A 72089-nucleotide genomic window follows, 5' to 3' on the forward strand; every position below is an offset into this window, starting at 1 on the left:
AACTATACGGTCCAAACCGATTAAAGACTGAACAGAAGCCAACGCCTATATATATATATATATATTTAAATAAAGGTAAAACAATGATAACTAATCCGTGGTGGCTGCGAATTGACAATGTATAATCATATGTATAAAGAAAATGGTAATATCATTTTTCATTTCTACTATTAACGATATGATTGATAATAAAGAACAAAATTATTTTCCATTTGTACTACTAACAATCTATATAATAAGGAAGAGTGGTTTTTGAATTTTGATGGGATTGTTGTCCTTGTGTCAAAATGTGAACCGTTAGATTGAATCAATCCAACGGCTGAGAAATGTCTAAGAGGATATTATATTTCAATGGTGGATTTATAATGGTGATTCAATCCTACGGTGTTCAAGAGAAGAGTTTCTTTGTTTTGAGATCTCATTCAAGAGCAGATCTCTTCTTCCCTTCCATCTCTCTCTCTCTCTCTCTCTCTCTCTCTCTCTCTCTCTCTCTCTCACTCTCATTCAAGAGTAGATCGGCGACTTCGGTAGCCTTGCTAGATCGGTAGGTCCAAATCGGCATCATCGCGGCAACAAATCGGTGAGGTTCACTATATTCAAAAAGGTCAGTTGAATGGCATCATCAAACGAGAGACGAGGCGGAAGAGAGACCACAGAGCAGCGACGATTTGGCTTGTCTTTCATCAAGGGTGAGATTTTTTTTTCTCTTTCTCTCATAGTTTGTGTTTTTTTGGTTAATTAATTAGTGTGTTTGGTTGAAATCTGTTTGGTAGGAATGAAATCTGCAGGAAATGAATTGGTTCCCACTATTGGTTCCTCGGTGGAGCTAGGAATTGCATCTCAGGTATTACGAATTGCTTTTACACTTGGACATTATTGTATTAAAAGTAGTTATGCTCTCCTTTTCATTTATCAAATCCTTTTTATAGAGTAGATTATTCCATGTGTATGTGTTCATTCATTGCTTCCATCAAAGGTAGTTAAGTACTTCACAGATCCAAATGCCATTGAACCACCAGATACGCAGATTTTATTCCCATTTGTGGAGTCTGCTCTGCCCCTGGTATGATTTCCCCCCATTTTTATCATTTCTGATAAACAAAAGACAAAAAACGAAATTGGGTTGAGCTCCTCATTTTACCATCCAGATTGAATGATACAAATATTTTATTCTGTAAAATCTACTGAAAAGAGTATCCAATGAAATAGTTTATTAAGTTTATTGAACAATGAAATTCATATAATTGGATTACATTTATCTTATAAAATAAATAAATAAATTACCTATATTAAAAATTATATTATCCGTTCAATTTTCTTTGATCAAATTAATCAAATGAATGGTAGTTTCAAGCACTAGGTGAGCCTCATAGTGGGCATGTTAATTAAGTAAACCAACCTCCTGCCCATGTTTGGAAAAATTGTGATTTTTAATTTTTTTTTTTTAAAGGTATTGTTTGAATAGTATAAAATGTGATTGTTGTAATAGGGACCAAATTATCTTCAATTATTGTGATTGTTATAAAATGTGATTGTTATAATAGGGACCAAATTATCGTGCAAACATTAGAGACTATTTATATAATTTATCTTCAATTATTTTTTATTTTTTATTTGGACTGGAAACTGATAGTTTTTTATTTTTTTATTTTTTATAAATAGCTGTTGGAGTCAATTTATATGGTGAAGTTAACTACTAGGCAAAGAGTAAGATGAATAAATCTGTTTAATAATTCTTTGGCTATTTAATTCTGTAATTTTGAGTTTTCTTTATGTACATCAAATCTATTTCGATGTTACTATTAATTTTTCATTATGAGTATTCTAAAGTCTCTTAGGTTTCTACTTTTCTATGTTGTGTCCTTCTGTATATACTTACTACTTACTAAATAATAATAGAGTTTGTCCTGTTTGGTATGTTTCTATTTGGTATTTTTTTCACTTACTTTTTATTTTATTTTTGTTTCTCCTATTCAATTTTTTGGTTTGGCACAGGTGTGGAGATCTGTCACAATCCAAGAGGATATGTTAATTAAGTAAACCAACTTCCCTACCCATGTTGTTGTTTTTTTTTTTTTTAAGGTATTATTTGAGTAGTGAAAATTGCAATTGTTAATTGACATATGGTGGGTAGGCTTACCAACCATAAAACCCATAATTCAGTTTTAAAAAACTTTTGGGCTTTTTGGGGCTTTTCCCCATAATTCAGGGTCATGAAGATATGTATTTTTTATTTTTTGTAATACTGTTAATTATACTTTGGGTAATACTAAATATTCTGACTAAATCAAACATTATTTTGCATTGTATTTTTTGGTGTAATAATGTAAATTTTTGTGCACGTTGCTTTATGACTTTGTGTTGTTCAAAATAAACTTCTCGGGTGATTCTTTGTCTACACTTATCTACTTTAACTGTAAGTATTCTAGACTTATTGATGGATTATTGTAGAGTTTTTTTTTTTTTCCCCCAATTTAGAGTTGAGTATGCTTTATTTGAGATAATGCAGAAATATATGAGAATCTATATAATATGGAAGAAAAGTTTTTGAAAATGTCCCAAATGTATCAGAGATACATTTGGTTTTAACGGCCAAGATGAATCCTAAGTTCATATACATTTAGATCGATGGTCTATATACATTTAGTTCCCACCCGTTTCCCCAGCTCCCTCTCTCTCACGTTCTCTGTCACATTGTCTCTCATCACCACAGCCATTGAAGACCCTTCGAACCCTTCGATACCCACCCTCCCTCTTCGCTACGCTACTCCTCCTTCCCTTACAACCCTTCGAACTCGGCTCCCTTCGCTGTCCACGCTACCGACGCTGCTCTTGCAAGGTAAGATTGAGCCTTTTCACTCGATTTCTGCCTCTCCCCTTCTCTCTCTATTTTTCCCTTACTGTCATTTGGCTTGCTGCAATTCCAACCCCACTCTATGTTCTTTGGGTTTGATTGGTGTGATTTATTTTTTACCCTTCTCTCTCTGTTCTTTTCCTTCTTTTCCTTCATTTGATTGGTGTGATTTAAAGTTTTGTTTATTAATTACATGTTTTGTATTGAATTTTACAGATTGATTTACGGTTTCCTGGTTATGTTTTGCCAAAATTGCTTTTTGTGTTTGTTTTTAAGTACCATGTTTTCATGAATTAGTCAATACATGGATTTCAGATTTGGGGTTATTTATAGATGTTATAAATATGGTTGGTTGGTGAGAATTTCTGTTTTGTTTAATTTCATATTTTCAGATTGGCTCTGTTTTGTTTAATTTCTGTTTGGTTGGCGAGAATTTCTGTTTAATTTCTGTTTGGTTGGCAAAGAAAGGCTTTGTATTCACATTTTTCTTAACCTAAGGATGGTTTGAATCAGTAAAAATTGTGGATGTTGAATAAAAGTTGCATTCATCTTTGTTGGAATTCGGTTTTTAAATTCTAAAAAATCTAATATGCGTTTTCAAGACACACTTTTGAGCTGTCATTTGTCATATTTATTAGGGCATTCATGGTTCTTTATTTTTGCCATAGGAAGTTACTGTGAAATGGGAGTTTGGGTAATGTGGTGATGTAATGATGGTAATCTTGCTTGCATTTTAAGGTGTATTATTATTGGAAATGAATTATGTGTGTCATGGGGTTTGGGATGCTTATCGATGTACACATAAAGATTGTTGGAAATGAATTCTTGAATTTCTATGCTCTGAAACACTTTTATCGATGTACACATAAAGATTACCTTCCTTTTTGGGAGGCTTAGTGTGTTATGATCATCACATGTATTTCTTTCCCCTGATGATTCATATTTCTCTGATAAATCAGCCAATGTAGATTGTTTCATCAAGAAGGACTCTCAGGTGCCCTTTTCTTCTCACATTGGCTAATCTGGTTTTGCAAGTATATCTTCACCTACACATCTACCTTTACAACTATGCATTTTTATTTTTCTATTCAAATAATAACAACAAAAAATAAACAAATAGAAAACTTAATGCATTATGTTTTTCAACATCAGGTTTCACTAGAGCATCAAACCACAGCAACCCATAAAACCCCAAGTCTAAGATATACTGTCCTTAACCAAATATGGTATATCACTAATTTAGTGAAGAGATACCTAGAAAGCAAAGGCAATAATCTGAAAACATTTGATAGAAAAAAATGGGGGTAAATTACACTAACCTCCCTTGAGATTTGGAAAAAAATACAACAAATTTCACAATTTTAACATAATTACGAAGACATTCCTTCTTCTAGAATCTGAAACCAATGAAGTACTTGGGTTTTTTAACTACTTGGGTTTTTTTACAATGGAGTACTTGGGTTTCAGATTCACAATGGAGTACTTGGGTTTTTTAACTACTTTCATGTTGTTGCTCTGTAAAATATTCTCACTCATTATGAAAGACGTGAATATCACAAAGAGCTTAACATTCTGTTTGGCTCTGTTTTTTTAATTTCTGTTTGGTTGGCGAAGAAAGGCTTTGTATTCACACTTTTCTTAACCTAAGGATGGTTTGAATCAATAAGAATTGCGAAGTAAATTTTAAATTTTCTACTTTTTTCCACGGTATGTACTATGAAAATATGTCATATTCCTAAGTACTCTCCTATTTAGACTTTATGTTCCTAAATAATTTTTTGAAATATGTCATGTTCCTAAGTACTTTTGCTTTTTTGATCTTCTTCCTTATTCATGCTAAATACTCTACCACTATTGGTTGGATATGAATCTATAGGAATTGGATGAGATGAAGAAGCTTTTGAAAGAGTAAGGGGTTGTTCATTGATAGAAGGAAACAAACCAATGGCACCCTTGAACTCTCCAATTAAGGTAATCTCTTCAAACTTCTATGTTGTATGATTTATTTTTTATTTTTTATTTTTTATAGAGAAAAGATTCAACCATTTAAGTTGTTTATATGGGAGTGCCTTTAGGCACGAGTGATATGCTAGCAATTCATATTAGACATTTTTTTTTCTCTGAATAACATTCCTTTAATCCGTTTGATTTGATTTAATTTTTTCTTTATTTATTTCATATATAGTTACTAAAATGACTATTGGACCATTTTAAAGTCCTTTTATTATAGTTATTTTTAATGCAACAATTTCAATTTTAAAATTGTCGTTGTTGATGTAATTAATGACTTCCAAATTAATCATCTGTGTAATTACTCTTATTTAAAGTACTTTTTCATTTACATGATTAGTTTAGTCACATTAGGACATTATATGAATGCAATGATTTTGTAAATTCAACCAATGGACTCTTAACAGAATTATAGAATTAATGAGTTAATTTGTTTTAAAGCTATAAAGCTGAGTTCGAGTTTTTATTTACTAAGATTCAAATTCATGGTCAAATGCATGGCTTCTTTGTGTTAATGATTAGGATTTGAATTTTTCAATTAAATTGATTTTGAAATTAATATCTTAATTGGTTTGAATTTGTAATGTCACACTTTTCAAACTTTCATTAGCAAAAGTCTTCTCATTTTTTTAGAATATCTTATTGGATGTTGAGAATTTCATCATGCTATTTGAGTCATTTAGAATGTTTCAAATTTTAAGCAATTTGTTAAGTTTTATATATTCCAAACCTTCTATCTTTAAAGCTTCGTCTTAAGTATTTCGATTTTCGTCTAGACACTTCTTATAAATGATTTGGTAATTGATTTGGTATAGATTTTATTTGGATATAGATTGTATAGATTTTTTATTTATATATAGATTTTTTACAAAGAATCTGGATATAGATTTTTTATAAATTTTTTCCAAACATTACAAACAATTGTATAGATTTTTTATGTTATCTTTGTGAAGAAGAAAGGGAGGCCACGAAAGTATGAATCAGATGGTAACTTGAGACTACCATTTATATCATCACCACCACCAGGTTTTTCTTTCTCACCTCATTTTCCTTCTTCTTCTTCTTCTAAGTCCTCTTCTTCCAAAAGGGGTCGTGGCAGACCACTTGATTCTGGTAATTGCCAGCTGCTTACTTCTTTAGGTGAGTTCAGATCGAGCCTTTAAATCAACCTTTTCCCTTGAGATTGATAATTTAGTTGTGTACAATCTTTTCCTTTGCTGCAATTCAAGACTTCCTCCATCAAACACATTGAAAACAGTAGGTATGGTTTAACTTGATTTTTTTTTTTTTTTTTGAAGTACATTAGTTAGTGTGATTTGTAGGTTGTGGGTGAAGTCTTAACAAGGTGGAAAGAGACTGAATGGTGAGCTTTTTGATAAGTGTATAGGTAGTGTTATTGCACATGGTTAAATTTGAATGCAAGTGTTTATTCATTCTCTTCATGGGTTTTAGGTTCATTGAAGGAGACTTTGATGTGTATGTGGAAAGAATTCGAAAACCTTATGTATGGGGTGGAGAGCTTGAGTTGCTGATGGCATCCCATCTTCTCAAGTGAATTCTATTCACTGTTTCAGTGAAGCATTTATGTTGTCCGTATGAAGCAATTTATGGGCAAAAAACAATATCATAGTGTCCATCAAAGTGTTTTTGCATATTGGCTCATATACAATGGTATTTGTCTATTTATTAGTTTGACAGAAGGGTTTGTTTGCCTCATCAAAGTGTTTTTATACTAAATTTATAATCTATATAATAAGATTGAAAGGTTGAGATTACAATTATATTCTAATTCCAATATTATTTATAACGTGCCTTCAGGCACGGGTATACGCTAGTATGATTGATAATAAGGAACGAAATGTCATAAGAATTTTTAATTTCCATTTGTACTACTAACAATATGTTTGATAATAGAGAACGAAATGGTATAAGAATTTAAATTTTATAAAAGCACAATGTATTTGTGATTGTGAGATTCAGGGGTTGTTTGGAGTATCCTAAATAAGTGTACTTTTTGACTTTTTGGACTAAAAAGTAAAGGAAAAAAAAATGATTGTTTGGGATAACTTTTTGTCATTTACAAAAAAATGTATATTAAAATATTGTATAAAATAACAAAATTACATTTTTACCCGTACGTTCTAGACTCATCAATGATAGTACTGTAGAAGGACCGTATAGAATGGTTAAAATGGTGAGAAGAATCTAAACCATATGCATATATAGCATGAGGCTTCACGGGTAGTGTTGAGCCCATGGAGGGCTCACCACAGGTCCCATTTCGATAATCCAAACCGTTCAATGTGTAGAACTCGTTGAGTACTATATGCCAGTAAAAAATCACTTTGGTCGAATATCGATAGCTATGTGATCAAATAGTTTTGTATGAGAAAAATGAACAATAAAAATAAACAGCTGGAAAAAAAATCTGATTTGATCACATAGCTATCCATATCCGATCAGTGTGATTTTTTTCAGGCATATAATATTCGACAAGTTCTACACTTTGAAATGGATCGGATTATCAAAACGGGATTCGTGGTGGGCCTCCACAGGTCTAACAGTACCCTCCAACTTAATGAATGTATATATATATTTTTTCTTTGTACCATCACTGCGTAAATTTCTCATCACTTCAGTACCATCACTATGTAGTTTTTTAGATTGTACTAATATTGTGGAAATTATTTTTTTATATTTTTAATTTGTGAATAGTAATATTTTTTTTGCTTTTTGAATAACTTTTTACTTTTTGACTTTTTCTCAACATGTCAAATCAGCCCTTATTGTGTTTTTAAAAAAAATTATTGAAAACGAGTTGAGTAAGAACTTTAGTTTAATAATTTAATAAGTTAATTTCAAATGAGTCTTTAACTAGTCAAACATGAGTCGAGTTTAAGTAGTTTGATTTTTTATAATGTATATAAACTTATTAAGTTTAGTAGTAAATTGTTGAAGTTTGATTTTAAAATTTAACAAGTTTAAAATTGTATTCAAACTTAACTTATTTAGATAATGAGTCAATCATAAATAAGTTTTTAATGAGACAAACATAAATCAATTTCGAATAGGTTGATTCACCCGAAAGGTGATGTAATTTATCAAACGTAAACCTAAAAGAAAATAATTTATTTTTTGGAAAATTCTGTGAATTATATCCATATGTGCCCTTGGTTAAGACTTTTGTACTTTTAATTATGATTTAGTGTATTATTAGTTATGAGACATGGTGGATATGTCATTATTTTAATTATCATCCATTGTTTGGTTTGGGTTAGGTTGTGTTGGGATTAAATTAGTCATTAAAAGACAAAATAAGCTAAAAAGTTAATAAGACAAAATATCATATTTAAATTATAATCATTTAATTTTTTTTCTCACAAAAATCTAAAAAACCAATCAAACAAACTTTTTCGTCTCAAACTACAAAAGTCTCAATTTCAAAAAGTCAACAAATTTTTTTCGCTAAACGGCAACTTAATATGATAGGTGGTTATAACTCAATTTTTTGTTAGTTATAACTCTTATAATAATGTCATTCATAATAATCAAACTCACACATGAAATAACTTGCCCATTAATTTATTTTTGAAAATTTTTAATATACACACATTTGAAAGGGGTATACCATATGCAATTTTAGTTATACTATATTTTTCTTTAATTATAACCAATTTTCTTATATAATTATAATATTATTTTAATTATAACTCTTGAAATCTTTAATTATAATTCTTGTATTTAATTATAATTTTTTTTATTTATAATTATGATTCAAAACATATAAAATTATGTCATTTTTATTTTTAATTATGATGGCACATAGTGGGTTTTTTTTGGGTAAATTATATATAAGTTCTATTTGGAAGACTTATACAAAATATGATCCTATAAAAAAACTTATAACCCAATAGGTCCTGTGGTTTTCTTATGGACACATCTACCCCGAATCTTAATTAATTAATAACTTGATTAATGATAATACCATATATGTGAAATTCAATGTTGCCATATATTGTGATTATATCTACATGGTTAAAAATTTGAAATTCAAAATATTACCATAAATTGTGATCATATCTATATAGTTGAATATATGATAAATCCAATGTTACCATAGATTGTAATCAAGTCTATATGGTTAGAAATTTGAAATTCAAAATAAACTAATTAATGGCAATACTATATATGGACTAATTAATGGCAATACTATATATGGAAAATCTAATGTTATCATATATTGTGATCATATCTATATGGTTGAAAATTTGAAATTCAAAACGTCAATGTAACATGTAACGTCCCAAATCCAACGTAACATTCCCAAATCCAATGTAGCATTCCCATATGCTTCTGAAATTCAAAATAACTTAATTAATGAAAATATCATATATGAAAAATCCAATGTTACCATAGATTGTGATCATATAATAATGTCATTTATAATAATCAAACTTACACATGAAATAACTTGCCCATTAATATATTTTTGAAAAAATTTAATATACACACCTTTGAAAGGGGTATACCATATGCAATTTTAGTTATACTATATATTTTTTTTAATTATAACCAATTTTCTTATATAATTATAATATTATTTTAATTATAACTCTTGAAATCTTTAATTATGATTCTTGTGTTTAATTAATTTTTTTAAATTTATAATTATGATTCAAAACATATAAAATTATGTCGTTTTTATTTTTAATTATGATGGCACATAGTGATTTTTTTTTTGGGTAAATTATTTATAAGTCCTATTTAAAAGACTTATACAAAATATGATCCTATGAAAAAACTTATAACCCAATAGGTCCTGTGGTTTTATTATAGACACATTGTTAGACTTATTTATTTTAATGATTTATTTAATTATTTTTTAATTTATTTGGAAGAGAAAAATAAAATCAAAATTTATTTTCATAATTTATTTGAAAGAGAAAAATAGAATCAACATTTGTTTTGATGATTTTATATTTTAATTTATTTGAAAGAAAAAAATAGAATCAAAATTTGTTTTGTCCCATTATTTCTGACATAAAACTTTTATCCTAAATATTGTTAGAATGTATTTAATATTTGATTAAATCAGAGGTTCAAACAGCCCAGCACAGCAGCAGGCCAAAAGGTTCAAGTGGAAGATATTCAAATTAATAATGGTGGAGTGAAAGATATTCAAATTAGTAATGATGGAGTGGAAGATATTTAAATGAATACAACGGCTATAAACGACTATAAATTCAAATGAATACAACGGCTATAAACGGTTATAAATTCAAATAAATATAACGGCTATAAACGGCTATAAGTTTCATTATATATACCAAAATCTCTAATGTAAACAAGTTACAAAAAAATCAAAAAATATTCTTTGATCTATAATCACTCACATCTATTTTCTGAAAAATTCTCTGAGAAGTGTTCTTTAATTTTTTACATCCTCTTTTAGAAATTATACACTAAGACGTATAGCTTTAAGCCCATTTTTCCTGTATGAGGTTTACAGAAAAACCAGAGTTTCATTTTAATATCTATCTTTAAGAGACAATTCTTGTAGCTTTCTGTGAAAGCAAAAACACATTCTTTTCAACCTTGAAAGAGTGTAGTAAACTCAGTGTTCTTGACTTAGAAAGTTTGCGTAAAATCTGTGGAGTATTGCTCCATCTGTGAAAAGGTTGCTAGAACCCTGTGAAACTATAATATAGTGGAAAATCTCAAGTGAAACTTGAGAAGTGGATGTAGGCTGAGTTGAAACCGAACCATTATAAATTTGTTTGCCTCTCTCTCCCTTATCTCTTTATTTTATTTAAATTGCCATAACTATATTTCACATTTTCACTATACTAAAATCATTAACTGACATAGTTGTTAGAACAATTGTTTTAATTATTTTTATTTAATTAACTATATTTATCTATTGTGCTAGTCATAATTTTTATTAGAATATTATTATTTTTATTTGTAAAAACTTAATTCACCCCCCTCTTATGTTGTCTTTTGAGTAACACCCCCAATCTTAATTAATTGATAACTTGATTAATAATAATACCATATTTGAAAATTTCAATGTTACCATATATTGTGATCATATCTACATGGTTAAAAATTTGAAATTCAAAACAACCTAATTAATAGCAGTGTCATAAATGAGAAATTCAATGTTATCATAAATTGTAATAATATCTATATGGTTAGAAATTTGAAATTCAAAATAACCTAATTAATGACAATAGGAAATGCAATATTACTATAAATTGTGATCATATCTATATAGTGTAATATATGAGAAATCCAATGTTACCATAGATTGTAATCAAATCTATATGGTTAGAAATTTGAAATTCAAAATAACCTAATTAATGGCAATACTATATATAGACTAATTAATGGCAATACTATATATGGGGAATCCAATATTAACATGTAACATCTCAAATCCAATGTAACATTCCCAAATCCAACGTAATATTCCCATATGCTTTTGAAATTCAAAATAACTTATTAATTAATGGAAATATCATATATGAAAAATTCAACGTTACCATAAATTGTGATCATATCTATATGGTTGGAAATTTGAAATTCAAAATGTAAATGTAACATGTAACATTCCAAACTCAATGTGACATTCCCAAATCCAACGTGACATTAGAAACAAATTAAGGGTATAATAGTACACTAATATCATTCATTTTCAACTTATAGAACCTTATGGAATACATTCCTATTTAAATAAGACTCCAAACTCTAAAAGGAGATTCATAGAATTTCATATTAAATAAGTCTTTCAAACAGAATATATAAATAACTTTCTTGTGTTTTTTTTTGTTGACAAATTACCAACATCCCCTCAAGGTTTGACTAAAATACTGATTCCCTTTTAGGTTTGAAAAATTACATCCCATCCCCTAAAGTTTATATTTGTATAACAAATTACCTTTTGAGATTTACATTTGTATAACAAATTATCCCTAATTTATTATACAAATACAAACTTTAAGAGATAATTTATAATTTTCCAAACTTAAAAACAATTTATATTTTAGCCAAATCTCAAGACAATCTATATTTTAGCCAAATCTCGAGGGTACTGATAATGAGTCCAGATCCTCGGCCGCCATTCTCTGCAACCCTTCCCTGCAACGCCCCAAAACGACATCGTTTTGGGGCAAATTTTTTTTTTTTTTTAAAAAACCAAAACAGAACCCAGAAAAGGGTGAAAAAAAGAGAAAGCAGCGGTGAGGGGAGGTGTTTTTGATCTCGCCACCAATGACAAGCCACCATCTCGATCTGAAGAAGAAGAAGAAAAAGATGAAGGAGGTGAGGTGGGTTGCGGCGGAAGATCGACCGTCAAGCATAAGATCAACCATAAAGAAGACAAACTATATATATATACATCAGACATCAAAGTCACCATAAAAAATAATAATTTCACTCAAATTGCTCTATTTATATATTTTTATGATTGTTATCCATATATATATATATATATATATTATCAGCAAAAAAATTTTTTAATAGTACTAGAGAGAGAGAAAGAAAGAGGGGGGTTGATCGAAGAAGGTGAGGTGAAGCGATGGAGGTGAGGTGAGGTGATCTTGTGGTTGATCGAAGAAGAAAATGAAGGAGGTGACGGTCGATCTTCTTTATGGTGGGAAGTTGGGTTGCGGCGGCGATGGCGGAGAGGTGGTGGTGCTGCGGTTGTGTGTGGGTTACCCATCGTTGCTATCTTTCTTCTTTCCCTTTGTTGGGTTCGGTTCTGTTCTGTTCTGGTTTTGTGTATTTTTATTTTTATTTTTTTTTGAAAATTTGCCCCAAAACGACGTTGTTTTGGGGCGCTGTAAGGAAGAGTTGCAGCTAATGGCGGTCGAGGATGCGGACTCACTGATAATTCGCCCCCCGAGTCCAGATCCTCTGCAAGTTTTTCCTGCAATCCCTTCCTGCAGTGTCCAAAACAACGTTGTTTTGAGACAAAACTTAAAAAAAAAAACAACATCAGGAGATAAAACACATCCAAAACCAAAGCCCCATTGTTGGCCACCTCCCCCACCAGCTCCGGCGACCCCCAATCCCTTCAACGACCCTCCCTCAATCGTTCTCCTCTTCCGGCAATCCTTCACAGCCACACCTCCCCTCCTTCCTTTTCCTCTTCCTTTCTTTCTTTCTTTTCCTTCTAGATCTAGACAAATATAGATAATATATATATATATATATATATATCAAAACAAACAAATATACAAAGATTTGACCCAAAAAAAATTGAAATCACAGAAGTGGGTTTAGTTGAGTGTAGAAAATAGATGAGTTTGCTTTATATGGTGGCTACAATTAAAAAGTAATTTAATGTAAGTTTGCTTTGTGGGTTTAGAAGTTAGAGAGAGAAGTGGTATTGCTTTGTAGTTTTTAGGGAAGGATGGTGATTTGCATCATCATCAACTACAAAAATTATATCTAAAGATGTATGTGTGAAAATTATACACCATAGTCAGTCCAGATCCTCTGCAAAAATATATAATAATTAATTATACAAGTTATATTTTGTATAATTATACACCATAGTGAGTCCAGATCTGGAAATCAAGTTATTATATATTGTAGTGAAAATTATACACCATAGTGAGTCTAGATCTTTTGCAAAAACTTGTATAGTAATTTTATATATAATTATCGTAGTGAGTCTAGATCTTCTGCAAAAACTTGTATAGTAATTTTATATATAATTATCGTAGTGAGTCCAGATCCTCTGCAAATTAATAAGATGTATGAGTGGCATTGAAAGAACTGAGAGAAATCAGGAAGGAAGAAGACGAAAATCTGTGTGCAAACCAGCAGAGAGAAGACAATGGAGGGTTTATCTGCTGCTGCTGGTTATATATATGTTTTGTAAGTTGTGCCACAAAATGACGTCGTTTTGGACACTACAGGAAAAAATTGCAGAGGATCTGGACTCCCCTTCTTTTTTTTTTTTTTTTTTTTCCCCTTGGGCATCGAGTATAAAAAACTAGAAGAAAAATGCTTGGGAGCACTAATTAATGCTCCCACTAATTAGGTGGCAGTGGGTCCCGTCATTAATGATGTGATGTTTTGGTCTTAGAGTTATTTTTTTTTTATTTTTTTAATGCATTAGTGCTATTAGTGGTGATGTTTTTAGTGGAATGAAACATTGTTGAAAACTAGAAATAGCACACTAACAAAGAAGCAACCCATCACATTTCTCATCAGTCTCGCACAATACTACTCCAGAGAGAGAGAGAGAGTCAATGGCGATCCCAATACCTACTCGCCAGCTCTTCATCGACGGTGAATGGAGAGAGCCTGTGAAGAAGAAACGTATCCCCGTAATCAATCCCTCCACTGAGGAGATCATAGGTATATATTTCATCTGCTCATATATACATGTATGTATGTATATGTATATCGCGTATGTCTTTTGATTTGTGTCTCTTTTGTCCGATTTAGTCGAGGATCGGAGCATCCCTCTTAGACCATCTTTAACTGATTAAAAAAGTTACTTTTTACTCCTCCAACACCTCCAAACAGTTTATCAAATCCATCATCATCAGGATTTTAATTTTTTTCATCAGAGGACCAATGGACCAATATGCCTTTTATCAAATTTGTTTATTACTGTTGGATTTTCACCACCAGATGTCTTGTTCATTGCCGTTAATTTTCACCATCGGATATCCTGATGTTCCCCAGATGACCACCGCAGGACAAAAATTTATAAAAAATTACACTGGCCGGTTGACTGGCCAGTCGTCTGCCCTGTCCGCCGGTAATTTGATGAAGTCATTAAATCACTTGATGAAGTTTTACTCAAATTTTTACTCAAATTTGTCAAAAAAAATTTGATGCACAGTTGAAGATTCCCTCACTTCAGTTCAATTTTACTGATCTAATTTGCAATTTGTCTACACTTCTGTTTGGTTGGTGTTTGATGGGTTGTTTAATACACCAAAAATAAACTCTAAACTATACCAAATTTCTTAGAATAATTGTGAAATTAAACTAGTTTAAATGTTAAATTCTTAAATTAATTTTGATGGAAAAAGATGGTTGTTCATAACCTAATAATAATTAAATTAAACAAAGCGATTAAACTAGCGATTAAAGTTGAAATTGGAATTATTGATTGTGGAAAAACTTAGAGTACTGAATTCACCACTAGTTACATAAATAAGGTTTCAATTTGAGACTCAATTATGTTATGGTTCGAATAGAATAATACTTCGCAACTACAAGCTCGAAGCATTTATCAAGAAAATCATTACGTTCAATGTACGGACACAAATCATACTAAAATCGAATGAAATAAGAGAAATTCTCGAATAATTTGTTACTCAATAACAGATGAGAAGCAAATCACTGCAACAAAGTAAAATTGCTTGTTTTAGGGATAATTAGGTGGAGCTTTTTTCAATTCACCAATTCATTGTTTGTACTTTTCGGCATGTGTTGGCTATCAGATGGATCAATCACTTGAGTTTGATATGTGACATGTTATTGAATTGAAATGTGTTTCAGGGGATATTCCAGCTGCTACTGCGGAAGATGTGGATATTGCAGTGGATGCTGCTCGAAAAGCCCTTGCCCGGAATAGAGGGAGAGATTGGGCCTCGGCATCTGGGGCACATAGGGCCAAATATTTGCGTTCTATTGCTGGACAGGTACATAGTTCACTTCATTTGATTTTTCACACATTCATGTGTCAGTAACATAAGGGGTCTCGTTATTATTTTATAAAGCTTAGTGACGTTCAATCGTTAGAAACTTCAGGGGTGTACTTGTGATTTTCTAAAAAAGGCAAGCATCCTGTGATTTTGAAAAAATACAATGGGAAATTCTATAATACATTGTAGGTGTTTGGGAAGTGGGTTTTTTTGTAAGTTTTTTTAGTTGTAGGATATTATTGGAGAAATTTTTTTTTTTTGTTTGCAAAGATTGTTGGGTTTTTTTGTGGTTGAATGTGAGTTTTGTGAGAGAAAAAGTGAAATGATTATGAGGTTTGATGTGATATTTTGTTTGGATTTGTTTTTTTTGGTTTTGTAACTAATTTGTCTTTTAGTGAAAAAAAACAAAAAAAATCCTTCCCAAACACCGCCATTATAATACTTTTTAGGAGTGTGTATCATACGTCCCGTAAATGACAATTTGTGATTATGACTTATTGTGAGGTTGGTTATGATTGAAAATGTTTTTGGTTATTTCTTGTGTAGTGTTTGGTTATTGCTCATTATTATTATTTTTTAGTTATGACTGAAAAAAAAAATTAGTTATAACATTTGTGTTGCATATCGTACACATCCCACAAAGGGGTATGTTACACAGACTCTTCAAAATATATTAAATACCCATGTACTTAGACAAGGACAAAGGTATGAGATATGTGTCCAATACTTTTCAACGGATACTTGTTATATAATTGTATATAACACTATTATTATATGTAATCATAATTGTATAAATATAATTGTTATAAATATCTTTTTGACACTGTAAATTATATATAGCACTATTTTATCTCACATACTTGATTAAAAATATAAAAATATGATATTTTTTTACCAAGTCCATGTAGCCTTAAATTTATGGTTTCATGAGTCCGACCTTTAGATACATACTCGCATCCGACACCCATATCCGAGTCCATGTAACTTATGTGTATAGTAGCATGACCCAAATATAATAGGCCTAACGAGTTTGACATAATTACGCCAACTTTTATTTTAGCAAGGCTAAAATGACTTGAACTAATGTGGGTGTGTAGATATATGGATAAACACGTATAACAACGAAATTATTCAGTGTGTTCGGTTTCAATTTTCTGGATTCAATTTTTTTAAAATTTAGTTTTTTGTTTTTCGTGTTTTTTTTTTAGTGAATATTTTTAAAATTTTAAACAATTTTTTTTTTTTTTAACTTTTTTAGATGCACCTTATTTAGATATATTTAAAAAGTAATATATTCGGGAAAAAATATTTTAAAAAATCAATAAACACAGAAAAGTACAAAAAACGTACTAAATTCTCTTCTTTTTTTTTTATTTTATTTTTGGTATTTAGTGAATTTTCTAAATTTTTTTTAATAAATATTATACTTTTTTAAGTGTATTAATGTTAGGTCTATCTAAAAATTTAAAAAATTGCTTAAAATATTAAAAAAATTCTATTAAAACAAAAAAACATGGAAAACAAAAAATTTTAATTTTTTGAAAAGTGAGTTATGAAAATCCAAACCAAACTTAATTACTCTTAGAAAAGCGCAGGTGTCTATTTGGTATTTCTAAATTAACCTATGATTTTCCGTGTAACCTATGATTTTACGTGTCTTACTTTGATAATTCTTTGGATAGGCTGTCTGGGTCCTTTTGAGTCATATTTTTTTTTTTTTAAACTATAAAGATGGTAGTTAGAATTTTTGCTCTAGTATATGTATAGTTTTGGGGGTATGATCTGTGGTTCACCGATAAAGTGGAATTATATGCAATATGTGGTGCTATGGATTAGCAATATGAGAGTTCTTGATTATTTAATGCAGAAAGGAAGTTCATAATTCCATTTTCTTACCTTAGTTCGTGATTTTTTAGTGGAGAAAGGGAAGTTCTCTATGCCATTGCCTTACCCTAATTAGTTTAGATTTAAAGCAATGCATGTTGGTTCATTAGAGCCCCTTTGGCAATATCACAGTTTTTATATATTTTTTTATTTTTAATATCAAAGGGCTTTGGAGGTTATTGGATTCATGTTGCATGTCCCGAGTGCTTACTTTTTCTGTTTGCATGCAGATAACACTCAGAAAAGCTGAACTTGCAAAGCTAGAAGCAATTGATTGCGGAAAACCCCTAGACGAGGCTGCATGGGATATAGTATGCCCATAACACCTACAAATATTTTCTTACTCTACTATGATGTGTAAGTGACTTATATGCTTGTTCGTGCCATCCAGGATGATGTTGCTGCATGTTTTGAGTACTATGCAGACCTTGCTGAAGGCTTAGATGCAAAGCAAAAGGCTCCTGTTTCTCTTCCAATGGAGACATTCAAGTGTCATGTTTTAAAGGAACCAATTGGGGTCGTTGGGCTGATCACTCCATGGTATTTCTTGCTTCTTTTTGTTGATTATATGGGGTTTTTCTTTGTTGGGTTTGTTTACTTGGTGATTGCATAAATTCATTTGTAAACTGAGATTGTTTATAAGCATTGTTCTTTTTTAATTCTGTGATATTGCCATCTGTATTTGCTTAATAGATTGGTTACCCTGTAATCTTTTCATTTCTTATGAATGGTTTCCAACATTGTCTGTTTTGATGCTTAAGACCATGTAATGGCATGCTTCCTGCAGCTTATTGTGATTCTTATGAATGGTTTCCAACATTGTCTGTTTTGATGCTTAAGACTGCATGTAATGACATGCTTCCTGCAGCTTATTGTGATTCTTATATTAGTTGAAATAATGTATTAGTTTACATCCTTCTGTGGCTTGCTTTGGTTGGGCATTGACATAGCACCTTACTGATCTTGTTCTATATGATGGCCACATTAGGTTGTCTTTTTTGACATCCTTGAAGTTATAAATTGATACGGTGTTTGTTATTCCTGCATCTATGTGATTAATATTCATTAAACATGTAGAAAGCGAGTCAATGTCACATATGTTGGTTGTGTAATAACCTAATGCATCCAATCGAATTGACATGTGATGCTGTTGGTCCTTTATATAGTTGATTGCATAGGATTGTCCTGTCATTTCTAATGGATGCATACCTGAGTTGAGATCAATGGAGCACAGGCACTTTTTAAGAGAGGTTGTGTTCCTGTCAGAGACAACCCTCCTCTATGCATGGTGGACATGTCGTAGACATGTCGTAAACATGTTCAACATTATTCGTAAAAAAAAGTGAGATTTGTATCTTACCAGGTTGAGTCTGTAGTTGTATTGTATTAGTAGAGAGAATATAAATTATTTGCTATATTTATTGGGTTTCCTCTTTGTTAGTATATATTAGTATATATATTAGCTGTCAAACCTTTAATAATATACCTTTAATGATGTTGTTTGGTTTGTGTTTCTATTTTCGGTTTGTAATTGTTCTCCCTCTCCTCTATAAAGGAGAGAGCTCAACACAATCAATAATACATCAATAGATACATTATTCTCTCTGTATTTCTCTCTTTTACATTGAATTTAACATGGTATCAGAGCTAGGTTAAGAAGCTAGTAATTCTGCTTCACTGGCGGGCGGCAGCCTCGCCTTGGCCGCCCGCCGGACCTCTACACATACCTTCACTCCGCTGCCACAAATTATTCTTCTTGATCTTGATCTTCTTGTTGTTGCTGCTAGTTCAAGCTCTCAGCCTTGAACCTCAAACACATGTATCCCAATATCTGCTCCTTCAGATGGTGTCTTTCCTGGGCTTGCATCTGCATCACAGCAGAATTTTAACCAGTCCTTGGCACAAGTCCCGTCAATTGGGCAGCAGCAAATATCACCGCTACAGAAACCACTTCAATCGCCACAAGACTTGCCATCTTCCCTGCAGCTACACTCTCAGACTCCATCGTCTTACTTGCAGACGCAGCCTTCACAGGCATCACTCCAACAACTTGGTCAGCTGCAAATGCCTCAGTCTGGTGGTCAAGACCCCCATTGTATTTGATATACTCATAGTCTTGGGATGGCAACCCACCATTGCAGCCAAAGTTATTAAAAGCTCCTGCACAATCCACAAGCTGCTGTTCTGAGAGAGAGATCGCCCTTCCAAATGCCTGGTTGTAAGCTGCCTCCAGAGCCCCTGTGGTGCTGAAAGTCCAGCATGATCCGCAATGGCCTTGATCTTTGACTGGGCTGACTATTCCTGTCACTCTCCAGTCTTTCGAATTGGGAAGAACTTCATCAGTGAGCTTGTGATTTCCCCTTGTGGTGGCAGAACAGTTTTGAGCAGCTCCCAACCTATGTTTGCGGAACTCTTCCCAGGTCCAATCGGAAAAGTGATTGACACCAAGAGTGTAGGAAAGTTTCTTTTGTTGTGCGATTTGAAGTCTCGTAGCTCATCAAAATCGAGAACCGTAGCTTCATCTGGGATGTCCATGGTCTCCGACGACAAAATCGTCTTCATCTTGAGAGAGAGAGTGCGAAGATCGCCCTCTCCATGATGATCCTCTTCTCCGCCGGCGCTCAGGCCGCCTGCGGAGCCACCTTCGGCATCATCCCCTTCATTTCTCGCCGATCTCTCGGAGTCATTTCTGGCATGGTCGGAGCCGGTAGGACTTTTGGGTCTGGTTTGACACAGTTGATCTTTTTTTTTCACAAGCTCCAAGTACTCCAGTCACATGGGTTTATCTTAGCTTGCTTAGATGCTATCTCACTGGAAAGTTTTCACTTTTTTAACTAAAGCCACCGCCTTACACACAACCAATTTTTTTTTCATTTTATCATCATCATCATGTACCCCACTCTCTCTCTCTCATTTTTTCCACTCACATGGGTTTATCTTAGCTTGCTCAGATGCTATCTCACTGGAAAGTTTTCACTTTTTTGACTAAAGCCACCGCCTTACACACAACCAATTTTTTTTTTCATTTTATCATCATCATCATGTACCCCACTCTCTCTCTCTCATTTTTTTTTTTCACTTTCCAACCCACCAGTGCACATGCTTTCCTCCTTAATATATTATTATTATTAACACACAAAAAAAAAATATATATATATATATACCGAACCCCATTACCGATTTTCACAAAACAGTGGGACAAGAAACCACGTGAACCACTTTCCTTATTTCCCCCATCTTTCATTTTGATTTCAAATTTATTCTTATTATTTCTTTCTTTATTTTTCTTTCACATTATTTTTTAATCTTTTCCAAATTCTATTCATACCATATAGCTTTGCACACCAAACCATCTTTTATTCATCTCAGGGATCAACCCCGATCACAATTTTACACACACAAAAAAAAAAAAAAAAAAACAACCAACCAAAATCTAACACCCATACACAAAAGATTTGTTTTGTTTTCTGCAGACGGCCACCCACCGACCTCACTTCTTCGCCTCTTCCGCCGGTCTTTTCTTCTTGCCTCCGTCTTGGGCGGCCCTTGACGGTGCTGCCTCTGTGTTTTCCACGCCGCCGAGCACGTTCACTCCACCATACTCCTCCACTGCAGCATATGGCGGACCTCCAAATCGGAACATCACGGTGGCCTTCCGCTTCAGCTCCTTGTTTTCCGCCTTTAGCACACTTATCTCTGCTCGCGCATCCTTATACATGCGCTGGAGCAGAGCCAGTTGGGCGTTTAACTGCTGCACCTCATTTGTCCTACTCTGCAGCCGGTGCGACAAGTTTGTGACCGCAGTCATGGTTTCCACACATGACTTCAAAGTATACTGATTGGCCTCAATATCCGTTTGCACTGCCATTTTTTGCTCCACCGACCGCATCGGAAAGTTCAACGGAGCAAAACCAGAGGTGTTTGGTTGAGGTTCACGGGCCACCGCACCAGTTATCTCTCTTGTTGACTCGTTGAGGTCGGGAAAGAGAGTGAGCAGACTACGGGAAGAAGATGCCATTTTCTGGGCAACAGAGTGTTACAGAGTATCTCTCTCAGAAAACGAATATCTCTCTCAGAACACGAAGAGTTTTTCAGAGGTTTTTAGCAGTTTTTTTTGCCTTAGCCTCAGCCTCAGCCTCAGCCTCCGTCTTGGTTAAATAGCCAAGGCAGACACGCGTATCGTGCGCCGCTCGGCGCTAGCCGACAACATGGGCGCGCAAGCCAAGGTAGTCACGCGCATCGCCATAATGTCTGGCACACCTTTTTATGGATTGGGCACGCCTTTTGATGACACGCCTTTTGAAAGATTGGGCACACCTTTTGAGGGTGCGACTTTTTAGGGGTCCGACAAGACTCTGTAAACTGTCCCGACATTGATTCCGGTTAGTTTCTACAAGGGTCCAGCAAGACTCCGTAAACTGTCACAACAACTGTCACAACATTGTCTGCTACACTGGTCCGACATGACCCCATAAACTGTCTTCTACATCGGTCTGCCATAACCATACAGTCTTCTACAACGGTCTGACACGACCATATAGTGTCTCCTATCCATTTTTTATTTTATTTGTCAGATTATTTTCCTGTTTTGTTACTCTCTCCAAACTCAAGTTGGTTAGTGCCTATCCTCCTTGAGTTTGAGGGGGGCTGTTAGTATATATTAGTATATATATTAGCTGTCAAACCTTTAATAATATACCTTTAATGATGTTGTTTGGTTTGTGTTTCTACTTTCGGTTTGTAATTGTTCTCCCTCTCCTCTATAAAGGAGAGAGCTCAACACAATCAATAATACATCAATAGATACATTATTCTCTCTGTATTTCTCTCTTTTACATTGAATTTAACACTCTTCTAAGCTATATGCCACTGTTAGTATTATTAAAACGTTAGATAAGTAATCGAACAATATCTGAAAACTAGTATATGAGCGTGTTGTGTTCTACTTTGTTTTAGGATTTTCCATGCTGACATATATCTTCATGTCCTGTTTTACTTTTACAATTAATGAGATATTTGGGTCACAAACTATTAATTTGACTATTCATATCATGTGTTTGCATCCCATTGTGGGCACCAACAACCAGGAGTATGCATGTTTGTGGGGCTTTTGTTGAGCACTTCAGTGATTGCTTAGGGGTCAGTAATTTTTTTTACTAACTGCTTTGAAATATTTTCCCACATTTTTTATAATTGCCTAGGTTGGAAAGCATATGTATGATGTTTCTCAAATATAGTATTCCCGGTGATAGGTGACACTTGTTGTATGGAATGTCTTTGTGTATTCTTGTGATGATTGCTAAATGATGATTTTTCTATTGGTGGCTTCTATGTTTACTATGAACAAAGGTACCAATGTCTAGTTAGTTAATTAACTGCTTGCCACATGTATTGAAGGAATTATCCTCTATTGATGGCTACATGGAAAGTTGCTCCTGCCCTGGCTGCTGGGTGTGCTGCAATCCTCAAGCCATCTGAGTTGGCATCGGTGTATGTTCTTATTAGTTAATATTTATTTGTTTATATTTTTTTTATTATTCTTTGGCATATGCTTATTACTATACATTCCATTCAGTACCTGTTTGGAGTTGGCTGAAGTGTGTAGGGAGGTGGGTCTTCCTCCAGGTGTCCTGAACATTCTAACTGGATTGGGCCCAGAAGCTGGTGCTCCTTTGTCATCTCATCCTCATGTTGATAAGGTTCAGTTTTTACTTTTGGGATTGGAATTCGTATGCAGCTAAATATATATATTCCCTCTGCTCACAAAGATTGTCTTCCTAGAATAAAAATTTCTGAAGTATACATTTATCAAAAAAAAAATAAAATCTGAAGTATACACTTTTAACGTGTTAAACACTAACATTTTTAACCTTCTCTTCCAAGATTACCCTCTAGCTAATGCTTGAAAACTATCCCTTCTATACATTTAATTCATGTTGTACTAGCATTTAAGGTGTGAAATTGTAAGTGTCCAATGCTTTTGACTTTTCAAAGTGGACACATGCTGGAACAGTACGAAAAGATATGAACATGCTCTTTGTGAGACAGATGGGGTATATTACTATATTTATGCTGCATATTTTTGGACATATTGTGGTATCTGTGTTAGGTGTTATGTAAGCTGGATGCTTATCATGTTCTAACAGCGAAATTTTTGATTCCTAATAGATTGCATTTACTGGAAGTACTGCCACTGGGAGCAGGATCATGACTGCTGCAGCTCAAATTGTCAAGGTATGGTACAATAATGTCATCCCGTTAACATGTTCATCATCAACTTATGTTCTTGCTTTTCTCACTCCATTCTATTACCTTGTTTACTTGGCAGCCAGTCACACTTGAGCTTGGTGGAAAGAGTCCCATTCTTGTGTTTGAGGATGTTGACCTTGATAAGGGTTAGTGCTTCCCAAGTTTGAGCACTCATTTTAATTCTTGTGCACTATACACTTTTAACTTCATGATTGTACTTCTTTGAGGTTACGAAGCAAATTGTGTTTAAAAAAAAAAAAAAAAAAAACAGCCTTGTGGGAAAACAATCAGAAGTCATTCTAGGCATATATATCACTATTTACTCTTGTGCTCTTGTCTGTCATCCAAACAGCTGCTGAATGGGCTATGTTTGGTTGCTTTTGGACAAATGGTCAGATCTGCAGTGCAACCTCTCGACTTCTAGTGCATGTAAGTACAAGTTGTAGATACAAAATATGTCTTGCATTTATGTTCATTACAAATACCGCCCCTCTTTCCCACAACGCCCTTGGGCTTACATCAACTTTTGCTCCACAGGTCTCTCATTTCATTGTGGATGAATGACACATACTTGTAATTTTGTGGCAATTTTGCATGTGTGTAGTTTGTATTCTTCTATTATCCTAGCGTTAGCAAGTCTTCTACCCCTAGTAAGGTCCAGCATCTCTCTTATCACATGCTAATAAAAAAATCTATACTATCTATACTATTATATAGAGCAAGGGCTGGAGTTGGTGTCATGAAACCTTTGCTTTTTTGTATGCCAAGGGGAATTTTGCATTCCTAAGATACCCTTCACCATTTCTTAAAAATCCATCCATAATCCCATAACCAATGTGGAAGTTAATCCACAAAATAATAATTGTTAATAATTGCTGTTTGGATTTTTAAATTTTTATTTATTGACAGATTATAAAAATAAAATTCTATTTTATTTATCTATATAATACACAAATATTTATACAGCCCAAGCATTTGCATGGGTAGAAAACGCTAGTAAAAAAAAAAAACTCGTCTTTATCACATATGAAAGTCTCCAAACACATGAACCTCATTAGGAATGCAAATAGTGACACTGGAAGAGTTGGTTCTAAAATCAAAGGAACCGAGCCTCCATTAGTAGATTTTTTTCCTCCTTCCCAATTGAACAATAGAAGCTTTCCTAGGCATGAAGCCTTTGTTTCAGCCTGTTCGGAAAACTTATTTTGAGCGCCCATTCTAATCTCAGCAGAAACTTTCAAGTCTGATCATTCTGCAGGAAAAACCACCATCAGATGCCCTCATTAAAAGACTAAAGAAAAAAAAAATGAAAATATTGGATAATGGCGCCATTTTCACCCATCTCATTATCACTCTTTTTGAATGCATATGTACGTGTGTTCTTCCAATCACGGAATTTCTAGGTAATAATACTCATTGATTTGTCGGTAAGTTGTCAGAGTTATTTTAAGTTCTGAAGAGTATACAACATATGTTTCATGTCCCACTAGATTGTGTTTGGTATTTAATCTTTCCAATGTTAGTTCGGTTAAATAATTTTTGATTTAAGTATGAACACGTTTACATCTCTTAAAACTATTTCAGGAAAGCATTGCGATAGAATTTTTGGACAAGCTAGTGAAGTGGACCAAAAGCATTAAAATTGCAGACCCCATGGAAGAAGGTTGCAGGCTTGGCCCAGTTGTTAGTGCAGGACAGGCAAGAAACTGATTTAAATTCTGTTAACTTTTTTCTTCAAAAATTTAAAACAGCAGAAACTGTTCGGCAGTTGTGAATTGTGATGTAGTTCAACAAACTAGAATTCAGGAGTGTTCTTTGCCTTGCTTGGAATGTTTTATGATTATGAGAATGAGTGATAACTTGAACAAGTAAAAACTCACTCGGTTCATTTGGGCCTGTCAGTGGATAGGATATTTATCAAATCACAACAAAATTTTAATTCTTTGTTTCTCTAACAAGCATAAATTGCTTGCTAATAAAAAAAATTAGCATAAATTGCTCAATCTGAGAAATTTCTATTAGTATTAAATCTAGTTTAGAAACAACCCCTTTTCATGTAGTTGGAAATCCAGCACCCTTTTAATATTTTTTATAAAGCAGTCACAAGCTATGATTTGTGCTTCTTTCTCTATCCTATTGTCATTTCCAATTAGATAAATTAGCTCACAAATGTGTATGTCCTTTAATGAATCTCTACTTTATGCTTATTCATGATAATTAATTAATGTTATACTCTTTTTCTAATCATAATTTGGAGAAAGAACAAAGGTATCAGACATGTTATGAACTTCACTGGGAGCACCCTTGGTAGAATTTTTTTAGTGTGTAAATACCAAGAAATGAAGAAGAGTATCTTAATGTTCATTTAGCTTTAGGGCTTAGGCTTTGAGTGCTTGATAAAGGAAGCTGTTTTCTTGCCTAGGGGCATGATAGAAGGGTTTAGAGAGAAGGTAATACTTTCTATCCTACTTGTTAACCTAGGGACTGCTGTAGATATTTGTGCATATATTTTTTGTGGAACTTGGCATTCATGATGTTACAAAAGAATGTTGCACTGCTGGTTATACATTCAATAGAGTACCTATGTTAACAGCATCTTGAATGTATAGTTTCATTTTTGCATTTAGATGAATAACTATCCAACATTTATGCTATGTGCTTTATAGTATGAGAAGGTAATGAAGTTCGTATCGACAGCTAGGAGTGAAGGTGCAACCATCTTGTGTGGTGGGGCTCGTCCTCAGGTAAAATCATATTTGTCCTAGGTCAGCACTGCTTTGTTTTAAGATAGGATAATCAACTTACCTCATGAACACATGGCAGCATTTGAAAAAGGGATACTTTGTTGAGCCAACCATTATAAGTGATGTAACAACCTCCATGCAAATTTGGAGGGAGGAAGTATTTGGACCTGTTCTCTGTGTTAAAACATTTAGCACTGAAGATGAAGCCATTGAACTGGCAAACGACAGCCAGTGAGTGGACTCTACTGAGAATTTTCCTTGCCTGATATGATTCCAGTGAGTTGGCTCTGTTTCTGACATTTGCTATTGATGTTTCACAGTTATGGGCTAGGTGCTGCGGTGATATCAAAAGATTTGGGAAGGTGTGAGCGGGTGACGAAGGTGAGACTCGTTTTGTACTTGGGTAGAAAACAATAACTCAATCTTGAATAGGCTTGAAAATGGCAAACAGGATGAGATCGACTACTTTTTGTTATTGTTAAATTGTGTTTCATTTGTTTTGATAATTCACAGGCTCTTGAGGCTGGCATTGTCTGGGTCAACTGCTCACAGCCATGCTTTTGTCAAGCTCCATGGGGAGGCAACAAACGCAGTGGTTTTGGGCGTGAATTGGGCGAATGGTAATGTGAAGTGTCCTCTTTTTAATTTTGTTTCAAACACACTATTAAAGTGTCAAAATTTAAATATAATATTGGGTGTGAACAAGGGGGCACCATAAGGTCCCAAGTTCTTTGAAGAAGGTGTCTCCTCCAGTGTACAATGTATAATCTTTTTCATGTGTAGAAAGTGTCAATTTTTTGTTAAAAAACAGGCATATTTTTCGAACAAAGTAAAGGAAAATGTTTGTAGAATAAAAAACATGAAGAGGGGTAAAATCTAATCCTAAGAAGCATGGACATGGACACGAATACGGGACATAGCAGAAAAAGATATTTTATGTATATTTTTATTTATTATGTAAATATAAATATAAATTTAGGATACAAGGCATTGAGGTATATATCGGTGTTTTTTTTTAATTATTTACTTTTTCCCTCTTTATTCGTCATATATTTTACTTTTAAATTCAACTTAGTTTTCTTAAATTATTATTATTATTTTTAAAAAAACTACGAAGATATCCTGATGCATGTCCAAACATAGGACACGTGTGTCCATCAAGTGTCCTCAAAATGTCCAACAAAAAATTAAAAATTAAAAATTTGACACGTGGACACATGTGTCCCCACTATGTCGGTATTCCCTCTATGTCTGACATGGCACCCATCTTGGAGTTTTGGTTCTGCTTAGATCCCATCATTATGTTCTTTGTAATGTCTGTTGAACTGGTGCATCGGGATGGATATGCCAGATTAGCAAGTATCTAGGGTCAAATAGACATATTAACATTTCATGCTATCGCTTTGCAGGGGACTCGATAACTACTTGAGTGTGAAGCAGGTCACGCAGTACATCTCTGATGAACCGTGGGGGTGGTACCCATCTCCTTCAAAGCCAAAGCTTTAAACGCTTCCTTCAGAAGCAGAAAGTGTTGGAAGTTCGCCATTGTACCACATTACTGGAAGAAAACAGGTCCAGAACCTCTGTAAGCTGTCGAGAACTCAATCTAGAAGAAACTTTGAGATTTTTACAAATCGGCAATGCTAGTTTGATTCTTATACAGTTTGTTAATCCCAGGGTAATGGATCTACCAAGTATAGGTGGACAGTAGAAAGTTTGATCTTCCGCCATGACACAATATGTTATATTTTTCTTTTGAGAGTTGAACTTTGTTTGAGTACTAAAAATGGAAGAATGTTATGTGGCTCTTGAACCGGTTGAACTTGTTTCATGGTGACTTAGGCTTAATGGGATCAAAAAACAGAAATAATCTCCCTATATGTAGGAGGATAAAGATCCATACATCTTACCCATTTCAGACCCTGCAGTGTACAATTTCTCTGTATGTAGTAGCAGGAGTCTCTTGCATGGATTTGAGCTTTTTGTATTTCCTCCCTTTGTGTGTGTGTGTGTGTGTGTGTCTCGGTGACCTTCAACTTGCTTGAATTAGTGGATTTGGGTTTTGGCTTCTAAACCTGAATAACTTTAGATAGATAACCTATGTTAATTATGTTTGCGAGTTTTCTGTTCTTACCCTACGAAACTTAGTTTCTTGTAAATTTGGAAATGTATCAATGTGATCTTAGTGACGTGTTTGGCTGACAAGTTCCATTCCAACAATTTTGAAAGCTTTGTCTACAAGAACTAAGTGGAGGTGCCGTGGAGTGACAATTTGGAGGTGCCTTGGAGCAATTTTCATATAACAGAAAGGATATAAATGGCAAGTTAACTTATAGAGAATGATCATATTTTCTTAGTTAATGATTAAAACTTAGGTTGGGAAAAGATGGGTGGCAGTTACAAATACATCTTTTGAAGGTTTGACAGAAGCAGAGGGTGGTGTGCCAACTCTTTTTAAATAATTAGGTTTGTGTCTTTGTCCCAACCCCTTCTAATGATTTCCTAGTCAAGTTAATTACACTTATTATTGATAGAATGAAGTAAACTTGGTCCACCTGGTTGTATAATTGAGTTTTAATCAGAACGACATATATACTGGTATGATATTATGCATGATGACCAAGTATTTGAACCCATTTGCTAGCATAGAAAGATTCAGCTACATGATTTCGATCCAACACTCAAAGTGACCAATCAAGTACTTTAAATGCCAACAATGAGGTCTGAAAGTGTATCCATAAAAGCTTCCTCAAGAGTTTTAAAATGGTATAAATTTGGTTTTTAATTTTTTAAAAATAGTTTGAGTTCTTAAATTTTTTATTTTTCATATTTGGTTATCTTTATATTTTTTTAATATTTTAATCAATTTTGTTAGATGTACTTAATTTAAAATACTTAAAAAGTGAAAAAATTTAAAAAGAATCCAACAAATATAATTAAAAAAAAAATACAAAAAATGTTTTTTTTTTTTTCATTTTTACCCAATTGTCACTAGACCAGTGTCAGAAAAGTTGCCTGAGGTGGCCAACATCAACAATTGGTGGTAGTGGAGATAATGGACAGATAGGCAAATTAAGTCGACAGATAGGTGACGCATGAACAGATAATGAATGACATGTTGACAGACAAGTGGATGGTGGATAAATAGACAAATAACTAAGGATAATATAATCTTTCAAATTATTTTATTTTTTTACCCTAAAATAATAATAGTAGTGCTACATCCACACAATCTCTTTCTCTCCCATAATCTCCCTAACGATGTGGCAAGATAAAATGTATGTAAGGAGAGTTTTGAGGGAATATTTGAATTTGGATAAACTTTTCAATTTTGCTTGTCATGTCATTTGGGGGGAGTTAGAGGGAAAGAAATTGTGTAGGTGAATCATTTTTCAAATAATAAAACTTATTACTCGAAAAATTTTAAAGGCAAATACTAACAATTTTTCCTTATGCATTGTTTAATATTAGGAAGTGTGTAATCAACATGTCATTCCCTCTCCAACCACCAATCCTCCTTAACTCTTCCCTTCATCGCACACTGTTTCCAACACCTTTCCGCTACCACTCTGCGCCATCTCTATTCCGCTGCTAGTCTATAACTGTCCTTCGCAGCCCATCATTCTATCACTGTTGTCATCGATCTCTCCAGTCTCGTTGCCCTTTTCCAATCCTTTCCCAACCTGGCTCTCCACCACCATTCCCTTTTCAATCATTATTATAGTCAGTCATAACTACTCCACCACCGTAACGTGACACCTTCGTAATCCTCTCGCCCCTACAACTTCACCACACATACACACACACACACACACACACACACACACACACACACACACACACACACACAGTGTGTGATTTGAAAAAGAAGAAAAGTTGATTGGTGGTCGCGGCTGTTGTCGCCATCGTAAATCTAGATATGATATCCCAACTTGAACCCTAGATCAACGGAACAAAAAAAAAAATAAAATAAAATAAAATAATAATAATAATAATAATAAGAGGAGAAGGAATAAATAGAAGAATAATAAATGGATGCTGGAAAAGGGGTAGCGACAACGCGATGGCTGTGGTCGATGGTGACGGTGATGGTTGCGGATGTGCCAGTGGTGGTGGCTGGTGTGGTGTGTGAATTGAGAGATTGAGTTTTTGGATAATGTCTAAAAGAGTAATTTAGTTGAGGGATACAATAGAAATTAAAAAAAAAAATTATCAAATAGTGTGCATTGAAAGAAACAATGTGTGTAAATAGAATTATCCGTGCAGTTTACTCTCTTAATGTTTGGAAATGATTATAGAATCCCACGTGGTTTGTGGATTGAAATGCACTATTAGACATTCCGTCCAACTTAATAGTAAATGTAAAACACGTGATACACATAAGGGGATTATATACTCATTTTCAAATTTCAATAGAGTAGTTTTGCATGACAAACCAATCTGAAACTCTTGAGACCCATGAGCCCGTTGGTCTAGCTGCTGGATCTGCGATCCTACTCTTCGAAGCAGTCCTTGGGGGCCAATCATCAATCCTAGTCCCATGTCTTGCACTGAATCCATGCTTCCTTTCAGACTGGTTGTCTACCCTATAATAATTGGGTGGCCTAGTTTTATACAGAGGTCTCTTACCCTTTAATTGTATCCTGGTGTCTGGTGGACTAGCCAAAGATGAATATTGTCTAGGACCAGTTGGATATGACCTCCTGTTGTAGGTGCTAGCTAGTTTTCGATCCTTTTGTACATCTTTATAATATTGTTTTCTATCAACTGGAAGTCCTTTCAGTCATTTGTAACTCATCCTGCATTTGGGACACATCCTCTGCACTACAGCTGCCTCATGAGAGTCATTATCCAGTATCTCTTCACTAGAGCCATTCCTTTGGCCTGCAGAGTTTTGTCCACTTGCTAGTGAACTTTTGGTGTCCTTCTTAAAGGCAGCCTGGCTAGCCATATGCATTTGCACAGTGACTTCCTTCAATTCCTTCAAGGATAGGTTTTGGAAATCTGGCATGCCAACATTGGTCGCAACTTCCCCAACCTCTGGAAACGGGTTGGTGTCAATTTCCATAACTTTCTCAGTCTTGGCTAGAAACTTTAGCCTCCCTTTCTGAATCTGTTCTTGGATCCTATCTCGAAAAACAATACAGCTTTTAGTTGAATGAGATCAAGAATTGTGTCATTTACAATACAGTTTTCCTTTAAGTTCTTCAGGGGTAGGGATTTTAACTCCCTTTGGTAACTTCAGGAAATTTACTGCAAGCAAATGATCAAAAATGTCATCTGCTTTTGTTAAATCAAAGAATACTTCCTATGAAGGTCTTTCTTTTTAAACTGTTGGTCTATTGTTCTGTCTTTCTGTATTAATGCTTCACATGTCATAGGTTATTTTTCTATGATCTCTGTTGTATCAATTTCATAGCTAGGGTCTCTATAGTAGGTCTTATATGATGCATTACTTCGACCTTGTCGCTCCTCAAGTAAAGTTTCATATCTAGACATTTTATAGGTTAATTCTACTAAGTCTCGAAATTCAGTTGAATCAGACTTCTTTCGAAGCTTAAACTCCAACCCATTTTGAGTCAATCTCATCAATTCAGGCTTGAGTAACATGACCGTACATTTGTTTCGTGCCCTTTTAAATCTGGCAATAAACTGAGTAGCCTTCTCATCAAGTCGTTGGCTCAATCTTGCCAAGTCTGCCATGGAAACCTCAAGTTCTTTTTGGAAAAATTGAGCATGAAAAACCTTTTCCATTTGTTGCTAAGTTTGGATAGAACCAGGTGTAAGGTTTATATACCATATGAAGGCTGCTCCAGTTAAAGAGTTTGGAAAAAGTCTCAGTTTCATGTAGTCATTATTGGCAAACTCACTACACTGGTTTGTAAACCTAGCAATGTGTTCCACCGTTGACTGGTTTTCATTCCCATAAAATAGGGCAAAATCTGGTATTCTAAATCCCCTTGGATACTTATGTACCCTATCCACCCACTCTGGGTAAGGTTTTCTGTACACTGGTGTTTGGACCCCCCAACCATAGGTCCACAGATTTCTCTAACTATATCAGCAATTTGGTCCCTTGAAACCATATTTTGTGCTAGTTGAACCACTACTGGAGGAACAAACGCAGAGTTTGGAGGAACTCTATGTGCTTGAAGGCCTCTTGGTCTATATATAGGTGCATTCAAGACTGGCTGTCCTTGTTGTACTGGTAGCTGTTGGAGGTATGGCTAACCTCTTGGAATCTGTCTTGGGAAAGGCCCTACGAAAGGTACTACAGGAGGAGGAATAGGTGTTGTTTCTTTTCCAACAGTAGGAAATCCTTCTAACACCTCAGGTGCATATTCAAACACAGGAGTAGTGAAACCCCGTGTGCCAGGTATAGCTTTGAACATAGGATTTGGAAACATCCTCATACCATTCCCTCGTGTTGGCCTAGATCCACCAAATTTGTATGATTTTGCTGGTGGGCAATGGTACATTTTGGTTTGCTAGTGGTCTCAAAGGAGCTTCATACCATGACTGAGGCATAGGTGACATTCTCTCATGGTTTTGATTACTAGTCTGATCATTAGTTTGTCCGTTATTTTGCACAGGCTATTTGTCTCGAGCCAATCTATGCTGAAGGGAATTCTCATTCTCTTCAGCTTGTCTTACAACAGTTGGTTTATAAGAGTTCATTCGATCCAAAAAGGATGTTGCCCATCTTTCCATTGTATACATTAATTGTTGTCCTATAGCATCTATTAAACCTCCCAATGGATTTATTGGTTTGGTAGAAGGGATAGTTGAAGGTCCAGTTTCATGACCCTGTCTAGTATGTTGGACATGCGTTGTATATTCCAAAATGCTGGTCTGTTCGACCATTTGCGGAGGATTTGGTGGGATAGGTGCATCCATTACATTATCCTCTGAGTTAGGTATTTCTACTTCTCCTTCCACACCCTCTTCCAAACGTTCATTTTCTCCTTTTGCTCTACGTCTAGCCATTTTTAAAGTCCCACTGGGCATGCCAAAAATATATGTTGGTTTTTTTGGCTTTTAAGGGTTAATAGTGTAATTTAAGCGTGCCAGCAAGAATCAATTAGTCTTTACAGAATTTTAATTGCTAACCAATTATCAGACGATTGTGTTGAAATTTTTTCAACCTCAATGAAAAGGACTTTTACTGGTGGTTTGTTTTAGGAGAAATTTATAAGAAACAATTTAGAAACTAAATTTCATTAAGTAAATAAGAACTTACAATGAAATGACCTAGTCTTGAAAAGGTTTACAACAACGACCACTTGAAACTACTCCTAGGAAATGAAGTGCAGTGTAGGAATTGAAGTGTTGGAAATGTAAAGAACTGGAAATGTAAAACGGGATAGAAATATGAAGTAAAGAAACTGATTTTTGGATCTGAGTCTGGGTCTTTGTATTCTGGGGCCTTCTCCTCTATTTATACTTCCCAAAGGTAACCACCGGAATGAACTTCTAACCGTCGAAGTGCACTTCCATGATCTCTAGTCATGGCTTTGCATAATCAACTTCCACTACGCCGTTTCTTCAGTTAGGCTCCCCTCCTGAATTTGAATTTGTGAGTAACCGTTAGGCCACATCACCTTGCACCTTTTATCTATTTCAGTTTTGTGCAGAACCATTATTACCAATATGAACTGCCACGTGTCTGTCTTTGACTGGAGACTTGTATTGACTCCCGAAATTGCCTTTCACATGCCATGGGTCAAGCTACAATTAGCAAGTACAAAATACATAGCCAACAGTTAATTTTTCCAATTTTTTAATTTTTATTATATATATATATATATTTTAAGATACTTAGGCCTCGTTTGGGAATAGGCTAATTTAGTAACTTTTTGGCTATTTGGCTAAAATATTAACTAAAAAAAATTAATGTGTTTGGGATGACTTTTTAGTTTTTTACGAAAAGATGTGCAAAAAGTAGAGATAAAAGAGAATCTTTGACTTTTTGATATGGATTGTTGATTTTTTGACTAATTTTAGTAATTTTTTGACTTTTTAACTAAAAAGAAGGATTCCTAAACGAGGCCTTAGTCGTTTTTCTTTGAAAAAGTGGATTTGGATAGGTTTACTCTCTATATTGGCATTTGCCATCCAATATTTGTGCATCGTCTAAGTTTTTTTCTTTGGATTTGAAAATATGTTTAATTTAGAGTAAATTACAAATACATTTTTTGAGATTCGCTTAAAATATGAATTGTCTCATGTGGTTTAGAAAATTACAAATACCTCCCTATTAGAATTTTTTACTTAATAGAATTAATTGAAAAAGTAAAATTTCTAATTGTTCACCTATACAATAATAAAATTACCTGAATTATTAATTGAAATAAAATTTTAACATTATGAAAAGTTGTTAATTAACTTGATAATTTATTAATAAAATGATTTATTTGTTATGAAATTAGAAACTCTAAAGAGTATAATGTAATTTCTAAAATCACAAAAAATAATTTATAATTTAAATAAATATCAAAAATGTGTTTGTAATTTATCTTTTTATTTATTTATCTTTACACTTTCGAAGGGAGTTTTTTTCTTTGGGTTTGAAAATATGTTTTATTTATTTATCTTTACACAGTTTTGCTGTAGGTGCTCAAAATGTTGTTTTTTTAGGTTGCTTACGTATTTTCAGTCTGAATTCAATACATGACAACCACTAAAAAGATAAAAAGTAAAATATTTATATAAAAGTTAATCATTTAAAAGCCTTATTTATAAATATTAGGCTAATTCCGATTCTATTTAAAAAATTTTGAACTAAAAAATTTTATTTAATAAAATTAAGAATATTATCAAATTTTTTTAATTTTTAAAATTAAGAATATTATTAATTTTTATAGTAATGTTTTACATAATTGTTTCACTAACTGATGAAGAAAACAGAGTATGAGATTAAATGTTTTTACTTTTTTACTTATTGATTTAATTCAACTATCCAATAAAACCGAAAATATTATCAATTTTTTACAGTTTTAAAACCAAGAATATTATCAATTTTTTCATTTTTTATAAAAATTTTACACATCAATATTCTATTATCATGCGCCTTCATGGGCACAAAACTTTCAGTTTTGCACAAAAAAATAATTCAGTTTTTTAATTTTTTTTTAAAAAGACATTTAGTTTGTTTGGTTTAATTTTCTGAATTCAATTTTCTGAAATTTGAGTTTTTTTTCTTATTATTTTTTTATTTTTAGTGAATATTTTTTAAACTTTAAGCAATTTTTTTTTTTACTTTTTTAGATTCACCTTACTTAGATGTATCTAAATAGTAAAATATTTGTGAAAAATATTTTAAAAAATTAATAAATACACAAAAATACTAAAAATGTATTAAAATTTTATATATTTTTTGGTATTTAGTGTATTTTTTAAAGATTTTTTTTATACAAATATTATACTTTTGAGTGTATTTATGTTAGGTAAGTCTAAAAATTAAAAAAAAAATTACTAAAATATTAAAAAAAATTCATTGAAAACATTAAAATACGGAAAATAAAAAAGTATAATTTTCTTAAAACTGTTTTCTAAAACCAGAACCAAACAAAATGATTAGTTTTTTTTTTTTACTTTGCACATAATTTTTATTTTATTTTTTTCAATTTGAAAGTTGATATTTTAAAATTTTAGAAATTAAAATAAATGTCAAATCATCATATTTCTTTATATATAATCACAAATGATAAACAATTATTGTTTGAAGGGCAATTCGAACTATTAAAAATTTAAGAAGACTTTAAGGTCCAAAAAATCTTAATTAGAACTTAATGAAGTATAAGTTCATAAATTAGGACTGGTGTATAAATGGCCCTTTATATAATAATAATGTTGATGATAATAGATAATTTTTGTGGGGTAGATTGAAATTATGGAGTGAATAAGAAGAAGAGAAAATAATTAAAACTTGTGAAAGAAAATATAAAGATTTAAATAGAAAGAATACGTATAATTAATTAAGATATATTACGAGAAAACAAATTATATTAAGGTTTAATATGTTATTCTTATTAGTAAATTCATATTACGATTAGGGACGGCCACGAGGGGATTTTGGGCGGGTTTGCCATTTTCCGCCTCGTCCCCGCGGACAAACTTCACCCCTACCCTCACTACGAGTAGAATTTTTCAACCTCATCCCCACCCCGCAGATGTCAGATACTTGCGAATACCTGACCACATTACGAATAGCAAAAAAAATTGAGAATCATTTAAATCTTTAGCACACTAACACTATGTTTGGATCGAGTGACATCCTTGCCCCGCAGATGTCAGATACTTGCGAATACTCGACTACATTGCGAATAACAAAAAAAAATTGAGAATCATTTAAATCTTTAGCACACTAACACTATGTTTAGATGGAGTGATTTGGAAAGAAAAGATAGGAAATAGACAGATATGTATTTTTCTTACTTGTTTGGATAACTTTTTTGGGTGGATATTGTTTGGATAACTTAAGTAGAGAAAAATGAGAAAAAATAGAGAGAAATAGAGAGAAACCTATTTCTCTTATAACACTCATTTTGAATCTTTCCAAAAGTGGAGAGATTGGGAGAGAAAAAAAAAATTTCTTATATTTTATAATACCAATGTTGTCCCTATAAAAATAAAAGCAATAAAATGATTGACACTCAAAAAGGTTATTTTAGTAATATAACACAAAACAGTTTCTTTTCTTTTCTTTTATAAAATCTAACCAAACAAGAAGAAGAAAAATTGCAATCATTTTTTTTCTTTTGTTACTTATCCAAACAAGAAGGAGAGAAATTATAATCATAATCATAATCATATCTTTTCTTTTCTTTTCTCTTATAACTTAAGTAATTATTTATTTTCTTTTATCTTCTAGGTTCCCAACCATAGTGTAAATAATTTTTTGTCACGACCCAAACCCGGCCCTATGGGTTTAGCACCGTAACCGGCCAGTAATCCAAGATTACCGAAGGCCTACTTAACAGTAATACAGTAAAACAGAGTACAGGGCCTGGCGGAAGCCAATACAGTAATTAAACAATGTCCAATGAGCTGTGACAGTCTGTATGCCAAAAAGATTTTTCATGCATTCACATATAAACAGTACAGAACAGTATGTACAATATTCACATCCACTCAAACTAGGGACTCAACCCTACATAACAGTACAGAAAACAGTCAGTCTATACAGAACAGTTAGACAGTACAGAAGGGGGGGGGAAAAACAAACAAAACACCCCCAAGCCATAGCATGGCAACTCGGAACCTCGCAGTGAGGCACAAAGGCTGGCTTGACAAAACTGGAGTAACCCTGACGCCTCTAGCTGCGGTCTGGTGCCTGAACACCTACACATATATATAGGAGCAGTGAGCTAAAGCCCAGTGAATAACATAAAGCGTAAAGAGGTTTAGAATGAATGTCCTTACAGTAATGAAAACAGTTCAATTCAATCAGTATTTCAGTTGTTCAGTACAGTAAACAGTCATATGTGGGACATCCATTAGCATAACAGTAACAGTAGGTCTTGAAAGACCGAACAGTAATGATGGCCATCAGTCAGTAAACAGTAGTGGTTCCACGAGGGAACCGACAGAGATCTCTGTAACAGTAACAGTAACAGTAAACAGTAGGTGCTAAGGATGCCACAGTACAGTTCAGAAATAAAGGACATACATTCATTCAGTTAACAGTAATCAGTTCAGAAAACAGTACAGTTCAGTTGTTCAGGAAATAATCATTTGTGAACATATCTTTACACAATCGTTACTCACAGAGTTCTGGGCTACAGTATGCTAGAGCGTGTCCCCCAGTCGCCAACCCTACACAGTTAACAGATTGAACACACACTAAGCTACACAGTTGGGGAATATCATAACTTAATCCCTAATTTGCCTTGGTGTGTTCTACAACGATATCCTCATCTAAATGTCTTAAACTAGGCCTAAGAATGCCTAGGATGGGATGAGGATGCAAAAATACACTTAGAAAACATTTCGCAAAGTTTGCTGAAAATAGGAGCCTCGCTCGAGCGAGACTTTCTACGCTCGAGCGTAAGTTCAAAATCAAAGGCTCCGCTCGAGCGAGGAATCCTTCGCTCGAGCGGTCTGCAAAACAGTAAAAGTACTGGATGCTGAAATTTTACGCGCGATCGTCGCTCGATGGTCGCTCGAGCGGAGCCCTGGACAAAGGTGCTCGCTCGAGCGGGGAATCCTTCGCTCGAGCGAGGAAGCCAAATCTGGAATTTCCAGATCTGCCTCCCAAGCTCAAACCAAGCATTCAACCACTCCAAACTCGACCTCTTGGGCCCAAATTCTGGAAAACATCACTAAATTCAATGTATAACAAGTTTCAAAGCTCAATTGATGAATTCAAGCCCCAAAGGTGAGTCAATTAAAACCATATTCAAACCCATTTTCAAAAACAACACTCAAACATGCATGAATGAGCTTTAAACCAAATTGAAGCTCCAAAGCTTGCTCAAATGAGCTCATTTCTTTCCAAAACCAGATGAAAACATGGTCTATAACAACAATATGAGCATGCATGTACTAATGTCCATGTAATTAACCTCAAAATGCAATAATACTAACATGCATGCAAGAGATGAGCTTCAATCCACCATTAATGAACCAAATCATGGCTTAGCTCTACAAATGAGGCATGAATTGTGCAAGAATGAACTCAAGAACAACAACAAGAAGATGAATGTCCTACCTTAGTCTTGTATTCAAGGTCTAGGAGCTCAAAGTAGCAATCACACCTCAATTCCCAAACAATTCCAAGCAATTTTCAAGGTAGAACTCAATTTCTCTCCCTCTCCCTCTCTTGGTCGGTTAAGCACAAGAAAATGGCTGAGCAAAATGTTCTTCAAGTGTGTACATAAGGCTCAAGTGTGTGTATTGAGTGGGCCACTAAGGGTGGCAAAATGGTAATTAAGCTTAACTCTTTAATTAGCTCATTTAATCTAATTTAATCATACCTAATCAATTTTCAGATAATTATACCATAAAATCATATTAAATATGACGATCATAATACACTAACCCATTTCCGGTTCGGCCGCCGATAAGGCCTTCAATTAATAGTTTAAAGATAAAACACGAACAGATCAAACAAACAGTCAACAGATAAAATGCAATTCAAACAGATGTATTCACTCAATTCAGTTTCAATTTCGGTCAGTCAGTTCAGTACTTTAATCAGTTCAATTCTCAGTCAGTTATCAGTCATTATCAGTTCCGTTTAACAGTAATCGGTGATTATCGGTAATCAATCAGTCCCTAATCAGTAAACAGTATGAGGGTTGTTACATTTTTCTTATTTTCATATACATTAACAATGAGATTTTTAGAATTATTATTTATTTATATTTAAGGAGAACTACAAGCTTTTAGTATTTTTTTCTTATATGTAATTATATTATATATATACACACATATATATTATTTATTTATATATTATTAATTATATCGGGTTGGATTTGAATCGAGAATGGTAATATCCGCCCCTCTGTCTCACCACCATTGCAGGTGATTAAAACATAATCCACTCCCACTCTATAAGTGTTGAAATTGATAAAATTCATCCCATTCAGATGGATATGAACAACCCAACATATTAAATTAAAATAATTATTTCTATCTATGATGTAATAAAAATTAAAATTTTAAAAATTTACATTAAGCGTATTGAAATATTTTTAAATTCAAATAGAATCACCCTTTAACATACCTTGATTCAAGTGGGACATAAATTTCAGGTCCCACCACTAGGTCCACCGGAAAGTCCCAAATCCAAATCCAAATCTAAATCCAAGTTTTTAGAGAGAGAAATTTTAGAGAGAGAGAGACGAAACAGACGACACCACCACTCGCTTTGCGATAAGTGCGAAAGAGGCCAAAGGTTGCGAAGTTTCCACCTCTTCTCTCACATGCTCTCTCTCTCTCTCTCTCTCTGTCTCTCTCTAACCACCGACACTCTCTGTTTCTGTGCTCAATCCAATCCAATCTTCTCTCTCTACATCTATCTCTATCTGTATTTCCTATATTTGCATAATCTCTCTCTCTCTCTCTCTCTACTATGGACTCCACCACTTGCCACTGCTCTGTTCTGTCCTACAATCTCTTCTCTCCGTCGTAGCTGTCAACTCCTTTTTTTAATCCTCCGTATTTCGAATAATTCAACGTTCCTATTGAGAAATGGACGAAAAACAATCACATGAATTATCAATTTTTGTTTTTGTTAGTATAATATAAGGCGAGTTGGCTTCTCTTTGTATGCTCTGTAATTGCGAGTTTCCTTGTGATTTTGATAAGGATTGAGCAACTTGGTTGTAGAGATCTAGGGTTTTTGTTGCTGAATAATGGGGAGCTCAGAGGAGAGAGTGGTCGCCGTGATAATGGTGGGTGGGCCGACCAAAGGTATGGAATCGAATTTCACTTCTTTTAGGAATTTTTATTTGTTTGGATTGAACTCTAGGTTGGTTTTGAATTTCTGTTGATAATTTGAAGTAATGGAGATCATTTTCTCATTTCTTTTGAATTTTCGTTTTTAATTTTGGGGTAGTGAATAATGAGAGCCTTTCAATAATGGTGTTTGTTTCGAAATTCTTGAATATTGGTTTGAATTTTTGCTAGAACATTGTGATCTTGGATTGGATTGTCTCAAATAATGAGCCTCTGTTGTTGGTGTAACCCAAAATTTATTGATTTGTGTGTGTTTTGTAGGTACTCGGTTCAGGCCATTGTCTTTAAACATTCCAAAGCCACTTTTTCCATTGGCTGGCCAGCCAATGGTTCATCATCCAATATCTGCTTGTAAAAGGGTAAGTAGGTTTTTAAATTCATAGAAAGAATGTCAAAATTGATTTGTTTCTACTTTTTACTTTTTGGCTCAATGGGTGTGATTGAGATTGCTATTTGTATTACAAAGTCATATCATGTCATGCTGTATAAAAGGTATATATATTTGAATTCTTAGATGGACGATAAAAAGATGTAATTTTGGGTATTGTTTAACTTACAGTGTATTGAATTGCAGAGTAATTTTTGTATCTGTTTCTGTTATAGATCCCAAATCTAGCACAGATCTATCTCATTGGTTTCTATGAGGAGCGTGAATTCACGTTATATGTTTCATCTATATCTAATGAGCTCAGAGTTCCTGTTAGGTAACTTCTTACTCTGTTTTTGTTTAAATTATTAACTTTAATTTGGTTTGTGAATCTGGGATCTCATAATTCCTACTTATTGATAATGACATTATTAGATACTTGAGAGAGGACAAGCCACACGGCTCAGCTGGTGGACTCTATAACTTCAGAGATCTGATCCTGGAAGACAACCCGGTTTTCATCTCTACCTATTTTACTTGCACAAAAGTTTCACCTTCGATGTTTATGACTTTTGAGCCTCTCTGCTTTTATGTTGAACATTGATAACATGTTAACTCAGATATATAAAAGACCGTTGTTTCAAATAATTTCCTATCATGTTTTATTCGTTCTTGATGGTTTATATATTTGCATTGGCAGTCACATATATTCTTGCTAAATTGCGATGTTTGCTGCAATTTTCCACTGCCTGAGATGCTTGGTAATTTCTCTCTTGCCCACAAATATATGTGTTTGAATTTTTTGCTTTTAAAATCTTGTGTGTTGTTATTTGTCGCGGTATCTTCTGTTTTCAGAAAATTTAATAGCTGCCTGTTTCCTTCCACATTTGCAGAGGCTCATAGAAGATATGGTGGGATAGGAACAATCCTAGTAATCAAGGTTTCTGCAGAGTCAGCCAACCAGTTTGGGGAACTGGTGGCTGATCCTGTTACCAATGAACTGTTGCATTACACCGAGAAACCTGAAACTTTTGTATGTACAAGATCACATATTCAACTACTTTTTGTCTTTTGACATTGCTTAATCATGACACCGTTGGTATACGTCTAATGTCTTCTTTCTGTTTTGTCTGAAATTGTATGCGTTGCAGGTAAGTGATCGAATAAATTGCGGTGTTTATATATTTACACCAGATATTTTTAATGCAATTCAAGGTGTTTCCACACAACGGAAAGATAGAGGTCAGTGATACAGACTCTGATATGCCATAGAGTTGTGTGTAGGTAGAAGTTTTTCTATGCTATGGTCATTACATGCCTTTCAAAATATTCTGAGATTAATGGAATCAGTATGGCATGGTGCTATACGAAATCCCTAATATTTCACACCTATCTGTGAATTTTCTATGTGGGCCATTTAAGTGCACTTTTGCTGAGGGATTCTACAAATGATTGGATTCACATTCTTCATCTCTTTTTTCTTTTCTTTTTTAAATATTGTTCTGTGAAGTGCTTGCATCTGTCAATTCCTTTTCCTTGTTGTGGATTAATTGTATAACATGGAGCTTGGTTGTAGAAAGATTTCTCATGATAGAGTTTTAGGCCATTGGTTGTGTGGATATCTTTCATGGCCTTTTACCTTAAGACAATAAAATATTTTCCATGAGTTGTATGCATACGATACTTGGCTTTTCAATTATTTTTGTACTTTTTCTGGAATCATACAAATTAGAGTAGTTGTTTTGTTCAGATTTTGAGATGATATAAGACACAAGATGGCCATCTGATGATGACTAAATTTATGTTGTTGGCAGCTAATCTGAGCCGTATGTCCAGCTTTGAAGCTCTCCAATTAGCCACAAGGTATCTCCGTTTTTTTTCTTCTTTTTCTTTTTTTTGAAGCAATTACCATGTGCAGAAAAAAAAAGAAAAGAAAGAGAAATACTTACAGTTATTTACTTCTAATTCTCCACAAGTTTCAGTAGCTGTTAGCTGTCTCTTTGTTATAGGATATTCTAGAGAGCATCTGAGCAGCTTGTAGTGTCATTGAGAAATATTTCCTAAGAAAATTGTTAAAACCTATCACCTACTTCACCCACTTAAACCTACTCCACTAAACCTAACCCACTACACCACTACAACTTCACCTACTCCACTAAACCTAACCCACTACACCACTACCACCTCCACTTCACCTACTCCTTACCTACTACACACTCACCCTCTTCTATATATAGGAATCATGAATCATTGTAATATATATAACATTATATCAATCAATAATACATCTATTTCTTACATGGTATCAGAGCAAGTTTAGAACCTAATATTTTTTCGCTTCACCGGCGGGCGGCAACCTCACCTTAGCCGTCCGCCGGACCTCAACCTATTCCGCTGATAAAATCAACAAAGATTTGTGCAACTGTCGTCATGTGTTTCACAGAGATTACTTGGATAGATGGGTGGATAAAACCAGGTACTGTCGTCAACTGTCGCCTCAGATTCCAATTCCTGTAAGAAAGCAACATCAAAACCCACCTGTGATGCCAATTCCAGTCCTTGCCATCACATGACTTACAGTCAGTACAGCAGCCGAAGGGACATGTTAATGCCCAAGCACCACCGATGTCACTCCACTTCAACCCTCTCTGCCCACTGGCTCCACCCAGTTGCAGCAACCAATACAGACAAGTGGCATTATGCATCTGCCGCTGCAACCCCCACTGCCACCACAACCGAGACCACCTTCAATGCCGGTTTTCTCTCACCAGATTCATTCACAAATTGGGCAGAACCCTGGTTTCCAGCACTCTGGTCCACCTCAGCTGCATCATTCACAGCCCATGTTTCATTTAGGTAACAAACCTCCACCTAGCATGGGGCCTTCATTTCCGCAGGGACAGCCCCCACTTTCAAGTCAGCCACCACCTCAATCAGTGTATCAGGTAGGAGGTTCACATTTCGGTACAGAATTCAACAGTCAAGTAGGAAGCTCCATGCAACCCGAAAGAGCGCCTGCTTGGATTCCAGGCCTAGCTGATAATGCAATGGGATCACAGCTTCCAGGACCACCACTGATGCTCTCTCTCTCTCAGGGGCTCTTTCTCTCTCCTCCTTTGTTGTGTGAGACTGATGATGGGGTAGCACAGCAGAGATGCTCCACTTTTTATCTCTTTCTTTCCAAACTCAAGACCCTCTCTCTCCACTTTATCACATGGGCTTGTCATTTCTCTCTCCTCCGTTTGATTTCAAAATCAATTATTTTTTATTTATTTTCTCCAAATCACTTTTAATCTCTTTTAAATACCCACTCTACAATAATATATTTTTTTGCAGGGGCACTACCCCCCACTTTCTTTTGAAACATCCATGTTCCCTTTGTCATCCACCTCACACCGATCTTTCTTAAATAACCCATCCAAAAATATTTTTTTTTATCTATTTTTATTTTATTTTATTTTTATTATTAAACAAAACACCAACACAAAATACCACCACAAACATTCCACCAACTTGTCATTTCTTCATGCCGGGGATCAACCCCGATCACAATTTTACACCAAAAAAAAAAAAAAAAAAAAAAAAAACAAACTCATTTTATTCATAACAGGGATCAACCCCGATCACATTTCTACACCAAAACAAAAAAAAAAAAAAAAAAAAAAACCAACACCATCACACCAACAAAGGATTTTTTTCTTCTCTACTCTGCCGCCGGTCTCTTCTTCTTGCCTCCGTCCTGGGCGGCCCTTGACGGTGTTGCCTCCGTGTTTCCCACTCCACTGGGCACGATCACTACTCCCTGCTCCTCCACTGCAGCATATGGCGGCCATCCAAATCGGAACATAACGGTGGCCTTCCGCTTCAGCTCCTTATTTTCCGCCTTTAGCACACTTATCTCTGCTCGCGCATCCTTATACATGCGCTGGAGCAGAGCCAGTTGGGCGTTTAACTGCTGCACCTCATTTGTCCTACTCTGCAGCCGGTGCGACAAGTTTGTGACCGCAGTCATGGTTTCCACACATGACTTCAATGTATACTGATTGGCCTCAATATCCGTTTGCACTGCCATTTTTTGCTCCACCGACCGCATCGGAAAGTTCAACGGAGCAAAACCAGAGGTGTTTGGTTGAGGTTCACGGGCCACCGCACCTGTTATCTCTCCTGTTGACTCGTTGAGGTCGGGAAAGAGAGTGAGCAGACCACGGGAAGATGAGGCCATGTTTTGGGTAGCTGAACGGGAAGAAGAGGCCATGTTTTTTTGGGTTGCTGAGTGTTTCCGAGAAGGGTTGGATACAGAGTATTTACAGATTGTTTCAGAATGACAAGTTCAGAGGTTTCAGTCTGGTTTGGTTTCCTCCGCCTCCGCATTGGTTTATATTGACACTAACGACGCGGTCGACACGCCGCTCTGTCGCTCACGTGCCTCGCCGCGTCTCCGGCTCACCTTTTGATGGCTCGACGCTTTCTGTCGGGCACGACTTTTGATGAAGTGGGCGCGCCTTTTGAGGGCGCAACTTTTGATGGCACGTCTTTTTATGGATTGGGCACGCATTTTGATGGCACGTCTTTTTATAGATTGGGCACGCCTTTTGATGGCACGCCTTTTGAAAGATTGGGCACACCTTTTGAGGATGCGACTTTTTAGGGGTCCGACAAGACTCTGTAAACTGTCCCGACATTGATTCCGGTTAGCTCCTTCATGGGTCCGACAAGACTCTGTAAACTGTCCCGACATTGATTCCGGTTAGCTCCTTTATGGGTCCGACAAGACTCTGTAAACTGTCCCGACATTAATTCCGGTTAGCTCCTTTATGGGTCCGACAAGACTCTGTAAACTGTCCCGACATTGATTCCGGTTAGCTCCTTTATGGGTCCGACAAGACTCTGTAAACTGTCCCGACATTGATTCCGGTTAGTTTCTACAAGGGTCCAGCAAGACTCTGTAAACTGTCCCAACAACTGTCACAACATTGTCTGCTACAACGGTCCGACATGACCCCATAAACTGTCTTCTACATCGGTCTGACACCACCATACAGTGTCCTCTAAAACGTTATGACACCCCCATACAGTGTCCTATACAACGTTATGACACCCCCATACCGTGTCCTCTACAACGTTATGACACCACCATCCAGTGTCTTCACCAATGGTCTGACACGACCATACAGTGTCACCTATCCTCTTTTATTTTTATGTATTTTCTTGTTTTGTAACTCTCTCCAAACTCAAGTTGGTTAGTTCCTATCCCCCTTGAGTTTGCGGGGGGCTGTTAAAACCTATCACCTACTTCACCCACTTAAACCTACTCCACTAAACCTAACCCACTACACCACTACCACCTCACCTACTCCACTAAACCTAACCCACTACACCACTACCACCTCCACTTCACCTACTCCTTACCTACTACACACTCACCCTCTTCTATATATAGGAATCATGAATCATTGTAATATATATAATGTTAAAATCCACCTACTCTCCACCTACTTCACCCACTTAAACCTACTCCACTAAACCTAACCCACTACACCACTACTACCTCACCTACTCCACTAAACCTAACCCACTACACCACTACCACCTCACCTACTCCACTAAACCTAACCCACTACACCACTACCACCTCCACTTCACCTACTCCTTACCTACTACACACTCATCCTCTTCTATATATAGGAATCATGAATCATTGTAATAGAAATCAATATATCAATCAATAATATTACATACAATTTATTCTCTCTCTTTCTCTATATATTATTTCTTACATGGTATCAGAGCTGGTTTAAAACCTAGTATTTTCGCTTCCCCGGCGGGCGGCAACCTCACCTTAGCCGCCCGCCGGACCTCAACCTATTCCGCTGATAAAATCAACAAAGATTTGTGCAACTGTAGTCATGTGTGAGGCTGATGGAGAAGAATTCTTCACCTCATATGACGAGACAGTCTGGAACTGGAAACACTGCAACATTCTGCTCTGGAATTCTGCAGCAGCTAGATTATAGCTTGGTTGAGTGCCAAGCTTTGGTTCTTCCACCCACTCTTGAACTTGCCCAGCAAAGTGTGAAGGTTCATGCTTGTGTTGGAGGGACTAGTGTGCGCGAAGATCAGCGCATTCTCTCCAGTGGGGTTCATGTTGTTGTTGGTACTCCTGGTCGTGTGTTTGACATGTTGCGGAGACAATCACTTCGTCCTGTTTACATCAAAATGTTTGTCTTGGATGAAGCTGATGAAATGCTGTCACGAGGTTTTTAAAAATCAGATCTATGATATTTTCCAGTTGCTGCCACCCAAAATCCAGGTTGGGGTGTTCTCAGTTGCTGCCACCCAAAATCCAGGTTGGGGTGTTCTCTGCCACAATGCCACCAGAGGCTCTTGAAATCACCAGGAAATTCATGAATAAGCCTGGAAAGAGAAAAAGCTCATGCTAGGATTTGCGAAGTGATTCGCTGCAGGAATTTTGGCTTTGGATGAAACCCTTACCATACTCCACTCATTCTCTCCAACTGTTCTAACTTTTTATTTTTATTATTATTATTATTATATCAAATAATCAATGCACTCATGTTCCCCACTAACAGTGTCCACTTTTGACCCAAACCATTTTCAATCCATCATTTCTCCTTCACCTTTTGCACCCCACTCACCGACTCTCTCTCCACTTTATCACATGGGTTTGTCCCTCTCTCTCCTCCATTTGATTTCAAAAATCACTTATTTTTATTTATTTTTTCCAAGTCACTTTTCCTCTTTTTTAAATACCCCACTTTATTTTGAAACAATCGCACTGATGTTTTTCATATAATCCATCTATAAATATTTTTTATCTATTTTCTTTCTCCCTTGTTTTCTTTCATTTTATTTTTATTTTTTCAACAAAACACTCCAAAAAAAAAAAAAAAAAAAACAACAACATTTTACAAACTTGTCATTTCTTCATGCCGGGGATCAACCCCGATCAGCATTTTACACCATAAAAAAAAAAAATAAAAAATAAAAAAAAAATAAAAAAAAAAAAAAACACAAAACAAAACAAAACACAACCAACACAAATCGGAACAGTGGGATTTTTCTTCTCGCCTATTCTGCCGGTCTTTTCTTCTTGCCACCGTCTTGGGCGGCCCTTGCCGGTGTTGCCTCCGTGTTTCCCACTCCACTGGGCATGATCACTACTCCCTGCTCCTCCACTGCAGCATATGGCGGCCCTCCAAATCGGAACATAAAACTGGCCTTCCGCTTCAGCTCCTTGTTTTCAGCCTTTAGCACACTTATCTCTGCTCGCGCATCCTTATACATGCGTTGGAGCAGAGCCAGTTGGGCGTTTAACTGCTGCACCTCATTTGTCCTACTCTGCAGCCGGTTCGACAAATTTGTAACCGCAGTCATGGTTTCCACACATGACTTCAAGGTATACTGATTGGCCTCCACATCCGACTGCACCGCCATTTTTTGCTCCACCGACCGCATCGGAAAGTTCAACGGAGCAAAACCAGAGGTGTTTGGTTGAGGTTCACGGGCCACTGCACCTGTTATCTCTCCTGTTGACTCGTTGAGGTCGGGAAAGAGAGTGAGCAGACCACGGGAAGATGAGGCCATGTTCTGGGTAGCTGAACGGGAAGAAGAGGCCATGTTTTTTGGGTTGCTGAGTGTTTCCGAGAAGGGTTGGATACAGAGTATTTACAGATTGTTTCAGAATGACAAGTTCAGAGGTTTCAGTCTGGTTTGGTTTCCTCCGCCTCCGCATTGGTTTATATTGACACTGACGACGCGGCCGACACGCCGCTCTGTCGCTCACGTGCCTCGCCGCGTCTCCGGCTCACCTTTTGATGGCTCGACGCTTTCTGTCGGGCACGACTTTTGATGAAGTGGGCGCGCCTTTTGAGGGCGCAACTTTTGATAGCACGTCTTTTCATGGATTGGGCACGCCTTTTGATGGCACGCCTTTTTTGAAAAATTGGGCACACCTTTTGAGGGTGCGACTTTTTAAGGGTCCGACAAGACTCTGTAAACTGTCCCGACATTGATTCCGGTTAGCTCCTTCATGGGTCCGACAAGACTCTGTAAACTGTCCCGACATTGATTCCGGTTAGCTCCTTCATGGGTCCGACAAGACTCTGTAAACTGTCCCTACATTGATTCCGGTTAGCTCCTTTATGGGTCCGACAAGACTCTGTAAACTGTCCCGACATTGATTCCGGTTAGTTTCTACAAGGGTCCAGCAAGACTCCATAAACTGTCTTCTACAATGGTCCGACATGACCCCATAAACTGTCTTCTACATCGGTCTGACACCGCCATCCAGTGTCCTCTACACCGTTATGACACCACCATACAGTGTCCTCTACATGGTTATGACACCCCCATACAGTGTCCTCTACAACGTTATGACACCACCATCCAGTGTCTTCACCAATGGTCTGACACGACCATACAGTGTCTCTTATCCTCTTTTATTTTTATGTATTTTCTTGTTTTGTTACTCTCTCCAAACTCAAGTTGGTTAGTTCCTATCCCCCTTGAGTTTGCGGGGGGCTGTTAAAATCCACCTACTCTCCACCTACTTCACCCACTTAAACCTACTCCACTAAACCTAACCCACTACACCACTACTACCTCACCTACTCCACTAAACCTAACCCACTACACCACTACCACCTCACCTACTCCACTAAACCTAACCCACTACACCACTACCACCTCCACTTCACCTACTCCTTACCTACTACACACTCATCCTCTTCTATATATAGGAATCATGAATCATTGTAATAGAAATCAATATATCAATCAATAATATTACATACAATTTATTCTCTACTCACTACACCACTACTACCTCACCTACTCCACTAAACCTAACCCACTACACCACTACCACCTCACCTACTCCACTAAACCTAACCCACTACACCACTACCACCTCCACTTCACCTACTCCTTACCTACTACACACTCATCCTCTTCTATATATAGGAATCATGAATCATTGTAATAGAAATCAATATATCAATCAATAATATTACATACAATTTATTCTCTCTCTTTCTCTATATATTATTTCTTACATATAACATTATATCAATCAATAATACATCTATTTCTTAACTTCACCCACTTAAACCTACTCCACTAAATCTAACCCACTACACCACTACCACCTCACCTACTCCACTAAACCTAACCCACTACACCACTACCACCTCCACTTCACCTACTCCTTACCTACTACACACTCACCCTCTTCTATATATAGGAATCATGAATCATTGTAATATATATAACATTATATCAATCAATAATACATCTATTTCTTACAAAAATTATGATGTGCAAGTGGTTTTTTATGATATTTAGTTCATAGTTTGTGTTAGTTACCCACAAATTTGTATTAAAGATTGTGGAGTTGAGTTTTATTATGTGTCAATTACCCAATTTATATACAATGTACAAATTGGAAACTAGAAGAAGGTGACTATTGGCCCTAGGGTGGGAAAGTAAATTTGTATGGCATGTAGAGGATTATGGTTGAAAAAAAATTATATATGATGCATTAAAGTGACAAAATATGCATGGCTTTAGAATAAAATTGGATAATAACTACATATAGGATTTGCAACCTTTTTCTGGCCTTGTCTAGAGGGTCTAATGACCAAATTTTAGTATAACAATGTGCTATCTTATCTTGTTCTAAGATGCACTCGTTGTACCACTTAAATGTTAGTGTAAGGATCATTTGTTTCATGGATAGGATTGGGGGATTGGATTTCCTTCAATAAATTGTCCCTGGACATACAATTGAGCGACACACATAAACCTGTTCCAACTGGGACTGAACCGGGACGCAGCATTATTGGGTTGGGGCATCTTTGGATGGGCTTGTGTACTTAAGTTTTAGATTAAACACCATAATGATATCTCTTTATTAAACGTTAATCTTACCAACTTTGATTTGATGAAATATGTAACTTCTTTCAAGTTTTCACACTGATACAAGTTCATATAACAGGAGCCTTCCTTCAGATTTTGTGAGATTGGATCAAGATATCCTATCCCCTCTTGCAGGGAAGAAGCAATTATATACATATGAAACCATGGATTTTTGGGAACAAATTAAAACTCCTGGGTAAGTCAAAGCTCTAAGGTTTTGTACTGCTATTTTCCCTCTGCAACAATCTTGTGACTTTTGAGTCCATTATGTAGAATGTCTTTGAAATGCTCGGGTCTGTATCTTGCCCAATTTCGGTTCGCTTCTCCCCATGTTTTGGCAAGTGGGGATGGTACAAAGAATGCTTCCATCATTGGTGATGTTTACATTCATCCATCAGCAAAAGTACATCCAACTGCGAAGGTAATTTTGCTTTGATCTCTTTATATCTGCAGTCTTGATATTACAGCTTTGCTGATCTTTGCAGTGTCTGTGTTATGACTTTGTTTTGATGTTTGGGGAATGGTCTAAAGAGTTAAGAACATTGCTAACTAAAGTAGCATTTAAATGCATATAGGTGACAAGTTTGTGATTCAGCATGTGATCAAAAGCTATTTCCTTCCACTACAAACATTAAACAAGTATTTAAATGCATACATAAATCTAAAGATGCATTTCATACGATATTTTTGCATCAAGTGAATGCCTTCGGAAGATTTACTTCATGTCATACACGGCATGGATATCACCTGGAAATGTATATCTTGGTTAATATTCCAATGGGGTTGGGAAATAGTCCGGTTTTTCACTCTTGTCTATTGATGGTTAGATAGACTTGTTAGGGACATGATCTTTGCTTGCAATTTAATTTATAAAAAATACTTCATGTCATACACTGCATGAAGATCACCTGGAAATGTATATCTTGGTTAATATTCCAATGGGGTTGGGAAATAGTCCTGTTTTTCACTCGTCTATTGATGGTTAGATAGACTTGTTAGGGACATGATCTTTGCTTGCAATTATTTTAAAAAAAAAGAAAAAAAAAAGGAAAGATGTAAGGTTGTTTCTTTTTCTTTTTTTTCTTTAGTATTTTACAAGAGCAAGTTCTCAGTGGGTAATGGAGCACCATTTGCGGGCTCCAAGATGGATCTATCAGTTATATCTTGATTTGTTTGCTTGTTCCAGACTTGCTACGTTCTCACCCATACAACTGACTCTTGTATTATGCTTTTGGAACAGATTGGTCCCAATGTCTCAATCTCTGCCAATGCTCGTATAGGACCTGGTGTAAGGCTCATCAGCTGTATTATTCTTGATGACGTTGAAATCAAGGTAGTTAATCAAATTAAAGGATTTGAAGTGCATGGTTAACTATACCTGCCACTTGGCATTTATATCTTCGGTTTTTCAGGAAAATGCAGTTGTTATGCATGCAATTGTTGGGTGGAAGTCTTCTATCGGGAGATGGTCTAGAGTACAGGCAAGTTCATAATGTTATCTCAAAATGCTAGTTTTATACTCTAGTTATTTGTAGAACTTCCGATCTGTCGGTCTTTAAAGCTATGAATAACCCTCGGGTGGATTGACTTCCTTGTTCCTAATCAATGTTTTCACACACTATACCTAGTCGTTTAACTCATCTACCAGATATGTTATTGGAGTACCAGCAATGGCATATTTGATTGCTTTGTTTCGGCTATTAAAAAAAAAAGGGTCAAATGATCAACAAAGGGGGCTTTTTTGATAAATCTTCTTTCTAAGAGTTTTATTCCATTTAACCCATGTTGTTTTTTATTATTCTATTAGGTCCTATTTGAAATAAGAAGAGCAAAACACCCTCAATCTCTCCTACCCTTATTAATGTTGATATTTAATGTTGATTGTCATTATGATTTGGTAGTTCCCATGCATCAAGATGTTGACTATCATTATATTCATATTAATTTGAAATGAATTTTTGTCATTGTGTTGAATTACATGATGTGAATATTTACATCATGTAATTGAAATGAATATTCACATTAATTTAAAATGAATTTTTGTCATTGTGTTATTAATTACATGATGTGAATATTCTTACTAAAACATACGAATGTAAACGTTCACATCACTATGTTAGATGAGAGAGAATGTTCACATGTTGTGAATAAGAATGTGTTGTCAATTAAAAATAAGAAGGCTTACATGTTATGAATGTTCACATCACTACATTAGATAAGAGAGAATTTTTCAGAAAGGTGTTGTGAACGTTCACATCAGATGAGAGAGAATATTTACATTATTTTTAATATGTTGTCAATTAAAAATATATTCACATTATATAATAATATAAAATAATAACATCAATATTATTTAATTTGTGTATGAAATTTCCTATACCTTGGTCCTTTCCCTTCCCTTTCCTTTCCTCCCCCAACATTAAATATCAATATTAAATATAAGGGCATAAGAGTTTAAGAAAATAATGTAAATCAAGAAAAATGACTTTATGGAATAAAAGTATAAATACATGGGACTAAGTGGATCAAAAAATTTCTTCATGTACTTCTTGGGTTAAAATACTTCTAAATGAGATTTATCAATAAAAAGCCCATCAATATAAGAAATGCCATTTCAGCAACATGAAGTTAGTCTTTTAACCATAAAAATAGCTTCATTTTGGCATGGAAGGAAGAAAGGGAATTGTAGTTTTAATTTTCACAGCCTTCATTGAAAGTTGTTAAGTTCTCAGGTTTTGAATGTTCTCAGGTTTTGATTTGTTCGCTTTTCAAGAACACTGTTCAAAATAAGATCTCAAGTTCTTCAATTCTCTATTGTCATATACTTTGTTGTCTCTCTTTTTCTTCCTGTCTGTATTCTCCTTTTGGTATTCCACTAACAAAAATAGCAACTATTTCTCAGTTCTTACTAATAAAAGTATGAGGGCTATTTGGTGTAACTTATATGTGTTGCTTATAGCGTTTCTTTTCTTTTCTTTTTGGAAGTCTATGCCAAATTGTTTGGCGCTACTTCAGATTACAACTAATGTAAATATAGTTTAAATAACCTAAAAAAAATTGATTATCGGGAAGTTAGAGAAGGGGTACTTTTAACTTCTGATTTCAAATTATCAGCTTTCAACTTGCACAAAGTTGCACCGAACAATCTTCCTTTAGATAGTTCTCAATTTGCAGTAATATATTTCTTAATTTTGATAAAAACTGATTTCAGGCTGGAGGAGATCACAATGCGAAACTTGGAATTACAATCCTTGGTACTTTCTTCTTGTTTTCTTTCTTTGTGATATTGTTCCATTTCCTTTATTAACTGAGAAACTCCATTACATGCAGTACAAAAATTCTAAGTCGATATATGTTTAATAAACCAGGTGAAGCTGTGACCGTTGAAGATGAAGTTGTGGTGATCAACAGCATTGTCCTTCCAAACAAGACTCTTAATATTAGTGTTCAAGAGGAAATTCTACTATAGTTTAGCATCTCTCTCTCTCTCTCTCTCTCTATTTGTGCACAAGTGTATGTTGTTATTATTCTTACCCAAAATTTGGGCTTTTGAGTAGTAAAACAATTGTTTGGATGGATGGTGTGTTATCCATTGGTATTTTGACATCCTCCAAATCAAAAATAAGAGAAGTTACAATTGTTTGGATGGTATGTTATCCATTTGTATATTGACATCCTCCAAACTAAAAATAAAAGAAATTGGGTTATTCTGTTTTGCTTACTTGATTCTGTCAAAGATTGCTAGCATTTTGCTTTATTTTGAGTTAAGGGAGCTAAATTCCCGTCAGTTCATCTGCTGCAGGAGTTTGTATCTATAGAGGAATGATAGCTTTAGCACTGGAAAAATGTTTTATATCAATGTGATTAGGGCGCATCTTCCCCTTCCCTATTCCCCTTCTACTCATTATAATTATAATAATAAAAAATTGATGAATAAAATTTTATAAGGCAAACAAATCTGGATCCACCTGTCTGGACACCCATCCACAGAGAATATGCAGAAAGAATAATACTAGGGATCTGGAGACATTTCATTTTTGATCGACTTTAAGACTCAGATGTCATCGATTGAGCTCTCAGTGATGGTGCATGTTGTGATCGTTTTGAGGTTACGGAGTTTCGGTTGAGAGCCTTGCCTCCGGACTTCGGGACTCTTTTGTGTTTTGTCTCGGTTTGCGAATCAGGTTCTGCTTTCTCTTCCCGAAGGGAGGGAGAGGTCTCGTAAATCATCTCTCAGTGGCCGTAGGCTATTTTTCGTGGTCGTAGACCACTGTTCCCGTTTGGAGACCAATTTCTGATTTTCGGAGCCGTCAGCTGTGCGCTTCGGTTTGGGACTGCTTAACTTTCTCCGTTTGCTCTGGTTTTTGGCACACACCTTGTTTCCTCTCTCTAGAGGGACACTGTCGCCTGGGAGACCACCTTCGTGGTCGCATGCCACTTTCGATGCTTAATAGTCAGTTTTCGAGGCACCCGGCTGCGCGTTTTGGCCCCCGAACCCTCGTTTTGCATCCGTCTTGGTTCATTTTTGGCATGGACCCTATTTTCATTGTTTGGAAGGTGGTACAAGGGTGGGAGACCACCTTTTCTCCTTGGAGACCACCTTTCTCTTCGCTGGACTATTTTCTTGACAGGAAGCTGGTCTCCTTGGTTTTGGGGCCACATTTACTGGTCTCCCACCATACCACTTGCTTGCATTTCATGTGGAGACCACCCTAGGAGGCTGCCGACCACTTGAACCTTTTAACCCTGGTCGGCTGACCAGGGCAAGTGGTCGGCCGACCACTTGAACTGGTCGACCAGCTCCCATCAGTTCTGTCTCAGTGAGTTGATTCCAGCTATGCCAGCTGGAAGGCATAGACTGCATCCTCCATACACGTGTATGGAGGATGTTTGCCTTTGGTTTTAAGCTTCTAGGATAAGCTTTAGTCCCTCTTTTCTATAAAGGAAGGGCTCCCCTTTCTTGTAGAGGGTTCAAAAAAAAATTAGTCTAAGGCATACAAGACTTCTCCCTCTATATCTCTACATCCAAGCTCAAAAAGTGAATGGTTCTTGCACTTTTGCATACCATCTTCCAACCTAACCCCTCCACCATCACTCTAAGCATCTTGGAGGCCATTTTCAGAGGTTGAGAGGCTGTCTGTGGTCCAGAGGTTGCTGGTCCTTTTGTGCTACAAGGGTAACACACTTTCTCCCTTTTAAAGTTTTATTTTGCTTCATCTTTTAGCTATACTTGCAAGCATATTTGAGCTTTGGTGTAAACTGAAAAAGTCTTATTTTGAGGCCCTTAACATGTTTGTTTAAGATCATTTTTCTGTTGGGGGTCATCTACCCCTTGCATGCTTCATTTTACCTTGTTTTGAGCCATGCCTTAGAGCATTTGTGTTGGCCTTTGTTTGGCCTTTTAGACACTGAAATCCAGTGGATTTTCAGTGGCTAGCATGCTATTTTGAGTGCCAAAATCAGAGAGGGGTGACCTTTTCTCTCATTGTTTTGTTTTCTAGCATTTTTGGCCTTACAAAGGAGCCCTTATTTGCATGTTTCCAAGCCATGTTTCAGGCCATTTTCGATGAGTTTTAGGACCTACATAGGCTCTGTCCAGGGCTTGTTTTTCCATATTGGATGTCTAGCTCACGTGTAGAATAACCCTCTTCATAGCATATTAAAGGAGCATCTCATTCTTGCATGCATTAACCATGTTTCAGTGGATTTTTGGGCTTTATTTGGCATGTCATACCTCTGAATTTTGCTGGTTTAGTGGCCTCTTGATTGCCTCACATGCTTGTAGTGCAAATCCTCTTTACTAGCTTACATTGCATGCTATTTTGGCCTTTGATTCTAGCACTTTTTTGCCATGCCTTAAACTGATTTTGTGCACGTTTTGGACTGCCTTAGCTTTATTTTTGGGCCTCATGGTCGAATGATGTTTGCTATGCATGGTTGTAGTTCAATACCCTTGTCTAGCTTTGAGTTTTGAAGCCTATTGCATGCGTATTTTGAGATGTTTCCATGTTTTGGCATCATTGTGAATCATATTTCAGAGCTTATATGTATGCCATATTCCCATGTTTTCCACTCGTTAAATGTGTTTGAGAGTTATGCATGAATACCTCATTTTTGGACCATTGCATGAGCTTCATTTCCATGCTTTGCGAGCCATTATTTTAGTCTATATTTGCTACTGTTTTCGCCTGCATAGGGACTGTTTGGGGCTGTTTTGGCCATTTGAGTATTGCCTTGCATGCCTATAATGTAATCCACTTCGCTAGTTTCGGTATTTGGGCCATCTAGCATACATTGTGTGAGGTGTTTGCATGATTCGGGACCATCTTGCATGTCATTTCAGAGCTGAAAAATATGTGATTGTATGCCATATTTCATGTTTACCATGCTTTGGTGGAGTTGCACTTTGTGCCTTAGGTTTGGTCCCTTACATTTGTGCATGTTTGCATGTGTGTTGTTACTTCATTTTCATCATGTATGGCCACTGATTTGAGTGTGGCTGAGGCCCATTCATTTTAGTTTAAGTCCATCTTGCATTATGTGTGCCATATCCATGTTGTCGCATGCTTGATCGTCGCATTGTGTATGCCTTGTTCATGTCTTCGTGCATGTCCATCTTCGTATGTGCATTGCGTATGCCATATAGTTCATGTGCATTGAGTATGCCATTCTTAGTTCATAGCATTGTGTATGCTAGTTGCATGTTTGCATATCATCCCTCGCATGCTAGCATGATTAGGTTGCATTGTGTTTAGGGTTGCATTGCGTTTAGGGTTGCATGCTAGTCGTATTGTGTATGCCATGTATATTGCATTGTGTTTGGAATAGGGTTTAGTCTAAACACGGGAAACGATGGACGTTTCGTACTCTAAGTGACGAAACGTGCCTCGATTCTCGGTTACCGACACTCCGGATTACCCATGATGGAGTTTAGGCCTTGTTGTGTTTATATGTGCATTCATTTTACATCGAGTCGTGCAATCTGACTCCTCGGCCATCATGCATCGAGATGCGTGATTGGTAGCACGAGAATCGAGAACTACACTCCTTGGAGCTTGTGTAATGATGGGGAGAGTGGTCATGCACACATATGTTGAAAATACTTTGCCATGCCCCTTTCTCGCTCTCTGTTGCAGCAAACTGGAAACCAGCAGCAAAAATTAGTCAGCAGCCTTCTAGAGCTTTGTACAGTGTTCTGGGACCAGTTGCAAACAGAGGCAAATCGGGGCATCGCGATGGATTTCTCGACAAGGCGACTTGAGCATGCATGCATCCCTATCATTCGGAATAGAGCTGAGGCAGTCCATTTTGTTTAATTTGCATGCCAGTTTCCTTACTTACTTAGTTAATTCGTTAATTAATTAATGTTATTTAATAATTAGTTTAATTAGCTTAGATTAGCTAGTTTATTCTGTACTATTCATTCGGACCCTCCGAGGAGGGCAATGTTGTAATAAGTGTGCGTGTGTGTGTGATGTATGTGTAGACGCGCCCGTGGGCCCCATGCTACAGTTCGGACTCAAATTGTCACGGTTCTTAATCTGAACCAAAGAGTCCAAATCCGGCAAATCGTTTTGAGAAAACAGATTTTTAGAAAAGAAGTGCCAAACATGGACTACTTTGCCAGATATAGAGTCGTCACCTAAATATTTTATTTTGGGAGAATTTAGGAAACCCTGACTCGGTGCCAAAGGCCACGTGTCCGTCATCACCAAAGTTGCCTCGGCTCGGGAACTTGGGTACGATTGGGGAAGGTCAGCTATGAGCACCCCTGTTTGCCCGATCAAAGATCGGCCTCTACTAACCACGATAGCTTGTTTTGAAAACATTACATGCTCTTATTCCGGTTATTAGCATAGAATTACTATGTTATGCGCACAGTAAACAAGTATAGACCAAATCGCCTAAATTGGAACAAAACATTTCATGTTTGTCTTGAAAATGGTTTGCTACTCGCAAGCAGGCTAAAATGCAGATTTTGCCACCCTCAAGTGGGCTTTAGAAAAGATGGTTTTGCCACTATCTAGTGGGCTTACAACTCACAGTTTTAATGCATTATTCCAATTTAGGTAATTCAACCTCTATCCACAGGCAGTTATATCACATAAGCAGCTAGCCTCATAGTAATTATGCTATCATGGCAACATTCACACACATGTGGCATGCTAAAGCATAAAAGCTTACTTAGTACTCCAAGCCAAAACAGAAACCAGTTAGTAATCATGTGCATGATCCTAGTTCATGTTAAGATGGCGAATGCAACACATGCAAAATGCAACTAACATAGGCTCGGCTAATCTACAATGACGTTTGAAATGTTACAACTAACACGTATTCAATTTGGATTTGAAGTACAAATGCAGTTAGAATGATGCGCTGAGCCCAGTGCATGCAAAACGAATGAATGGATGCAAACATGCTATCATACTGTATGCTAATTGAAACATACTCTAGACTAACCATTGAAAGTTAGTAAATAAAAGGGAAGAAAGACGTGGGGTTGGAAGACATGCACACACGCACGTACACTTATTACAATTGCCCTCGCTCGGAGGGTCTGAATAAATATTACAGTCCGAATAAATATTACTAAATTAATCATTACAGAATTTCTAATTAATTAACAAATTGAATGCAGAAAGAAGGTGGCCACATCCTCACCTCGGGATGCGTGAATGATGCATGCTTGACTCGTCTCGCCCGAAAACTCGTTGCCATAGCCTTGTTGCCTCTGTTTACACTGTCCTGCCCCTCTGAAAATTTTGAAAGTCTCCAGAACTGCTTTGAATCATTCCCTGGGTATTCTGGGATGCCACCGGCCAGAACAAAATGCCACCGGCCATCGGAATGGGATTATCGGCCAAATATTATACTCTCGGCCAAACACGTTCTGCCGGTCGGCACCTAACACTGCCGGCCGGCAAATTCTTTCTGCTGAAACCTGCAGCTGACAGCAGCAGAGGGCAAACAGTGTATGGCATGGAATTTTCGAGCAAATGTGAGCATGGCCACATTCCCTATCATGCAATGGACTCAAGGGAGCATGGCTCTCGACCCTCAGGTCATCAATTGCACATTTCGATGCGTGATGGCCTAAGAGGCCAAGTTAGCAAATCAATGTCAATGCATGCAACAAACAAATGAAAGCTTCACGCCCTATCATGTAGGGATCAAGGGCGTCGGCGACCGAGGATCGAGGCGCGTTACGTCACTTTGAGTACGAACGCACCTCATCCCTCGTGCTTGGTTTGACACCCCAAACCAAGCAAAAATGTAATGCATGGATGCAATATGGCTCGAGTATGCAAAATGACTCAAGCTAGCAAAGCATGTCAAATGTAAACACCAACCAAACATGCAAATATACAATGTGCTAAGTATGCAATGCTACAATGCTACCTAGATAGACAACTAGGCAAAATGATAATCATGTAATAATGCATTAACTACAAGGATGCAATAATCATGCAATGTGATGATCATACTACAAGACACAAATGTATGGACTTACACTAGGATGGAGGGACCTCAGCCACAGCCCAAAACAGTGGCCAAAGGTGCTAAAATGATGGTGCCAACATGTAAGACAAGCATGCAAACCAATGGGCCTAAGACCAAGGCATAAAAGCCAACTTTCAAGCGCACTTAAAAGAAGACAAACATGGACATTAGACCAACAAAATAAGAGCTATGGCATGTTAGAATGAGCCTCAAAATCCACTTAGATGGCATCCCAAATGTCTAAACATGGTGGCAAACACAATGACCAACTCTTGAGGCACAAAACTACAACACTTCAAAGTATTGAAAGAGAGCCAAATGCAAGTGTAAGACCACATTACATAGATTGAAATATGATCTCAAATGATGCCAAGTTATGGGAATAAGCCAAGCAAAGAATGCTAGTGACCCACACACCCAAGGCTCTCAAGCCAAAATGCATGGTGGCTATATCAAACATGGAAAATATGATCAAATCAGCACCCAACAGACCTTTATCATGATAAATAATGACCAAAAGCTTCACAAAGCTAGGTAAAAATATGCAAGCATGAGGGTTTAATGGCTAGGTGCATTTCTAGGCAAAATGGGAGAATACAAAGCAAGTGTATTAAGCATGGGAGAGGCCATTAATCCGACCAAAAACAGAGACATATTATGACCAAACAACACCTAAAAACCTCTGAAATGGAACCAAAAACAACCAAGCACATATGCTACCCTTATGAGGCCAAAGCATGCACAAATGAGACACAAAGGGGAGAGGGGTGTCCCTCCCCTATGCAAGGCCTCAAGCCCCCTTCTTCACCACTGAAAATCCACTAGATTTCAGTGGTGAGAAGGTCAACACACAATAGTGACCAAAGCTTAGTAAAGAGAGCATCAAAAGGGCCAAACAAGGCCTTAGAGGGGGAGGTCGACCCCCAACACCAAAACAACCTTAATGAAGTATCTTAAGCATGCAAATATAAGACTTTTTTCAGTTATACACAAAGTCTAAAACAGCAAGCAAGATAGGTAAAAGACTAGTGCAAGATTAGGGAATATAAAGTAAAAGTGTTACCCTTGGAGAATCCTTGAAGAACAGCAAATGCAGCCTTCTTCTTCTGATTGAAACTAGTCCAAAACCTTAAGAACAAACCCTCAATGCCTCTCAAAGTCAAAGTATGGTGTAATAGTGTGTGTTTTAGTGCAATACTATGAACTAAACACACTTTTAGGTTATAAAACACACACAAAATGAAGAGAGAGAGGGAGATGTAGAGAGAGAGGATGATATATCAGATATATGTATGCATTAGGTCTGGATTTTCTAAACCAAAACAAAGGAGGATGAGGGTCTCCTTATATAGACAAGGGAATGGCTCCACGCTTCTTAAAGAAGCTAATAAAAGAAGGGTCAAAGGGGCCAAGCCTCCAAGAGAAGCTAACCCAAAGGTTCAAGCTTCTTGAGGAAGCTAAGACAAAGGGTCAAGCTTCCTCAAGAAGCTTGAGCAAAGGGTGCAATCTTCTAGAGGAAATTTGGATAAAAAAGGGTGCAAAGGGGCCAAAACAGCCACATACGCGTATGGGGCAGGGTCTGTGCACCCCAGCTGGCACAGCTGGCATGCACCATGCCTGCAAGAGTCAAAAAGGTGGTACCGGCCAGAAAAGGAGGCCATCGGCCAAATAAATGGTCGGTCGGCTATTTTGACTGGATGGTCGGTTAAATTGATGGCCGGTAGGTGGCTTCCAAGGCCAAAAAGTGGCCGGTGGGTGTCCAGATTGAAGCCCCAGAAGTTAGCTTTCCAATGGCACAAACCTTGCATTAAAATTCCTCCTGTGCAAAAAGTTATGCCCTTTTTGGTGAAGCTGCGCAGATTCGGTCCAACTGGGGTGATGCCCTACTTCAATCAACCATATCTCCCCCACCCGGACTTGGCTTTAGGAGATTCTTGAGTGAAAAATGAAGCCCCGGAAGTAAGCTTTCCAATAGTGGTGGCCTCATAGCTAAAATCCAAGTATTCAAATAAATAAGCCCAATTCAGCGAGCGCTGCTCGACTCTCTCCTACCCGGATTCATGCCGAACTTCTCCCAAATTAGTTTTCTCCTCTCCTTTCCTCTTTTCTTCAACTCCAAACCCCTAAACAAAGTGTTTTGAAAGATTTTTCAAAGATTTCGTCTCTCTTTCATTCATTTCCACTTTGTCCTTGCTCGGTTTATCGAAAAGCGCATCATTTGATAAAATGTGAGCCTCGGAACATTGTATAAACTTTATTTTAAAAATATTTTGAAAGAGAGGGTTCTAAGGTCTAAAAACCATCCAAAATAACTTTAGTCCGAAATGGGGTGTGAGGTTGAGATTTGACGCTCTCCTTGCCAAAGAAACTGACCTTTTGCATAGCATAGCCTGCACATCCTTCACCACCAAAGAAAACCATCAGTAACGCCCAAGTCTTAAGGACGGTCAAAAATGGGGTGTCTACAATTGCCCCTCTTTGACAGAACTCGAAAGTCATAACAATGACGGGAGTGAATGTCAAAGCCCACAGACGACCCATTTTTGACAAGGCCGAAGACTTGGACAATCAAACAAAATACTGATAAATAAATGGTTGTGCCCGCAGGCTGCCTACGTATTCCTTTGTAAGGAATCAAACCAGTGTAGTTCAGGGGCATGATGCAAATGATATGAAAGAAGACTTTGATAATTGGACTTATACGCTACGCGAAGCCAGTTTGAAAATTGGACTTATACGCTGCGTGAAGCCGGTTTGATAATTGGGCTTATACGCTACGCGAAGCCGGTTTGATTGAAAATTCAGGATTTATACAAAAAAGGAATCGCACCTTTAGAGGATTTAAGGTCTCCTAGACCCGAGAGTGCACAAGACAGTGCGAGTGATACAAAAACACAGTGTGCACAGGACAATGTGATGCACAAAACAATGCTAAGAAGATGCACAACACAGTGCGATATAGGTTGGAATGCACAAGACAGTGCTAACAAGATGCACAAAACAGTGCAATGCAAGAGTGAATGCACAAAACAGTGCTATACTGGTGCTCAAGAGAGTGCTATGTGGCTAAAGGTGTACAAAATAGTACGAGAAGGGTGAATGCACAAAGCAGTGTGATACAGGTGAGGTGCGCAAGATAGCGCGATGCAATGCACTAACAAGTGCAGGTAAGGTACGCAAGATAGCGCGACAAAATCCATGCACAATGCAAGTAAGGTGCACAAAATAGTGTGATGCACAAAATAGCACGAATGAAATGGAATGCACTAACAAGTGCAGGTGGGATGCGCAAGATAGCGCGAATGATACAATGTAATGCACAAAACAGTGCGATGCGCAAGAAAGCGCGAAAGTAAATTGCACAAAACAGTGCGATACGCTAAACAGCGCGAGTGTAAACTGCACAAAACAGTGCGATGCGCAAGAAAGCGCGAGTGATTACAAATGCGAAAGTGCACAAGACAGTGCGATGCGCAAAATAGCGTGAACCTGAACTTGCACAAAACAGTGCGATGCACAAAATAGCGCGAATGATAACCTGCACAAAACAGTGCGATGCGCAAAACAGCACGAATGATTTGAAATGCACAAAACAGTGCGATACGCTAAATAGCACGAGTGATTCGAAATGCACTAAACAGTTCGATGCGCTAAACAGCGCGATTGATTTGAAATGCACAAGATAGTGCGATACGGTAAACAGCGCGAGTGATTTGAAATGCACAAGATAGTGCGATAAAATGCACCTTCTATGCAAGTATGGAGGCATTTTCCATGTATGAAACAGGAGTATATTCTATGCAAAATTGAAAGCAAGCATATTCTATGCAGAATCGAAAGCAAACATATTCCATGCAGAAATCATAACGATGCGTGACACGTATGCAACAAAAGTATATATGAAAGTTCATATTCTATGCAATAGAGGAGCATCAAATATGTACTCTGGTGCCTCGGGTTTACCCCCTTAGTGGACTTTGCAACACACTCAGCTCGAAAATGAGACACCCTGTTCATATTGGCAAGAGGTAACATCTGCATGTGAAACCCTCGGGTGCTGCTTGGACTGCCATTCTGACTTGAAGCAGGCTTACACTTGGGGTCGAAATACACTCATACTACAGAGAAATGACGAGGCCTGAGAAAGTGCACCTGGAATGCAGTCTCGAAATTTGCATGAAGTTGAAACACACTAAGATGCTCCAAATTTTCCTTTTTTTTTTTTTTTTTTTTTTTTTTTTTTTTCTTTTGCTTTGAAGTACGGAACCTATATAGCTTCAAATAGGTCCTTGTTCTACTGTTCTCACATGACCTGGGTTGAACCCTGCGGTTTATGAAAGAAAGAATCTTGTTTTGCATAAATGTGAAGAATGGCACAGCACTCTGAGCACAAAACGATTTTATTTTTGAATTTGAAATTAAGAAACGAGTTCTTAACCGGGTATTGAGCCGACGACTGGCCACAGTCAAAACGACTTGACAAAGGAAAAACGATGGTAAAACAACCTAAACACATCTGTTGATACTCAAAACGACTCAAAACAAGAATCAAGACAAACAAAGACACAAACACAACACTCGGATGTGTATCACCAATGGCAAGAGACCTTTCAGTTCGTGAGGAGCCAGTTTCCTCGGGTATTGTTTCCCACCCTTTCTCATTTGTGATTCTCACATTACTCTGGCACTCAATCTCTATTTTTCTGAAAAAGCCCTTTTCTCACTTTTTCTCTCATCGCACATCTCTCTATTCTTCAATCTCTCATTTTTCATCCCTCCCCTGGGTGGTTAATGGATGAACACGAAGTTGCGGGCTCATGCCCCTAGCATTCTACTAGATTCTCTTTCTTCTGCTCTCAACAGTGAACTTTTTCACAGTGGGGTTGCGCTACAACTAGGTTTGTAGCAAATCTGCGGCTAACATCGGTTGATGATGCTCTACTGGAGAGTTTGGACGTGATCAGATTTGTCCAGATGAGGGAGTGGAACATCTTGATCCATTCCAGTTTGTGCTTCGCACTTGGTTTGATACCTCGTTGCTCGGAGGATGAGAGAACTTTAAGCCCCTTTGCTGTTAACTTCAGTTGTGCCCTTTTCTGGTAGGTAGAGTGCCCTTCTTGGCAAGTATGGTGCCCTTTCTGGCAAATGCATTGACAACGGGAAAAGACAGGAAGCCTGACTCAACTGTGCCCCCTAGTTCATCATTTTGGCCATTTTTTATTTTGGTTTTAAAACAATTTTGACCAACATGAAAGTTAGATTAACATGCTTGTTCAATTTTCTGATTTAAAATCATGCAAGTCCGGCCATGAGCACTGAAAATCTTCCTTTTTGGGTCTAAGAAAATGGTCCAGTTTTAGAAAAAATGGAATAATTTTCGAGAGAGTTAGTCAACCTCAGTGAAAATTCTCAAAAACTATTTTTGCAAACGGTCACTGCTCAACGAGCACAGAACCTATTTTTGAGATGCGCAACCTCGGATCCATAACAATGGAAAATTGCTCCTTGCTCGAAGAGAGCTACATGGCAACGGAAAGTTGCCCTTTGTTTGAATGGCACCGCAGCGCATTAGCAACGGAAAGTTGCCCCTTGTTTGGATAGTACCACAGCGCGTTGTAATCAGTCTTCACAGTGAAGGTCACAACCAAACTCTCGGATACAGAGAAGGCAAAGATGATCAAAACCATTACACGGACACAATTGATTTGGAAGTGTTTGTGGCTGGACTTCAGAACGAAGTTGCCTACGTATCCCAAAGATGGGAATCAAGCCTTACGTAGTTCAGGTTTAAGGTACACTCGGGTATTAACCTCTCCTTTTACGCTATAACTTTTGCCAAGGCCGCCCTTTCTGGGTTTTCGACCTTGCGAGCTTTGTTCTTCTTTTCTTTTTAATTCTTTTCATTTATTTTTTTCTTTTTTCTTTTTTCATTTTTCTTCTTTTTTTTTTTTTCATTCTTTGCACTTTTTTTTCTTTTTTTTTTCTTTTCTTTGCTCTAACTTTTGCCTGGGTCGCCCTTCCGGGTTTTCGGCCCAGCGAGCCTCTCAAGGGTAAAAGTGAAGCTTTGTCCATGTCAAATGGTTTTGAGATCCTGAAGTCATCTAAATCCAGGAGAATGGCTATTGTTCGCTGATGATGTAAGAGTCCATCCAATGGGGCTAAAATTGTCCCTAGTGTTGTGGATAGGAACTCAGTTGTCCTTCAGCACAAACTTTCTTCTTTCCTCCCTTCTGGGATTTGGCATTCTTGCCAGTCTTTATTGATTTACAGGATGATCCATCTTCGGCTCTTCGAGCACATCTGGCATTTTTGCCCCTAGTTCCAAGGATACTTCTGATCTAGCTTTGCAAGCTTCTTTTGGCAACATCTGATCTCCTTGATCTGACTTTTCTTGCCCCTAGTTCGAGGGCTGCTTCAAATATGGCCACACAGGCCTCCTTTGATGGTTGACCATTGACCATTCTGAATTTAAGTCCAAGGTTTGAAAATGAGGGGTCGAGTCTCGAGGCTGAGAGCGATCCTAGGCTGCACAATCTCAAGAGCGATTCCACACAGGTCTTCGCAGGATCGCGCAAAACATTTTTTTGAAATCTTTTAAGAAAACGACTAGTCGCTCGCGCTAAAGACAGTGTGGGACCAATCTGGATCAAGCCAGGATCCTTCTTAGTACTCACATTAACAAGCATGATCTCGATCATTAAAGGCTTAGCATGCCTCTCTTTCTCTCAAATGATCAAATTTTTGCAAAATTCGAGGAATTTCTTCCTCTTCGTTTTCACCGCAGTGTTTAAAAAGTTTAGAAAAACTTAGGTCAATACAATGATTTTGGGGTGCAGAAGAGTAGGCGAAAAGTACTACCGTTTCATTCAAACTTTCTGGCACAACTGGCACAAGGCAGAAGCAAGCACAAAAACATGAAAAACCACTGTTGTTTCATTCATAACTGTTGGTGTAACTGGCTCCATGGCAGAAACAGACTCAAAAGAAAGCGAAAAGACAGACACAAAACAAAATAGTGATGCCCGAGGTAACACCCCCGGAACCACCTGACTCTAACAAAACAGGACTGACTCGATACAACAAGACAGACCCGAAACAAAAAGACAGACTCAAAACAACACAACAAAACTAACCTAAATACCCGAGTCAGAAACTAGCATTCGCAAATGCTCAAAACAGTGCGTGCCATACGCCACATCTGGAGTAAATCGAGCGCCACCTGCAGCTGGTTCATCCCCCGATCACATATTCACATTATCCCCCAAGTTCACTGACCTGGTGCCGATAGACTTTGCTGAGTTGGTGCGACGATGACCTTATTGTCAATCAGATCTTGTATTTCGTGGCGAAGACGAAAACAACTATCAGTGACATGGCCGACTTGCTGATGAAAGGCACAGTACTTGGCCAGATCATGGGAGGGAGGAAGTTTATCTGGCAGTGGTCGCGGCTCCAGGGGTTTCAGATCCCCCTCTCTAATCAGGACCCTCAAGACCGCTGATAGAGACATGTACAGTGGTGCGAACACCCTCTGGCTCCGAGGTGGATGTTTTGAAGTTTGTGGAGTTTTGCTGGATGCACTAGCAAAGGGATTGACAGGCGCTGACTGGGCTTACTGATCTCTTCTGAGCACGGGATTAGGGCTAAAAGGAACATTTCTGGTACAACGGCCCTTCTCCCGGCTTGCCCCTTGAATCAGATTGCTCTCATTCTGAGTGGCGAAAGTGTCATCCACAGTTTTTGCAATAACTGCGAGTACTTGCTGTTTGTTCAGCCCTTCGGCTTTCAAAGCCTCAATATCCCACTGAAGATGTTCATGGGGACTAACACTTGCCCTTGCCTTGTTCTTATCATTGGCCTCCACTTTGCTAAAAGATTGGCCTTCTCCCAATGCAGCCCGTCTTAAGGAGCCTTTTGACATGAACTCCCTGGTATGTGATGCGGTTGATGACGGAGCCAAAACTCCAAAGGCCAGATCTGTCACAGTTCTCTGAAGATCTTCGATCATCTTCATCAGCTCAGAAGTAGTGGGTTCATGGGTTTGAGATAATTGGGGTTTAGATGTACCCATCATGCATAAGTCCATGCTTTCCGGGATAAACACCTCAGGCTTGGGTAGATGGGCCGGGGTGATGTATACGCTAGGGTCGTAAAGGACGGCTAGTGTGTGGATTAGATTGAGATGTGGATGAGGTACTTGGTCATTGGGGGCTGAAGGTGGAGCTATCGTCCAGTTGTCGATGAGATTTTGAACCTTATGACGAAGGCGGTAGCAACGGTCGGTGCCATGACCGCGCTGCTGATGGTACATACAGTACTTGAAGGGGTTATGTCTGGCTGGGAGTGGGTTAGGCAGAGGTTGAGGATCGAGGGGTTTGAGATACCCTTTTTCCATTAAGACTTTTAGTGCGCTAGTCAGGCTCATATAGAGGAGGGTGAAAGTTCTGCCTTGAGCTCGAGCTGGGCCGGCGGTTTGTAGGCCTGGATTGGCAAAAGAGTCGGCTGTGGTGACTGTATTGATTTCGGTGGGTTTGGGAATAGTGCTACTACCAGTATTGGTGCTTCCTGCAATCGCCCTCATTGTCGGTTCACTTGTTTTGGAAATGATCCCGCTGTTGAACGCATTCTCGACCTGAACCCCCAGTTCATGCAAACTTTTGAAAGTGAATAGTGGAGCGACTATCAACTTTTGCAACATATCATGCTCAAGGTTTCGCACCATCATCTGCACTTGATCCCTCTCGGAAGGCCGATCTGTCATCTGTGCTGCCTTTGCTCTCTATCTTGTAACAAATTTCACAAAAGGCTCTGTTGGGTTTTGGCGGGTTGTTTCAAGCTCTTGCATGGTCATTTCAACTTGGGTATTGTAGGAATACTGATCGACAAAGGCCTCATCCAATTCTTCCCAGTCTTGCTTCACTTTATCTTCCAACTTAGCGTACCAAGTGGTTACTACACCCAAGAGGGTTCTTCCATACAGATAGAGTTTCTGTGGCTCAGTCAGACCCATCGGCTTCAGGGCATCCAAGAAAAGTCGGATATGTACCATTGGATATCCAGACCCGTCGAAACGGTCAATATATGGCATTTTGAATCTGTCTGGGAGCCGAACGGCAGCCTCGGTGTGCCCATCCTCAATGTCGGGAATGGAGTTAAGGCCCTGTGCCTTTTTGAATTGCTTCTCAAGGTTCGCAATCTTCACTACAGTCGGATTGAGCTCATTAACATCAAGGGAATAAAGCCTCTCATTAGGCTGCACCAGGGGTCTGAGCACCTGAGCTTGAGTCAACCTTTCTCGAGGATTCGGACACTGCAAATCTTCAACTGGCGGAAGTGGGTCAAAGTTTGGCTGGGGTCCCAAAGCTGGATGTGAGGCAGATGCCCCATATGGACGCTGCATTTCAATACTGGTCTCAGCCTGCATGACAGTTCCCTGATTTAATGCTGCTATCACGGCCACAAATTCTTCCGAACCCTGTGCCATCATGGTCTGCTGAGTCTGAACAAAGGTGATGTGACTGGCGACTGATGGATCAGATGAACCGTTGAGCCCTGACTGGCCTTTCTTTGCCTTGCCTCAGTGAAAGAACACTGGTTGCCCTTGAATTGAATTTCTGACCTAACAAAGTCTATCAGCACTAGTCCAATGTACCCGGGAGATATCGGAGCCTTCTGAAGCTATGGTTCCAAGACTACCTAGCAAAAGAGAAAACAGACAGCACCTCAACCTGATTTCACCAAAACAGATATGAGCATACTAGGATGACTGTGCCTCCTACTGAATTCTGCCTCAAAATTCTGCCTGTAAACTGATACTCTCAGGTAAAACTAATTGCCCAAATACTGATCCTGATGCCCACAGGCCTGATACTCAAACTTGCAAACTGATACATGCACTCCCTGTAGAGATACACTCTAGATCACATAGCAAACAAGTGAGAGCCAAAACACCCCTATGTTGGGGTAGGGTTTCCCTGTCCTATTTTCTCAAGAACTAGGGTTTCATTACGCACGCAGCGGTTTCAAACAACCTACAATCGGGTAAGCAACTTGTCCTTGCTTGGAATGGTCACTATGGTTTCCGAATATGCACTAGGCCGAATGGTCAAAAGGGTGCCCCGGTAAAAACCGGGGTTTGTGTTCCCATACTGGCAGAGCTCACAACCGGTCAGCCTTATGGTCATGCCTTGACAAGATAAGCCTCCGGCAAACCGCTCAGGAATAACAGATGACAAACACAGTGTCCTAGGCGCACCAATGCACATGCAATGCAAAAAAACACATAAGTGTAGTCAAAACAAGATATCATGACTTTGAGTCAAGTTCTCTAAATCCCCAGCAGAGTCGCCAGAAACTGTAGACGCGCCCGTGGGCCCCATGCTACAGTTCGGACTCAAATTGTCACGGTTCTTAATTTGAACCAAAGAGTCCAAATCCGAAAAATCGTTTTGAGAAAACAGATTTTTAGAAAAGAAGTGCCAAACATGGACTACTTTGCCAGATACAGAGTCGTCACCTAAATATTTTATTTTGGGGGGAATTTAGGAAACCCTGACTCGGTGCCAAAGGCCACGTGTCCGTCATCACCAAAGTTGCCTCGACTCGGGAACTTGGGTACGATTGGGGAAGGTCAGCTATGAGCACCCTTGTTTGCCCGATCAAAGATCGGCCTCTACTAACCACGATATCTTGTTTTGAAAACATTACATGCTCTTATTCCGGTTATTAGCATAGAATTACTATGTTATGGGCACAGCAAACAAGTATAGACCAAATCGCCTAAATTGGAACAAAACATTTCATGTTTGTCTTGAAAATGGTTTGCTACTCGCAAGCAGGCTAAAATGCAGATTTTGCCACCCTCAAGTGGGCTTTAGAAAAGATGGTTTTGCCACTATCTAGTGGGCTTACAACTCACAGTTTTAATGCATTATTCCAATTTAGGTAATTCAACCTCTATCCACAGGCAGTTATATCACATAAGCAGCTAGCCTCATGGTAATTATGCTATCATGGCAACATTCACACACATGTGGCATGCTAAAGCATAAAAGCTTACTTAGTACTCCAAGCCAAAACAAAAACCAGTTAGTAATCATGTGCATGATCCTAGTTCATGTTAAGATGGCTAATGTAACACATGCAAAATGCAACTAACATAGGCTCGGCTAATCTACAATGACGTTTGAAATGTTACAACTAACACGTATTCAATTTGGATTTGAAGTACAAATGCAGTTAGAATGATGCGCTGAGCCCAGTGCATGCAAAACGAATGAATGGATGCAAACATGCTATCATACTGTATGCTAATTGAAACATACTCTAGACTAACCATTGAAAGCTAGTAAATAAAAGGGAAGAAAGACGTGGGGTTGGAAGACATGCACACACGCACGCACACT

General features: G+C 37.0%; 2 protein-coding genes, 1 long non-coding RNA gene and 1 pseudogene across 5 annotated transcripts; 2 read left to right on the plus strand and 2 right to left on the minus strand.

The window, feature by feature from the left end:
• Window positions 1-14010: 14010 nt before the first annotated feature.
• On the plus strand, window positions 14011-28404 carry LOC114290711 (aminoaldehyde dehydrogenase 2, peroxisomal). 2 transcript variants are annotated; one of them, XR_003639117.2, is made up of 16 exons: window positions 14013-14236; window positions 15395-15537; window positions 17655-17735; window positions 17816-17964; window positions 22822-22914; window positions 23000-23123; window positions 23593-23658; window positions 23753-23819; window positions 24026-24102; window positions 25258-25371; window positions 26340-26417; window positions 26497-26648; window positions 26738-26798; window positions 26931-27037; window positions 27827-28002; window positions 28095-28404. XR_003639117.2 is itself a non-coding variant. In XM_028234665.2 (15 exons), exons 1-15 carry the CDS (start codon window positions 14128-14130, stop codon window positions 27921-27923), a joined length of 1518 nt encoding a protein of 505 aa, XP_028090466.1. In that variant the 5' UTR covers window positions 14011-14127; the 3' UTR covers window positions 27924-28404. The 2 variants fall into 2 exon arrangements, 1 of the variants encoding a protein (XP_028090466.1); XM_028234665.2 differs by having other exon boundaries at window positions 14011-14236; window positions 27827-28404.
• LOC114290712 (pro-cathepsin H pseudogene) lies at window positions 19026-20100 on the minus strand (annotated as a pseudogene). Its single transcript, XR_014365415.1, has one exon. The product of XR_014365415.1 is annotated as a pro-cathepsin H pseudogene (transcript).
• Window positions 28405-40194: 11790 nt separating the features above from the next.
• Window positions 40195-54904, plus strand: LOC114290710 (ADP-glucose pyrophosphorylase family protein). Its single transcript, XM_028234664.2, has 14 exons — window positions 40195-40835; window positions 41142-41239; window positions 41484-41584; window positions 41683-41761; window positions 41948-42008; window positions 42141-42280; window positions 42399-42489; window positions 43062-43110; window positions 51263-51379; window positions 51457-51604; window positions 52424-52516; window positions 52596-52664; window positions 54395-54437; window positions 54552-54904. The coding sequence occupies exons 1-14, from the start codon at window positions 40778-40780 to the stop codon at window positions 54650-54652; spliced, it is 1248 nt and encodes a 415-aa protein (XP_028090465.1). The 5' UTR covers window positions 40195-40777; the 3' UTR covers window positions 54653-54904.
• Window positions 49705-50021, minus strand: LOC145823177 (uncharacterized). Its single transcript, XR_014365416.1, has 2 exons — window positions 49912-50021; window positions 49705-49869 (listed from the first exon to the last, which is right to left on the minus strand). It is a non-coding gene; the product is annotated as an uncharacterized LOC145823177 (long non-coding RNA).
• Window positions 54905-72089: the final 17185 nt, after the last annotated feature.

Source organism: Camellia sinensis, chromosome 4 (genome assembly GCF_055761805.1).
Source record: "Camellia sinensis isolate YWXY chromosome 4, ASM5576180v1, whole genome shotgun sequence".
In the NCBI taxonomy this organism is placed as follows: Eukaryota; Viridiplantae; Streptophyta; class Magnoliopsida; order Ericales; family Theaceae; genus Camellia; species Camellia sinensis.

Excerpts from the sequence above, each read along its gene's own strand:
- LOC114290711 (XM_028234665.2), top strand. The coding sequence starts at position 14,128 with ATGGCGATCCCAATACCTACTCGCCAGCTCTTCATCGACGGTGAATGG. Across the intron at positions 14,237-15,394 it reads CTCCACTGAGGAGATCATAG|GGGATATTCCAGCTGCTACT; the intron begins GTATATATTTCA and ends AATGTGTTTCAG. Across the intron at positions 27,038-27,826 it reads GGGCGTGAATTGGGCGAATG|GGGACTCGATAACTACTTGA; the intron begins GTAATGTGAAGT and ends ATCGCTTTGCAG.
- LOC114290710 (XM_028234664.2), top strand. The coding sequence starts at position 40,778 with ATGGGGAGCTCAGAGGAGAGAGTGGTCGCCGTGATAATGGTGGGTGGG. Across the intron at positions 43,111-51,262 it reads GCTCTCCAATTAGCCACAAG|GAGCCTTCCTTCAGATTTTG; the intron begins GTATCTCCGTTT and ends TTCATATAACAG. Across the intron at positions 51,605-52,423 it reads AAGTACATCCAACTGCGAAG|ATTGGTCCCAATGTCTCAAT; the intron begins GTAATTTTGCTT and ends CTTTTGGAACAG.